Source organism: Ranitomeya variabilis, chromosome 2 (genome assembly GCF_051348905.1).
Source record: "Ranitomeya variabilis isolate aRanVar5 chromosome 2, aRanVar5.hap1, whole genome shotgun sequence".
Classification (NCBI taxonomy): Eukaryota; Metazoa; Chordata; class Amphibia; order Anura; family Dendrobatidae; genus Ranitomeya; species Ranitomeya variabilis.
The window spans coordinates 373,744,248-373,805,195 of record NC_135233.1 but is presented as its reverse complement, the minus strand read 5'-3'; the positions used below and the strand labels follow the sequence as shown (position 1 = coordinate 373,805,195).

Sequence of the window (60,948 nt, the reverse complement as noted above, 5' to 3'; positions counted from 1 at the left end):
CAGTAAACACCGTAAGAAAAAAAAAAAAAAAACGATTCAAAAAACAACACTTTATTATCATACCGCCGAACAAAAAGTGGAATAACACGCGATCAAAAAGACAGATATAAATAACCATGGTACCGCTGAAAGCGTCATCTTGTCCCGCAAATAACGAGCCACCATACAGCATGATCAGCAAAAAAATAAAAACGTTATAGTCCTGAGAATAAAGCGATGCAAAAATAATTATTTTTTCCATAAAATAGTTTTTATCGTATAAAAGCGCCAAAACATAAAAAAAATATAAATGAGGTATTGCTGTAATCGTACTGACCCGAAGAATAAAACTGCTTTATCAATTTTACCAAACGCGGAACGGTATAAACGCCTCCCCCAAAAGAAATTCATGAATAGCTGGTTTTTGGTCATTCTGCCTCACAAAAATCGGAATAAAAAGCGATCAAAAAATGTGACGTGCCCAAAAAAGTTATCAATAAAAACGTCAACTCGTCCCGCAAAAAACAAGACCTCACATGACTCTGTGGACCAAAATATGGAAAATTTATAGCTCTCAAAATGTGGTAACGCAAAAAATATTTTTTGCAATAAAAAGCGTCTTTCAGTGTGTGACGGCTGCCAATCATAAAAATCCGCTAAAAAACTCGCTATAAAAGTAAATCAAACCCCCCTTCATCACCCCCTTAGTTAGGGAAAAATAAAAAAAATGTATTTATTTCCATTTTCCCATTAGGGCTAGGGTTAGGGTTAGGGTTAGGGTTGGGGCTAGGGTTAGGGTTAGGGTTAGGTCTAGGGTTAGGGCTAGGGTTAGGGCTAAGGTTAGGGCTAGGTCTAGGGTTAGGGTTAGGGCTAGGGTTGGGGCTAGGGTTAGGGCTAGGGTTAGGGCTAGGGTTAGGGCAAGGGTTGGGGCTAGGGTTAAGGCTACAGTTAGGGTTGGGGCTAAAGTTAGGGTTGGGGCTAAAGTTACGGTTAGGGTTTAGATTACATTTACGGTTGGGAATAGGGTTGGTATTAGGGTTAGGGGTGTGTCAGGGTTAGATGTGTGGTTAGGGTTACTGTTGGGATTAGGGTTAGGGGTGTGTTTGGATTAGGGTTTAAGTTATAATTGGGGGTTTTCACTGTTTCGGCACATCAGGGGCTCTCCAAACGCGACATGGCGTCCGATCTCAATTCCAGCCAATTCTGCGTTGAAAAAGTAAAACAGTGCTCCTTCCCTTCCGAGCTCTCCCGTGTGCCCAAACAGGGGTTTACCCCAACATATGGGGTATCAGCGTACTCAGGACAAATAGGACAACAACCTTTGCGGTCCAATTTCTCCTGTTACCCCTGGGAAAGTACAAAACTGGGGGCTAAAAAATAATTTTTGTGGGAAAAAAAAAGATTTTTTATTTTCACGGCTCTGCGTTATAAACTGTAGTGAAACACTTGGGGGTTCAAAGTTCTTACAACACATCTAGATAAGTTCCTTGGGGGGTCTAGTTTCCAAAATGGGGTCACTTGTGTGGGGCTTCTACTGTTTAGGTACATTAGGGGCTCTGCAAACGCAATGTGACGCCTGCAGACCATTCCATCTAAGTCTGCATTCCAAATGGCGCTCCTTCCCTTCCGAGCCCTTCCATGCGTCCAAACGGTGGTTCCCCCCCACATATGGGGTATCAGCGCACTCAGGACAAATTGGACAACAACTTTTGTGGTCCAATTTCTCCTGTTACCCTCGGGAAAATACAAAACTGGGGGCTAAAAAAAATTTTTGTTTTATTTTTACGGCTCTGCATTATAAACTTCTGTGAAGCCCTTGGTGGGTCAAAGCGCTCACCACACATCTAGATAAGTTCCTTAGGGGGTCTACTTTCCAAAATGGTGTCACTTGTGGGGGGTTTCTACTGTTTAGGTACATTAGGGGCTCTGCAAATGCAATGTGACACCTGCAGACCATTCCATCTAAGTCTGCATTCCAAATGACGCTCCTTCCTTTCCGAGCCCTCCCATGCGCACAAACAGTGGTTCTCCCCACATATGGAGTATCATCGCAATCAGGACAACTTGGACAACAAATTTTGGGGTCCAATTACTCCTGCTACCCTCGGGAAAATACAAAACTGGGGGCTAAAAAAATAATTTTTGTGGGAAAAAATTTTTGTTTTATTTTTACGGCTCTGCATTATAAACTTCTGTGAAGCCCTTGGTGGGTCAAAGCGCTCAAAACACATCTAGATAAGTTCCTTAGGGGGTCTACTTTCCAAAATAGTGTCACTTGTGGGGGGTTTCTACTGTTTAGGTACATTAGGGGCTCTGCAAATGCAATGTGACACCTGCAGACCATTCCATCTAAGTCTGCATTCCAAATGACGCTCCTTCCTTTCCGAGCCCTCCCATGCGCCCAAACAGTGGTTCTCCCCACATATGGAGTATCATCGCAATCAGGACAACTTGGACAAAAAATTTTGGGGTCCAAATTCTCCTGCTACCCTCGGGAAAATACAAAACTGGGGGCTAAAAAAATAATTTTTGTGGGAAAAAATTTTTGTTTTATTTTTACGGCTCTGCATTATAAACTTCTGTGAAGCCCTTGGTGGGTCAAAGCGCTCAAAACACATCTAGATAAGTTCCTTAGGGGGTCTACTTTCCAAAATGGTGTCACTTGTGGGGGGTTTCAATGTTTAGGCACATCAGTGGCTCTCCAAACGCAACATGGCGTCCCATCTCAATTCCTGTCAATTTTGCATTGAAAAGTCAAACGGCGCTCCTTCCCTTCCGAGGTCTCCCATGCGCCCAAACAGTGGTTTACCCCCACATATGGGGTATCAGCGTACTCAGGACAAATTGTACAACAACTTTTGGGGTCCAATTTCTTCTCTTACCCTTGGGAAAATAAAAAATTGGGGGTGAAAAGATAATTTTTGTGAAAAAATATGATTTTTTATTTTTACGGTTCTGCATTATAAACTTCTGTGAAGCACTTGGTGGGTCAAAGTGCTCACCACACCTCTAGATAAGTTCCTTAGGGGGTCTACTTTCCAAAATGGTGTCACTTGTGGGGGGTTTCAATGTTTAGGCACATCAGGGGCTCCCCAAACGCAACATGGCGTCCCATCTCAATTCCAGTCAATTTTGCATTGAAAAGTCAAATGGCGCTCCTTCGCTTCCAAGCTCTGTCATGCGCCCAAACAGTGGTTTACCCCCACATATGGGGTATCGGCGTACTCAGGACAAATTGTACAACAACTTTTGGGGTCCATTTTCTCCTGTTACCCTTGGTAAAATAAAACAAATTGGAGCTGAAGTAAATTTTTTGTGAAAAAAAGTTAAATGTTCATTTTTATTTAAACATTCCAAAAATTCCTGTGAAGCACCAGAAGGGTTAATAAACTTCTTGAATATGGTTTTGAGCACCTTGAGGGGTGCAGTTTTTAGAATGGTGTCACACTTGGGTATTTTCTATCATATAGACCCCTCAAAATGACTTCAAATGAGATGTGGTCCCTAAAAAAAATGGTGTTGTAAAAATGAGAAATTGCTGGTCAACTTTTAACCCTTATAACTCCCTAACAAAAAAAAATTTTGGTTCCAAAATTGTGCTGATGTAAAGTAGACATGTGGGAAATGTTACTTATTAAGTATTTTGTGTGACATATCTCTGTGATTTAATTGCATAAAAATTCAAAGTTGGAAAATTGCGAAATTTTCAAAATTTTCGCCAAATTTCCGTTTTTTTCACAAATAAACGCAGGTACTATCACAGAATTTTTACCACTATCATGAAGTACAATATGTCACGAGAAAACAGTGTCAGAATCACTGGGATCCGTTGAAGCGTTCCAGAGTTATAACCTCATAAAGGGTCAGTGGTCAGAATTGTAAAAATTGGCCTGGTCATTAACGTGCAAACCACCCTTGGGGGTGAAGGGGTTAAGCCTCGTTTCATCGGTCCTTATAAGATTTTGGAAATCCTCAATCCTGTGTCATTTCGTTTGGACCTCCCAACATCTTTTGCCATCCATAATGTGTTCCATAGGTCATTGTTGCAGAGGTATGTGGTGCCTGTGATTCCTTCTGTTGATCCTCCTGCTCCGGTGTTGGTCGAGGGAGAATTGGAGTACGTAGTGGAGAAGATCTTGGATTCTCGTATTTCGAGATGGAAGCTTCAGTACTTAGTTAAATGGAAGGGCTATGGTCAGGAGGATAATTCCTGGGTTGTTGCCTCTGATGTCCATGCTGCCAATTTGGTTTGTGCCTTTCATTTGGCTCGTCCTGATCGGCCTGGGGGCTCTGGTGAGGGTTCGGTGACCCCTCCTCAAGGGGGGGTACTGTTGTGAATTCCGTTCTCGGGCTCCCTCCTGTGGTCATGAATGGTACTTGGTTGAGTTCTGTTCGTGGGCTCCCTCTGGTGGCTTTGAATGATACTGTTGGCCTTTAGCTGGGCTCACAGCTGCCTCGTTTTCTGCTATGCTCATTGCCTATTTAACTCCACTTAGGTCTTTACTTGTTGCCAGCTGTCGTTGTATTCAGTATTGGTTCAGATCTCTCTGGGACTTCTCGTGTGACCTGTCTCCTGCTGGAGAAGCTAAGTTCATGCTAGTTCATTTTTGCTCATTGTTTTTTGAAAATGTTTCTCAGTATATGATGAGTTCAGTCCAGCTTGCTTATATGCTATTTCCTTGCTAGCTGGAAGCTCTGGGGTGCAGAGTTGCGCCCCTCACATCGTGAGTCGGTGTGAGGGTCTTTTTGTATTCTCTGCATGGATATTTTTGTAGTATTTTATACTGACCGCACAGTTCCCTTGCTATCTTCTGTCTATCTAGTTCTTAGCGGGCCTCATTTGCTAAAACCTGTTTTCATTCCTATGTTTGTATTTTCCTCTTAACTCACCGTTATTATTTGTGGGGGGCTGCTTTACTTTGGGGAAATTTCTCTGAGGCAAGTGAGGCTTTGTTTCTCTCTAGGGGTAGCTAGCTCTCAGGCTGTGAAGAGGCGTCTAGGGAGAGTTAGGAAACGCTCCACGGCTGCCTATAGTGTGTGTGATAGGATCAGGGTTGCGGTCAGTAAAGTTCCCACATTCCCAGAGCTTGTCCTATATTTCTGGTTTACCTACCAGGTCAGTCCAAGTGTTCCTAACCACCAGGTCCATAACAGGTGAGTATAATTAGACAGCCCCCGCTCCCCCTCCCCTGCTGACCCCAGGGTATGGGGGACTTTCAGCCCAAAAAAATGGGCTGCAAATCTCGGCTTATACTCGAGTATATACGGTATGTTCCACCAGTTTCACTATAGAGATGCAGAAGTATGAAACATATAGTTTTCTTCACGCCTATGCAAGACTTTTGAACACGATTGTATATATATATAGAGAGAGAGAATTAAGCAAGTTGAAAATTAAATGATCACTAAAATAGCGTAAAATTAAAGCTGACACATTTTCTTAGTATTTTAGGTAAAACATACATATATTTACATCTTTTACATTTAAAAAATTACATAAAGGAAAATGGGCTGATGCAAAAGGTTAGGCACCCTGAAATTGTTAGTACCTCGTAGCACCCCCTTTTGCAAGTGTGGGGCCCCTGAGGTTTGGTCACAACAGAGGTACTGCACCTCATCCAGAGGTGTGGTATCCCACTCTCAGGTATGGAGGGGGTACTACCCAGGACTCTAACACCAGCATCCAACACCTCACGACTCCAGTCAGGGCACCTGGGCGTACCCCATGGGAGGATGGCCTCTTCCCAGGCTGGAGAGGGTAACTAGGTAGAGGGTGTGGGTGGAGAGGGTAGAGTTGTCATGGAAACAAGAGAGAGGAGTTAGTTAGAGGGTTGGTCAGTTGGAGCTGGGGACTCAAGCAGTGAGGAGCTCATCCCAGTACCAGAAGACAGAGAGAGAAGTTGCAGAAAGTGAGAGAGAGAAGGGGTCCCAGGGGCACGGGTAGTGAGCAATCCACCCATGGGGCCCGCATCCATGCTGACCGTCGCCAGGTGGAGGGACCAGGTTGCAGAGGTGTGCCGATCCCCAAGACTATTGGAGAACTGCAAGGCTCAGCTAGCCAACCAGAGGCTGTGGTAACTGTGTGTGCCACAGCCACATCCACACACATTTGCTGAAAAGGCAGCCATATAGGAGCAAGGGGACTTAGAAGAGGTAGTCCGGCAAGGTCCGCGGCTGCTGGTTTGGGACACTGTGTGTGAAGGCGCAGGGCAGGAGAGGTGGAAGCCAGTGCAGTGAGACGGTCAGGAAAGGAACATAAAGAGGAGTTCTGGAGAAGTGTACCCCAAATCATCTGGGGGTTGGCTGGACCACAGACCCAAAGGACACAGCACATAGCTGGAGACAGTAATCTGCAGAACTGTGAGTAAAGTGTTGGAAACTGCACCCAGCTGTATCCTCTGAATTATTCCTGCGCCACTTGCCCTGCACTACAACTACCACAACAACCATTATCACAATTAACATCTATATCTGCCCTGGGGACTAGCTCTGCCTGTGGAGAGCTGAAACATTTTTGCTGCGTCAACTGCCATATTGACCAAAGACCATGGGTGGCGTAATGAACTAACTCCCTTTAAACTTTATTTTTCCCCTTTTAATTGCATTGACTTTAATTGGATGCCCAGGGCCACGGACTGGGTCACTGCTGCCGTGTCACTGCTGCCGTGTCACATCCCCTTTAAGAACTGTCCGACCCAGCCCAAGTACCCCACAGCCCTGGTGGGCACTCCACAATTATCACAGCTTGTAAACGCTTTTTGTAGCCAGTCTTTCAGGTCTTGTTTGAGGAATTTTCATCCATTCTTCCTTAGAAAATTCTTCCAGTTCTGTGAGATTCCTGGTCATCTTGCATGCACTGCTGCTTTGAGGTCTAGTCACAGACTTTCAATGATGTTCAGATCAGGGGACTGTGACAGCAATTGTAAAACCTTCAGCTTATGTCTTTTGAGCTAGTCTATTGTGGATTTTGTTGTGTGTTTAGGATCATTATCCATTTGTAGAAGCCATCATCTTTTCAACCTCAGCTTTTTTACAGATGATGTTATTTTTGCATCAAGAATTTGTTGAAATGTCATTGAATACATTCTTCATTCTCCCCTTGAAATGTTCCCTGTGCCATTGCCTGCAACACAACCCAAAAGCATGATTGACCCATCCCCATTTTTAACGGTTGGCAAGATGTTTTTATCCTGAAATTCAGGGCCATTTTTTCTCCACATGTACCTTCTAATCATTGTGGCCAAAGAGTTCAATTTTAACCTCATCGGTCCACATGACTTGTTTCCAAAATGCACCAAGCTTGTTTAGATGTTCTCTTGCACACTTCTAACACTGAATTTTATGGATAGGATGCAGGAGAGGTATTCTTCTGATGACTGTTCCATTAAGGCCATATTTGTTCAGATATATGCTTACATTTTAGTAAGGTATATAGTATTTCCTGCTTTGATTTTTTTTGTCTACTACTATCTGTAAACAATTAATGTGGCCACATATTTAGGTATTGTATGTATTATTTGTAAATAAATTTTGATATTGGTTTTGTAAATTTTGTATCCCACTATCTCTTTTTGGGACTCAGCAGGTTTTAAATATTTGTGCAGGTGTCTGTGAACACCAGGCAAGCGGGGGTTCGGATTTGCCTCTTTAGCAATCCTACGAGCAACTCTCACTGAAGTTTCGTTTGGTCTTCCAAACCTTATCTTGACCTCCACTGTTTCCGTTAACTACCGTTTCTTAATTACATTTGGAACTGAGGAGAGGGCAACTTGAAAACGTTTTGCTATCTTCTTATAGCCGTCTCCTGCTTTGTGGGCCTCCATCATTTTCATTTTTAGAGTGCTCGGCAGCGGCTTAGAAGAACCCATGGCTGTTATTTTTTAGCAAGAGATTAGAAGAGATTGGGCTTTTATAAATTTGTGAAATTTGCATCACCTGGCCTTTCCTAACAATGATAGTGAACAAACCATAACACTAACAGGCAAATTAAGATATGAAAGCTTGGTCAAAGTATCTGAGTACACAAATTTCCAAGGATGCCCAAACTTTTGCATCAGCCCATTTTCTTTTTTGTAATTTTGAAAATGTAAAGGACAAAAATATATATATAATTTTTCCTAAAATACAAAGTAAATGTGTCATCTTTAACTTTAGGCCTTTCAGAGATCATTTCATCTTCAACTTGCTTAACTGTTCACAATAACAGTAATTTTGACCAGGGGTGCCCAAATGTTGACATGCCACTGTGCATAAATATATACACACTGTATATATACATACAGACGGAGCTGAGGATTGGACGGTGAGCTTCAAAGGCAGGAGAGGTGAGCCATGAGGTTTCAATTTCTTCAATTTTTTATTAACCTCCTTCACCACATTGTACAAGTCAGCATGTGAATTTGTAAAAAATTTGGATTCAGGTAGATCTAGAAGATGTTATTATTCCTCTTGTCAAAAGGTTGTGTCCCTGCAAAGTTTGGTCCTGTCAGCTCTATTTGGAAAGTAGAAGAGTATGTAGGGACGTGCCCCCAAATGGTAATACCAGGAGGAATAATAGAGGGATGACACAACTCAGAGTTCTAAGAAATGATGCTTCAGAATTGCTATTTGATGGGAAATACAAGTATTTATTTATTTAAACAGACATGTGAGGAGAGTTTCTTAAATCTATCTAAGTTGTTTTTTTTGTTTTATTTTTAAAGAAAAATATAAGAAAAACATGGAGAGGTTAGACATTGGTGATACGGACCATCGATGTTTAGGCTTTTGCACTTTTTGATAAAAAATGTTAACTAAGTACCATGCATTTTCAATGTGTATAGCAATATTGGAATACATCTGTTAGGGCTGGCGGAACGCACCGAGTAAATATAGAGATGTTATTTGGTGCGTTCGCAGCCCGGGGTCCACCGTGCAGGAAAAGAACCTGCTGCTGGCAAACAGCGGCACTATATGGCGGTAGAAGCGATCTCTGTTGCTTCATAGAGTCGCTATAAAGAAAGGACTGTGTCCTGTTAAAATCCACAGGAATAGACAGTAACTGCTGAGCAGATAGCAGCTTGTGGTCACGCAGTCAAGGAGGCAAACATACAATCTCCACACCGGAGGAGCCGGTATTCTAAGTGGCTTATTTCAGCCGGGTCCCTGAATCCACACAAGCGTGACCACATTGGCGCAAAACTCATAACATGCATTGATACTAGCACATGGCCGTGCGGCCATGCGAACCTTATATAGCTGCAGCAAGTACAAGGCCTTCCTAGAAGGACCAATGAGAGACTGCCACAGAGCCTGAGCACCTTCAGGACCTTCCTGGAGAACCAATGGGCTTTGCTGCAGTATCCAAGCATGTGACCCTCGATCCCCAATGAGACATCTTACCCTGGGCATGCTCAGAAGGAGAAAAGCAGGACTTAGTCCCAAAAGCATCTGCTCGCCGCTGCCCAGCACTGGCTTCAATGGCAGACGCTGGAAAAGCAGCAGTAACCCTTTGCACAGAGTAAGACTGAGCGAGACGCTGGGACCGACGTCTCCGCTGAGCAGGCTCCACTGTGGCAGGAGAAGAATGGGAGACCACAGCGGAGATGGCCCGAGATTCCCCCTGTGCAGAGGCGGGAACTCGACCCCTAACATTACCCCCCCTAGGGCCCCCCCTCCCTGGACCTCACTACGCTCGAAGGCAGCAATGAGCTGCAGAGCCTGAATGTGCTCAGCAGGCTCCCAGGACCTGTCCTCAGGACCATAACCCTTCCAGTCCACCAAATAAATTTTTTTGCCACGTACCACCTTGCACCCCAAAATATCGTTCACCTCATAATCGTCCGTAGACGAACCCGATGTCCCGACAGATGACTCGGAAAACCGAGACATGTATACGGGTTTCAAGAGTGACACATGAAAGGTGTCGGTGATACCCATGCGTGGTGGAAGGGCTAAACGGTAGACCACAGGGTTAACCTGTTCGAGGACCTTGAAAGGGCCCAAGTAGCGAGGTGCAAACTTAGTGGACTCAACTCGCAGCCTGATGTTACGGGCAGAGAGCCACACCAAATCGCCAGGAGCAAAGGTTGGAGCGGGGCGCTGATGTGCGTCGGCGGAGGACCTCATTCTCTCCTTGGAGGCCCGAATGGCATCCTGAGTGCGGTCCCAAATATCCCGTGCCTCCACAGCCCAGTCTGCCACCCTGGAGTCAGCGGAAGACACGGGCATAGGCACAGGTACCCGCGGATGCTGACCATAGTTGAGGAGGAATGGGGTTTGTCCAGTAGAGTCGGCTACGGCGTTGTTCAGTGCAAACTCCGCCCACGGTAGCAGGGAAGCCCAGTCATCCTGCCTGGCTGAGACAAAATGTCGCAGATATGTGACCAAGGTCTGGTTGGCCCTCTCTACCAACCCATTCGTCTCGGGATGATATGCGGAGGAGAGATTCAACTCAATGATGAGAAGACGACAAAGTTCTCTACAGATCCGAGACGCAAACTGGGGACCCCGGTCACTGACAATTTTGTCCGGCATACCGTGTAGGCAGAAGTTGTGTTTTATGAACAACGCTGCCAAGGCCCGTGCAGAAGGTAGCCGTGGAAGCGGCACCAAATGCACCATTTTAGAAAAATGATCGGTGATAACCCAAATAATGGTACAGCCACGAGACTTGGGCAAACCCACCACAAAGTCCATCCCGACCATCTCCCAGGGCCTGTCTGCCACTAGCAAGGGATAGAGTAACCCAGCTGGCCGTTGTCGAGAAGACTTATTTTTGGCACAGGAGACACGTGCCCGAATATAATCTCCGAAGTCACGGACCATATGTGGCCACCAGTATATCCTCGCCAGCAGCTCAGATGTCCTCTTTGTCCTAAAGTGTCCACCCACCCTGGACGAATGAGCCCAAGAGAGAACCTCCGGTCGCAAATTAATGGGTACAAAAGTTTTGCCTGGAGGCACAGACTCTAGCGAAACCGGAGCTACGGTTCTCAAGCTCTCAGAAGGGACAATAAGCCGAGGCTCCCCTTCCTCCTCCTCAGATGACACAACGGAGCAAGAGAGGGCATCAGCACGAATGTTCTTCTCCCCAGCGAGATAATGGAGGGTGAAGTGGAACCGGGAGAAGAACAAGGACCATCTGGCCTGACGAGAATTTAGCCGCTGGGCTGTTTGTAAATAAACCACATTTTTGTGGTCCGTGAAGACCTGGAAGGGAAAGTGAGCCCCCTCCAAAAGATGACTCCACTCCGAGAAGGCTAACTTCATTGCTTGCAACTCCCTCTCCCCGATGGAATAATTCCTCTCCACTGGTGTGAAGGTCTTGGAGAAGAAGAAGCAAGGAGGCTTCCGACCTTGAGCATCCTTTTGGAAGACTACTGCTCCTGCACCAACGGATGAGGCATCCACCTCCATTATAAACGGCTTATCAACATCGGGACGATGTAGGATGGGAGCGCTAGCAAAATGAGACTTAATAGAAGAAAAAGCCTTGGAGACCTCTTCAGACCACAATTTGGGATTTGCTCCCTTCTTGATTAGGGCTACCAAGGGAGCTACCAAAGTTTTCAGTGGGGAATGAACTGACGATAGCAATTTATGAACCCCATAAAGCGCTGCACCGCTTTAAGAGAATGGGGTTCTTGCCAGTCCATCACAGCCTGTAGTTTGTCAGGATCCATAGCCAATCCCAGGGTGGAGATGATATAGCCCAGGAAAGGTAAAGACTCCTGCTCAAACATAGACTTCTCCAACTTTGCATAGAAGGAGTTTGCCCGTAAGAGGTCGAAGACTCTGCCAACATCTCTCCGGTGGGAGTCAATATCTGGAGAGAAGATGAGAATATCATCCAGATAGACTACGACTGAGGTGGAGAGCATATCCCGGAAGATATCGTTGACAAAGTCTTGGAAAACGGCTGGGGCATTACAGAGCCCGAAGGGCATCACCAGATACTCATAGTGCCCATCCCTGGTATTAAACGCCATCTTCCATTCGTCCCCCTCACGAATGCGAATCAGGTTATAAGCACCCCGCAGATCTAATTTCGTAAATACCCTTGCTCCCCGTAGCCTATCAAAGAGCTCAGAAACCAGGGGCAACGGGTATTTATTCTTAACGGTGATGGCGTTAAGACCCCTGTAATCTATGCAAGAATGTAATTCTCCGTTCTTCTTCTGCACGAAGAAGAACCCCGCCCCTGCAGGTGACACTGACTTCCTAATGAACCCTCTTGCCAAATTCTCCTGGATGTATGTGGGACATAGCCTCCGTTTCCGGGAGAGAGAGGGGATAGACCCGTCCCCGAGGAGGTTCTTCTCCAGGCAAGAGATCAATAGGACAGTCACAGGGACGGTGAGGCGGAAGGGTCTCCACAGCCTTTTTGGAGAAGACGTCTGCATAGGACCAATAGCACTTGGGAGGGGAAGAGAGATCTGCGGGTATCTCAGTAGAGGAAACCTGAACGCACTCCCTCACACATCTGCCCTTACATGAATCACTCCAACCCAATATCCTCCCAGAGGTCCACTCAATATGTGGGGAGTGGAAACGGAGCCAGGGTATTCCCAGCAGAATCTCGTCCATTCCCTCGGGAAGAACAAGAAGGGAAATAATCTCCTGGTGGGAAGGGGACATAGATAACTGTTATGGTTTCCAATGGCAAGGAAACATCAGAAGCATAGAATAAACGGACAAGCTCTCGGGTGATGGAAACTAGAGCTGACCGCGATGCTAAACCTACACACCACACTAGAAGTAGCCAGGGGGCATTCCTGCGTTGTCTCTAGATGCCGCGCGCCAGCCGGAGAACTAACTACCCCTGGTAGAAGAAAACACAGTCCTGGCTTGCCTCCAGAGAATGTCCCCACAGGAGATAGCAGCCCCCCACATATAATAACGGTGAGAGCAGATGAAAAGACACACGTAGTATGAAAGCAGATTTAGCACAGAGAGGCCCGCTAACTAAATAGCAGAAAGATACAACAGAGGACTTCGCGGTCAGCTGCAAAACCCTTCAAAACACCATCCTGAAATTACCTTAACTCATGTGACAACTCATGCCACTGGAGTGGTAATTTCAGCCCAACAAGAGCTTCCAGCTGCAGAGATTCACATAAGTGCAAACTGGACAAAACATACAAAAATAGACTTAAGGACTAAAGTGTCCAACTTAGCTGAGCAGAAAACTGGGAGCAGGAACATGCAACAGAATCACTCTGGATACATTGATGGCCAGCATTAGAATGACTGAGGAGCAAGGTTAAATAGGATACTCCCACATCCTGATAGGAACAGGTGAACTGAGAAGGCAAAGCTTGCAGGACACCAGTACCACAAGAGACCACCGGGGGAGCCCACGAACCGAATCACAACAGTACCCCCCCCTTAAGGAGGGGGCACCGAACCCTCACAAGAACCACCAGGGCGATCTGGATGAGCCCTATGAAAGGCACGGACCAAATCAGAAGCATGAACATCAGAAGCTGTAACCCAAGAATTATCCTCTTGACCGTAGCCCTTCCATTTCACCAGATATTGAAGTCTCTGTCTGGAAACACGGGAGTCCAAGATTTTCTCCACCACGTACTCCAATTCACCCTCAACCAGCACAGGAGCAGGAGGCTCAACAGAAGGCACAAGTGGTACCTCATACCTCCGCAATAATGACCGATGGAAGACATTATGGATAGCAAAGGATTCTGGGAGGTCCAAACGAAAAGACACAGGGTTAAGAATTTCCAAAATCTTATAAGGACCGATGAACCGAGGCTTAAACTTAGGAGAAGAGACCCTCATAGGGACAAAACGGGAGGACAACCACACCAAGTCCCCAACACGAAGACGAGGACCAACACGACGATGGCGATTAGCAAAACGTTGAGTCTTCTCCTGGGACAACTCCAAATTGTCCACCACCTGCCCCCAAATACGATGCAACCTATCCACCATGGTATCCACTCCAGGACAATCCGAAGACTCCACCTGACCAGATGAAAAACGAGGATGGAACCCTGAATTGCAAAAGAAAGGGGAGACCAAAGTGGCAGAACTGGCCCGATTATTAAGGGCAAACTCAGCCAACGGCAAAAAGGAGACCCAGTCATCCTGATCAGCAGACACGAAACACCTCAAATAAGTCTCCAAGGTCTGATTAGTACGTTCCGTCTGGCCATTTGTCTGGGGATGAAATGCAGACGAAAAAGACAAATCAATGCCCATCCTGGCACAAAACGCCCGCCAAAATCTGGACACAAACTGGGATCCCCTGTCGGAAACGATATTCTCCGGAATACCATGCAGCCGAACCACATTCTGAAAAAACAGGGGCACCAACTCAGATGAGGAAGGCAGCTTGGGCAAGGGCACCAAATGAACCATCTTAGAAAAGCGGTCACACACCACCCAAATGACGGACATCTTCTGAGAAACAGGGAGATCAGAAATAAAATCCATAGAGATGTGTGTCCAAGGCCTCTTAGGAACAGGCAAGGGCAACAACAACCCACTAGCCCGAGAACAACAAGGCTTGGCCCGAGCACAAACATCGCAAGACTGCACAAAAGTACGCACGTCCCGAGACAGGGAAGGCCACCAGAAGGACCTAGCCACCAAATCTCTGGTACCAAAAATTCCCGGATGACCTGCCAACGCAGAAGAATGAACCTCCGAGATGACTCTATTGGTCCACTCATCCGGCACAAACAATCTACCAGGCGGACAATGATCAGGCCGATCCGCCTGAAACTCTTGTAAAGCACGTCGCAGGTCTGGGAAGACAGCAGACAATATCACCCCATCCTTAAGTATACCCGTAGGTTTAGAATCACCAGGGGAATCAGGTTCAAAACTCCTAGAAAGGGCATCCGCCTTCACATTCTTAGTACCTGGCAGATACGAAACCACAAAATTAAACCGGGAGAAAAACAACGACCAGTGCGCCTGTCTAGGATTCAGACGTCTGGCCGACTCAAGATAAATCAAATTTTTGTGATCAGTCAAGACCACCACCTGATGTTTAGCACCCTCAAGCCAATGACGCCACTCCTCGAATGCCCACTTCATCGCCAAAAGCTCCCGATTACCGACGTCATAATTTCGCTCGGCGGGCGAAAATTTTTGAGAAAAGAACGCACAAGGTCTCATCACTGAACAATCTGAACTTTTCTGCGACAAAACCGCCCCCGCTCCGATCTCGGAAGCATCAACTTCCACCTGAAAAGGAAGAGAAACATCAGGCTGGCACAACACCGGAGCAGAAGAAAAACGGCGCTTAAGCTCCCGAAAGGCCTCCACAGCAGCAGGAGACCAATCTGCAACATCAGCACCCTTTTTAGTCAAATCAGTCAAAGGCCTGACAATGCTAGAAAAACCAGTTATGAATCGACGATAAAAGTTAGCAAAGCCCAAAAATTTCTGAAGGCCCTTAAGAGAAGTCGGTTGCGTCCAGTCACAAATAGCCCGAACCTTCACAGGATCCATCTCAATAGAAGAGGGGGAAAAAATGTACCCCAAAAAAGAAATCTTCTGAACCCCAAAAACACACTTTGAACCTTTAACAAACAGAGAATTGGTCCGCAAAACCTGAAAAACCCTCCTAACTTGTTGAACATGAGATTCCCAGTCATCCGAAAAAATCAAGATATCGTCCAAATACACAATCATAAATTTATCCAGATATTCACGGAAAATATTGTGCATAAAAGACTGAAAGACCGAAGGGGCATTTGACAGACCAAAAGGCATCACCAAATACTCAAAATGGCCCTCGGGCGTATTAAATGCGGTTTTCCACTCATCCCCCTGCTTAATTCGCACCAAATTATACGCACCGCGAAGATCAATCTTAGAGAACCACTTCGCCCCCTCAATGCGAGCAAATAAATCTGTCAGCAATGGCAAAGGATACTGATACTTGACTGTGATCTTATTCAAGAGTCTATAATCAATACAAGGTCTCAAAGAACCATCGCTTTTAGCTACGAAAAAGAACCCCGCTCCAAGAGGAGACGAAGAAGGACGAATATGTCCCTTTTCCAAGGACTCCCTAATATACTCTCGCATGGCAGCATGTTCAGGTACAGACAGATTGAATAGACGACGCTTAGGAAATTTACTGCCAGGGATCAAATCTATGGCGCAATCGCAATCTCTGTGAGGAGGAAGAGAATTAAGAGTAGATTCCTCAAAAACCTCACGATAATCAGACAAAAACTCAGGAATTTCAGAGGGAATAGATGAAGCAATGGAGACCAAAGATGTGTCCCCATGATTTCCCTGACATCCCCAGCTTAGTACAGACATTGTTTTCCAGTCAAGGACTGGGTTATGAGTTTGCAACCATGGCAATCCCAGCACCAACACATCATGTAGATTATACAGTACAAGGAAGCGAATCACCTCTTGATGGTCTGGAGTCATACGCATAGTCACTTGTGTCCAGTATTGTGGTTTATTACTAGCCAATGGTGTAGAATCAATACCCTTTAAAGGTATAGGAACTTCCAGAGGCTCTAGATCAAACCCACAGCGCCTGGCAAAGGACCAATCCATAAGACTCAAAGCGGCGCCAGAATCCACATACGCATCCGCAACAATAGAAGATAACGAACAAATTAGAGTTACAGACAAAATAAACTTGGACTGCAAAGTGCCAATAGCAGAGGATTTATCAACTTTCTCTGTTCGTTTAGAGCATGCTGATATAACATGAGTAGAATTTCCACAATAGAAGCACAAATGATTTTTGCGCCTATAAATCTGTCGTTCGCTTCTGGACAGAAAGCTATCACATTGCATACTCTGTGGTGCCTCTTCAGAAGACACCGCCAACTGGTGCACAGGTTTGCGTTCCCGTAAACGCCGATCAATCTGAATTGCCATTGTCATGGACTCATTCAGACCCGTAGGCGCAGGAAACCCCACCATGACGTCTTTTACAGCATCAGAGAGACCTTCTCTGAAAATTGGCGCCAGAGCGCACTCATTCCACTGAGTAAGCACAGACCATTTTCGAAATTTTTGGCAATATATTTCGGCTTCATCTTGCCCCTGAGAGAGGGCTATTAGGGCTTTCTCAGCCTGAATCTCCAAATTTGGTTCCTCATAAAGCAACCCCAAAGCCAGAAAAAACGCATCCACATTGAGCAACGCAGGATCCCCTGGTGCCAATGAAAATGCCCAATTTTGGGGGTCACCCCGCAGTAAAGAAATAACAATTTTTACTTGCTGGGCAGGATCTCCAGCACAATCAGATCTCAGCGAAAGAAACAATTTACAATTGTATTTAAAATTTAGAAAACAAGATCGATCTCCAGAAAAAAACTCCGGTATAGGAATTTTAGGTTCAGACCGAGGAGCATGTAACAAAAAATCTTGTATATTCTGAACTTTAGAGGCAAGATTATTCAAATTGGTAGCCAGACTCTGGGGATCCATATTTCAACAGATAAAGTCTGAGCCATTCAGGGGTTAAGAGGAGAGGAAAACAGGAGACTGCAATTAGAGCTGGAGTGCAACTTCAGCGGAAGGAAAAAAAAAAAAAAAAAGGTTTCACACAGTTCCTTTTCTCTCCTGCTTCAGCCTATAGATTAAACATTTGGGCTGGCCATACTGTTATGGTTTCCAATGGCAAGGAAACATCAGAAGCATAGAATAAATGGACAAGCTCTCGCGTGATGGAAACTAGAGCTGACCGCGATGCTAAACCTACACACCACACTAGAAGTAGCCAGGGGGCATTCCTGCGTTGTCTCTAGATGCCGCGCGCCAGCCGGAGAACTAACTACCCCTGGTAGAAGAAAACACAGTCCTGGCTTGCCTCCAGAGAATGTCCCCACAGGAGATAGCAGCCCCCCACATATAATAACGGTGAGAGCAGATGAAAAGACACACGTAGTATGAAAGCAGATTTAGCACAGAGAGGCCCGCTAACTAAATAGCAGAAAGATACAACAGAGGACTTCGCGGAAAAACCCTTCAAAACACCATCCTGAAATTACCTTAACTCATGTGACAACTCATGCCACTGGAGTGGTAATTTCAGCCCAACAAGAGCTTCCAGCTGCAGAGATTCACATAAGTGCAAACTGGACAAAACATACAAAAATAGACTTAAGGACTAAAGTGTCCAACTTAGCTGAGCAGAAAACTGGGAGCAGGAACATGCAACAGAATCACTCTGGATACATTGATGGCCAGCATTAGAATGACTGAGGAGCAAGGTTAAATAGGATACTCCCACATCCTGATAGGAACAGGTGAACTGAGAAGGCAAAGCTTGCAGGACACCAGTACCACAAGAGACCACCGGGGGAGCCCACGAACCGAATCACAACAGATAACGTGAAAGGGACAGTCTGGTGTGCGATTTGTGAGGGAAGTGTCGACCCATTCACTACTCTAACAGTCACCGGTTTGGCGAGCATCACCAGAGGTATTGCATGGCACAGAGCAAAAGCAGAGGACATGAAATTCCCCTCTGCTCCAGAGTCCACACAAAGCTCGACTGTTAGAGAGGATGAGCCTAACATGATTGTCCCTTTGAAGGACAGCTTGGAGGAAAACGCCGCTGTGTCTAGTGAACCTCCTTCAATGGTTACTAGACGCGATTGTTTACCCGACCGCCGTGGACATTTATTTGCATAATGTCCTTGTTGTTGGCAATTTCTACAAACCACAGGTACTCGAGCGGTCTGAGACTTAGGTCCCGCTTGAGAAATCTCCATGGCCTCATAGGAGTCGGACACCTGAACGGAAGATTCTAGAGGTCTGGCGAAGGTGGGAGCCAGCCGAAACCTCTGCCTACACTGGGTCCGCTCTAACCAACGCTAGTTAAAACGGAGGTCGATGCGGGTAGATATAGTAATGAGCTCCTCCAGTGTGGCGGGAATCTCCCTGGTGGCCAAGGCATCCTTCACATGGTCTGCCAGTCCTTTCCAGAACACCGGAATAAGGACTTTATCCGGCCACTCCAGCTCAGAGACCAGAGTCCGGAATTGGACGGCAAACTGGCTGACCATGGACGAACCCTGTGCTATTGCCAACAATTGGAGCACGGTATCGTGGGTGACATGAGGTCCCAAAAAGACCTGTTTCAGAGCGTCCAGGAAGAGAGGAGCATTCTGCACCACACGATCATTATGCTCCCATAGCGGCATTGCCCACTCCAATGCCCTGCCCGACAAAAGGGATAAAATAAATCCCACTTTCGCCCGTTCCGTAGGAAACCGTGCAGCCAGGAGCTCAAGATGTATGGAGCACTGACTCACAAATCCCCGACATAGCTTACTGTCACCAGCAAACTTGTCTGGAAGCGGGAGACGGGATAAAGTCGGAGCAGGGGTGGCAGAGGACAAACTGGCTGCAGCTACACTGGCAGCCTGAGCAGCGACTGCGGTAACATCCACAGCTGAGGTTGTGCGCTCAAGAGCCGCCAACCTACCCTCCAGCTGCTGGATGTACCGCTGTAGACGCTGATCGTCCACCATTTACCAGCCAGACCCTGGCGCTAGTATACTCTTAGGGTTGGCGGAACGCAGCGAGTAAATATAGAGATGTTATTTGGTGCGTTCGCAGCCCGGGGTCCACCATGCAGGAAAAGAACCTGCTGCTGGCAAACGGCGGCACTATATGGCGGTAGAAGCGATCTCTGTTGCTTCACAGAGTCGCTATAAAGAAAGGACTGTGTCCTGTTAAACTCCACAGGAATACACAGTAACTGCTGAGCAAATAGCAGCTTGTGGTCACGCAGTCAAGAAGGCAAACATACAATGTCCTCACCGGAGGAGCCGGTATTCTAGGTGGCTTATTTCAGCTGGGGCCCTGAAACCATACACACAATCTCCTCACCGGAGGTGCCGGTATTCTAAGTGGCTTATTTCAGCCGGGTCCCTAAATCCACACAAGCGTGACCACATTGGTGCAAAACTCATAACATGCATTGATACTAGCACATGGCCGTGCGGCCATGTGAACCTTATATAGCTGCAGCAAGTACAAGGCCTTCCTAGAAGGACCAATGAGAGACTGCCACAGAGCCTGAGCACCTTCAGGACCTTCCTGGAGAACCAATGGGCTTTGCTGCAGTATCCAAGCATGTGACCCTCGATCTCCAATGAGAGATCTTACTCTGGGCATGCTCAGAAGGAGAAAAGCAGGACTTCAATGGCAGAAGCTGGAAAAGCAGCAGTAACCCTTTGCAAAGAGTCAGACTGAGCGAGACGCTGGGACCAACATCTCCGCTGAGCAGGCTCCACTGTGGCAGGAGAATGGGAGACCGCAGCGGAGATGGCCGAGATTCTCCCTGTGCAGAGGCGGGAACTCGACCCCTAACAACATGTATTCATTATTTGTAGAGTGCTGACGCATAGTGTACATATACCCTTCAAGTTTTTGTCCTGCTTATGGTACACAGACACAGTACTCTGTGTTGCATACACTGTCAAAAACAACTGTGACTCAATGAGGCAGGGACTTCACAAGGCCTGTGAAGGTGATCTTGCATGCTATGATGGTCTTCGGTAAGGAAGGTGAACCTCAAACAGTCCCTGGAACTGGGATCCTAACTATCTCTGTCTTAGGGGTACTCTTGAAGGTAGAGAGGCCCGAGCCTCTGACCCTCTGACCTTACTATGCTCCTGTTAATGTCCTAAGCTGTCCCCTCACTCACCCCCAGGAGGCCTGTGACATATATGCTAGTGTATAAACACGTAAGACAAACAGTGATAACAAAAAGCAACTTACATGCAAAAACACTCACCAAGAGTAGAGAGGAATAAAGGGAAAGATAGGAAGGTACAAACTAAATGGGAATCGGATAATGGTGAAAGCATACATCCAAAAACAGCACAAGGCAATCTCCAGCAGCAACTACGAACTCCAACTTCAGCACATCAACTCCAACAAGCCAGGAAGTAAACTTTCATAGGCAGGGATGAGAAGGTCTGACCCGGTTTTCTTGAGAGAGAAAATTAGCAAGTCAGGAGCAGCTGTGAGTTGGAGCAGCGTGTCTCTAACCAGCATACAAAGAGTGGTTAACATCGTCAGCACCAAAAGCAAAGTCCATTTAATATGAGGAACAAAACACATAGGCTAAATGAAAGACCTGCAATTCACAGTATGTAAAGATGACCTAACCCCAGATCTTTCAGGAGGATGTAACACACTTGTGATAGATCTCTAGCATCTGGCACCAAGACATTAAAAGCAGACCCCAATTGTCCTGTAACTTGTTCAGTGCAGCTTCCAAGGATTGTACTGCACTTGTTTTTGCAGCCCATCCCACAGATAAGACAGATTAAGACATGATCTCTTTGTCACGCTCTACTGACCATTCCTGAACATCTTTTCCAGAGTGGCAGAGGCATTGTGAATCTGAAAGGTGACACTATAGTTCGAAAATACAACTGTCATGAAGGATAATTCTTGGTCCATTCAAAATATAGGTAGGTAGAACATGTTGTATCTGAATTAATGTGAGAACTTAAGGTATACCAGAAAGACATTGCCCAGAATGTTAGGTGGCCTCCATTGGCTTCTCATCTTCTGGTAGGGCATCCTGGCCACATCTCTTCTCTTCATTGTCACCATATAATCAATTCTATTCACTTTACCTATGTTATTGCAATTTTATAATAACATTGGAGTAGTTAAAGTGATATTTTCAAATTGTGTCTTGAGCAGCTCAGAGCTCTGCAGTCTCCTTACTTCCTGGTTACTTGGGGGAAGGCATTCCTCCTTCAAAAACAATTCCAATCCAGGAGTTTTGTCCTGCTACTACACATTTACTGTCAGGATTTGTTCTGAGTCTACCCTGTTATCACCATATTTGCATACAGAGATAATAGAGCAGTTGAACAAGCACACAACTCAGGAAAGTGAGAGCCATGGTTAAGGTAATCTGGTCTGGAAGATTATGATCCTTGGGAGCTTAAAATGAGGGAGAGGGATTTGAGCAGCTCATTGTTGTATAGAAATCTATGGCCTTGAGAGATCTTACTGAACAAGCACACAGCTCAGGTAAGTGAGAGCCATAATAAGAAGAACTGCTCTAGAAGCTTATGATGATGGGGCTAGAGATTTTAAATTGTAGAGAACTGATACCATCTTTGAAGCTGAGAGGGAGGGGGAGGGAGGTGAGAAGCTTACTGCTGTATAGAAATCTACATATTGGAGAAATCTGACTGGGATGCATGGAGTTAACTTCTATTTTGCAATGTAACTACTTTGCACAGTCAGACAAACTTTGGTTGCCGAGCTTCTTGGAAACCAGCTCTACACAATGTAAAAAAAAAGCTCTTGCAGCAGGAAAATATCAGTAAATGCAAATTTGCTTTTTTATGGTGTCTAAAGCAATTTAATAACATGAGAGAACCCTTATAATGGCAATGGCTTAAAGACAAAGATGGCGATAATAAAATAAAACAATATAGGAAGACCAGCTTTATTTTGTGCATTTAAATATTCCATAACACAAACATGGTAATAAATATAACTTTCTAGGAAATATACAAATATACAAATAATGCTCAGCATATTTATCATATAATATAATAGAAATAGAAAAATATGTTGGAACCTCAAGGTGCTGTATGACCAGGCTTACAGCATAGTAAAACAATGTATATATACAGTACATGGATACAGATTGTTATGTGTAGTTAGTTATGGAAAAAAGGGTTTCCACTATAGCTGAAGTAGTTATAAGTTTGCCTACACATATAATACAAAATCATCAATACTGAAAACAATTTTTCTGTTTCGTTGAAAGAACTTTCTAGGGTATGTTCAATAGTCTTCACATAGGTGTAATTTATCTATGACAACGTGTTTCTGTATTTTTACTTGTGGTGTTGCCCCCGTTGGGATTGCCTGTATTGTTGGTACCGCTCTCCTCTTGGGGCCGATGGTCTTCTCTGATGTTCCTTCAGTTCTATTCCTTTTTCAGGGTCTGCCGGTAAGGATGGACGTGTAGAATTTAACCAACCGTAATGAGTGAAGTATCCTGGATAACTGGTCACAACATATGTGGTAGTGGAACGGAAACAGGCCAAAATCTGCAAGAAGAAGCATAGTCATATCATATCTGCATTAAACATGAATTAGATGTGTTCAATTGAGTAGCTGCCTAGCACATCTTCGTCAACTGCATAGTGACCCAGGTACTGCATATCCACCTCTATTCAAAAGAATAGGAGTAGATCTGTAGTATCTTACTGCTACCACTATACAGTTAGCCAAGTTGTCCTGCTCGGCTTAGCATATCCGGCAATAGTTGTCATAGGGAACAACTTTACTGCTGGAGTGCTGGGTGTTGCACCTCCACCACTTATCCTGAAGATAGGTCATCAATATAAAAGTACTGGACAACCCTTAAATCCCTGCATGAAATATAATATATATTCGCATCATAAGTGGTGTCCCTGACTTTCCCCACGCAACTAACCATCATGTGCATTTAACATCCACAGGTGGATTGGAGCTCCACCAGCGGCTATCAAGCAGTTAAATCCCACTGTCAATCTCTGACAGCGGGATTTAACACATGCCACCCAGAAATGCTCAATTCGACCACCCATCGGCGCCGCTGTCACATGATCGAGACGGGTTTTCATGACAGCAGGGGGTCTGCTGATGTCCACTGTGCCTGTAATTATGAACCTCCTGTGAATGCCGGTCTGTGGCCGGCGTTCATAGGAGATTGTGATTTCTGCTATACATAGCAGTGCTGAAGCCTTACGTATAGCGCAGGCAATTGGTGATCGCAGAATGATCGGATGAAAACACCAGAATTAGTTTTTTTGGGTACCGAAAAATTGCAATAAGAAGCGATTAAAACATCGTATCTACCCCAAATGGTATCTATAAAAGCATCAGCTCAGTACAAAAAATAATGCCCTCTCCCAGTCCCTGATCATGAAAAATGGAAACAGTAGGGGTCTCGGAAAATGACAACAAATGCAAAAACTTCTTTTGATACAAATTTCTACATTTGTTTTCACCACTTAAATAAAAGAAAATGAAACATGTTTGGTATCTGCGCACTCGTACTGACCTGGGAAATCCTATTACCAGGTCAGTTTTACCAGGTCAGTTTTACCATATAGTGAACATGGTAAATTAAAAAAGAGAAGCATTTGTGGAATTGCATTTTTTTTTTTTTGCAAAATCCACCATACTTGGATTTTTTTTCCTGTTTTCCAGTACACTGTGTGGTAAAATAAATTGTGTCATTCAAAAATAAAACTGGTCCCTCGAAAAACAAGACCTCATATGGTTAAATTGAAGGAAAAATAAAAAAAAATCTGGCTTTTGGAAGAAAGGGAGGATAAAACAAGAATGAAAAAACTGAAAATGACCAGGGAGTGAAGGGGTAATAATTGGTTTATGCCACATATATACAATCCACGCAACTTCAATAAGGATTTATCATAGAAGTACTTACCCCACACATTAATCCTGCAAGTAATACAACACCCAACACAGCAACCAGTCCAAACAGAATGATTTCCCAGTATTGCACTGCAAAAGAGACATAATGAAATGTGTCTATTATTGTTTTGCTTTTTTGTTGTTTTTTTTTAAATTTTATAAATTTTAAATTTTTTTTTAAATTTTCAATTCATATATCCGACATCCAATGACACATGAATATCAAAAAATCGATACTAGTTTCTTAAAAATGTTGAATAACTTCATATCTGTGAATTAAATCTTAATCTGCCAAACTTAACTGCCTCCCTAATAGTAAATCAATCCCTGGTTTCCTTTAAAATTCCAGGCTTCATAATGTTGAGTGAGCCTGTAAAATTTTAATTCGATAGTTTCCTCGAACTTGGCCAGAAAATTCGAGTTACATTAACATTATTCTATGCAAAGCAAATTTCCCTTGTTACACTTTGGGGTCTCTACAGATCCCAGAGCAAAAGAAATTAGTAAATGTAGGATGAAAATGAAATAATCATGCTGATCTCGCCAGTCTCCTGTCCTGTTCATTGTACTGTCATTGTCACTGTCCAGCTGCAAGAGCGTCTCATCCTGTCCTCCTCACAACTCCCCCAACCTCTTTTTTCCTTAGGCACTCTCCACATGGAGAAACGTTACTCCTTGGTTCCCCCAGTCAGACGCTTCTCACCCAGTCAAACCAAATCTCACACTTTGCACTGATGAGGGGCAGTACCCCGAAACACAGTGTCTGCAAAATGAGATTCTGATTTCGTTTTTTTTTTCCTAAGTGAAGGCCCGTTAAAGGGTCGACACTGACATTTAGTATTGCTACTTCCTATAGGTGGCACAAAAGTTCTAGTCCTCTTTCTCTCTAAAGAGGCAATTTGCATATTTCCTTAAGCACTAAAATCTATGTCCATGAGCTACGACTCCAGCAGAGAAGATACAGGAACAGGATATTGACTCAATATTGAAAAAAAGAGCCTAGAGGGAGCTGCACAGAGGACAAGTCAGTAGTCACACTTGACTTTTTGGGAAAATTTTAGAATAATTCAATTCCCCTTAACTCTAATGTCTCACAATATTGTTGATTGCCTTAACACCAGTGAACCCAGTCCTGCTCTCCCATAAAAAAAAGTTGAGTATCCCATTAGTTAATTTAACTAGGATCTTACAAAAAATGACAAATATTTCCACATTGGTGAATCAAGATTGATGCCATGGTCTCCCAAAATCATTGAATGCCTCGTGTTTGTATATGATATCCTGGTCACCTATAAAAAGTCTAATTGGTGTATTAAACCTCGAGGTTTGTTTCACTGATTTACTCTTAGAATTATCCTTGTTATTTGAGTACTTACATGCGGATTGGTCGGAGGTTGTTTGAGTGGAGGTGACAACGCTTTGGGTAGACATTCCTCTATTTATGGCTGTAGAAAAAAAGGGTAACTTGTTGAATAATTCAGTAACCACATCACCCACAATATCTTTAATATGGACAACGTTTTTGTAACTTACTGGTAATCGTTGCAGTGGATGTGATGGTGTTGGATCCAGGATTGGAACTTGTAGCTGCAGAATTCATTGCAGTTGCGCTTGATCCAGAAGTCACAATAGTGTCATTATTACTTGCAATAGTTACGACAGATTTTGTGGTAGCAATGAAACTGTTAGGGGCTGTAGAAGAAATGGATCCACTGAGGGCAGTAATTGTTGAATTAGAGCTTCCAGTAGTCATAGAAGAACTAGATCCAGTTGTGGTGGTGCCAGTAGTATTGATTGTGGTACCAGTTAAATCTGATGATGTACCAGTGCCTAAAGTACTTACGCTTACTGTGTTTATGGTACTTATGTTAGTCTGGGAAACAGTCGATACACTAGTAGTCATGGTACTGTTATTAATGGTACCAGATACTGTTGTAGAAGCAGTAACTATGTCCCCTCCTATGTTAGAACCTGTGGTGTTACTAAAAGCACTCCCAGTAGAAGGGGAGCTTCCAGAAGGAGTTATGGAGGTACTGGATCCAGATGTGGTTGTGGTATTTATTGCAGTGGTAGTAGCAGTAAAATCTGATGATGTACTACTAGCAGTACGAGGCATAGTGCTTGGCCCTGAAGTATTAGTGGTAACAGTTCCCGAAACAGAAACGTTAGTAGTACTCATGGTACTGTTATTTATGTTACCAGATACTGTTGTAGTGATAAGTGTACTTTCATTAACACTGGAAACTGTGATGTTAGAAACAACAACCCCAGTAACTATGGAGGTGGTAGGGGTAGCAGATCCAATTGTTACGGTCAAGGTAGCAGCAGGTTGTTCAGTAGTAGTACCATTCATGGTAACTTTCATTGTAAATGCTGCTGTCTGAGAAATAGAACTGATAATGGCCCCATTACTGGTGGTTTCGGCAGCAATAGTATTATTAGTAATCTCTTTAGTAGAAAATCCAGAAATAGAGGAAGTAATACTGTTGGTTTCTCCCACTGTGGTAGTACCACTCAAACTATTACCTGTAGAGTTGGCTGTTGTTCCAGTATTGGCACTAGAAGTTTTTGGGAGTGCAGTTGAGACAGCAGTAAAATTATTCATATTTTGTTGAGTACTTATAAATGGAGTAGAAGAAGTAGAAGACAAAGACGTACTGGTTGAGGAAACATCAGATGTTTTTTGTGCACCAGGTGGTACAAAAGTAGTAGTTTTGCTAAAGGAAGACTGAGTACTGTTGAATATTGCCATATTTCCGGGTACAGTTATCATATTAACAGTCTCTTGTATAATAGGTACTGCTGAAGTGCTAGTCAACAAAGCAGTCACAGATTCACTTGTAGTAGATTTTGCTTGTAAGGTGTCTGAACCAGTAGTTTTATCAGTACCCAGAGATGACCTTGTACTACCAATTGAACTGGATGTTGTTCCAATAGTGCTTGCTGCAGAGGTTGTAATTTCACTAGCAGATTGGGTCGTAATTGATGTTAATGAAGTGCTTGCTCCCATATTTATGCGTGTACCAGTAGTAAGTTCAGTTGAAGAGACGGTTGTTACATTACCAGTCAAGGACTGAGCTGTCGGTACAGTAGAAATAGTTGTAGATTCTGATGATGCAGTTGCTGCCATTGTGGATTTAAAAGTGGTAAATTCACCACTAGTAGGTTGAGTATTAATGGCTGTTGCTAAGGATGCTGTGTTTGTGGGTACGGTTGTAGTAGTGAAAGATCCATCTGATATGGGTGTTGTTGCCACAGTAGGCCATATGGAAGGATTAGATTCAGCCATGGTACCCTGTAAAGTAACAGATGCTGCAGAAGCAAATGGAGCTGTGCTTGTCAGGGATGAAATATTAGCTGAAGTTTGGGTTGTTTCAGCAAATGTTGAAATAATAGTTGTTGATTCACTAATGATAGATTGGGGAGTAGTTGCTGATACACTTGTTCCTGTACTTTTAGACAATACAGTACTTGTTTCCATTCTTGTCAGTGATAGTGTTGTAGTTGCAGATTCAGGTGAATTTAGTATGGTTGTTTCACTAGTAGATAGAATGGTTGTGGCATTACTGGTGATGGGTTGAGTTGTAAGTGATGTTCCTGAAGTAGATAATTCAGTACTTGTCAGAGATGGTGTAGTAGTTGCAGGTAGAGATGAAGTTAGTGTTGATGTGCCACTGCTATATAGAGCAGGTGTGGTTTCACTGGTGGTAGGTTGAGTTGTAATCGATGTTGCTGTACTACTTGTTTCCATATTTGTTAGTGATGGTATTGCAGTTGTAGATTCAGGTGAAGATGGTGTGGTTGTGTCACTAGTAGATAGAATGGTTGTGGCATCACTGGTGATGCGTTGAGTTGTAAGTGATGTTCCTGAAGTTGATAATTCTGTACTTGTCATAGATGATGTAGTAGTTGCAGGTTGAGATGAAGTTAGTGTTGACGTGTCACCGGTATATAGAGCAGGTGTGGTTTCACTGGTGGTAGGTTGAGTTGTAATCGATGTTGCTCTACTACTTGTTTCCATATTTGTCAGAGATGGTGTTCTAGTTGTAGATTCAGGAGAAGTTGGTGTGGTTGTGTCACTAGTAAATAGAATGGTTGTGGCATCACTGGTGATGGGCTGAGTTGTAAGTGATGTTCCTGAAGTTGATAATTCTGTACTTGTCAGAGATGGTGTTGCAGTTGCAGGTTGAGAAGAAGTTAGTGCTGATATGTCACTGGTATATAGAGCAGGTGTGGTTTCACTGGTGGTAGGTTGAGTTGTAATTGATGTTGCTGCAGTACTTGTTTCCATATTTGTCAGTGATGGTGTTGTAGTTGTAGATTCAGGTGAAGTTGGTGTGGCTGTGTCACTAATAGATAGAAAGGTTGTGGCATCACTGGTGATGGGTTGAGTTGTAAGTGATGTTCCTGAAGTTGATAATTCTGTACTTGTCAGAGATGGTGTAGTAGTTGCAGGTTGAGATGAAGTTAGTTTTAATGTGTCACTGGTAAATAGAGCAGGTGTGGTTTCTTTAGTGGTAGGTTGAGTTGTAATCGATGTTGCTGCAGTACTTGTTTCCATATTCGTCAGTGATGGTGTTGTAGTTGTAGATTCAGGTGAAGTTGGTGTGGCTGTGTCACTAGTAGATAGAATGGTTGTGACATCACTGGTGATGGGTTGAGTTGTAAGTGATGTTCCTGAAGTTGATAATTCTGTACTTGTCAGAGATGGTGTAGTAGTTGCAGGTTGAGATGAAGTTAGTGTTGATGTGTCACTGGTATATAGAGCAGGTGTGGATTCACTGGTGGTAGGTTGAGTTGTAATTGATGTTCCTGCAGTACTTGTTTGCATATTTGTCAGTGATGGTGTTGTAGTTGTAGATTCAGGTGAAGTTGGTGTGGATGTGCCAGTAGTAGATAGAAAGTTTGTGGTATCAATGATGATGGGTTGAGTTGTAAGTGATGTTCCTGAAGTTAATAACTCTGTACTTGTCAGAGATGGTGTAGTAGTTGCAGGTTGAGATGAAGTTAGTGTTGATGTGTCACTGGTAAATAGAGCAGGAGTGGTTTCTTTGGTGGTAGGTTGAGTTGTAATCGCTGTTGCTGCAGACCTTGTTTCCATATTCGTCAGTGATGGTGTTGTAGTTGTAGATTCAGATGAAGTTGGTGTGGTTGTGTCACTAGTAGATAGAATGGTTGTGGAATCACTGGTGATGGGTTGAGTTGTAAGTGATGTTCCTGAAGTTGATAATTCTGTACTTGTTAGAGATGGTGTAGTAGTTGCAGGTTGAGATGAAGTTAGTGTTGATGTGTCACTGGTATATAGAGCAGGTGTGGTTTCACTGGTGGTAGGTTGAGTTGTAATTGATGTTCCTGCAGTACTTGTTTGCACATTTGTCAGTAATGGTGTTGTAGTTGTAGATTCAGGTGAAGTTGTTGTGGATGTGCCACTAGTAGATAGAAAGGTTGTGGCATCACTGGTGATGGGTTGAGTTGTAAGTGATGTTCCTGAAGTAGATAATTCTGTACTTGTCAGAGATGGTGTAGTAGTTGCAGGTTGAGATGAAGTTAGTGTTGATGTGTCACTGGTATATAGAGCAGGTGTGGATTCACTGGTGGTAGGTTGAGTTGTAATCGATGTTGCTGCAGTACTTGTTTGCATATTTGTCAGTGATGGTGTTGTAGTTGTAGATTCAGAGGAAGTTGGTGTGGATGTGCCACTAGTAGATAGAAAGTTTGTGGCATCACTGATGATGGGTTGAGTTGTAAGTGATGTTCCTGAAGTTGATAACTCTGTACTTGTCAGAGATGGTGTAGTAGTTGCAGGTTGAGATGAAGTTAGTGTTGATGTGTCACTGGTAAATAGAGCAGGTGTGGTTTCTTTGGTGGTAGGTTGAGTTGTAATCGATGAAGCTGCAGTACTTGTTTCCATATTCGTCAGTGATGGTGTTGTAGTTGTAGATTCAGGTGAAGTTGGTGTGGTTGTGTCACTAGTAGATAGAATGGTTGTGGCATCACTGGTGATGGGTTGAGTTGTAAGTGATGTTCCTGAAGTTGATAATTCTGTACTTGTTAGAGCTGGTGTAGTAGTTGCAGGTTGAGATGAAGTTAGTGTTGATGTGTCACTGGTATATAGAACAGGTGTGGTTTCACTGGTGGTAGGTTGAGTTGTAATTGATGTTCCTGCAGTACTTGTTTGCATATTTGTCAGTGATGGTGTTGTAGTTGTAGATTCAGGTGAAGTTGGTGTGGATGTGCCACTAGTAGATAGAATGGTTGTGGCATCACTGGTGATGGGTTGAGTTGTAAGTGATGTTCCTGAAGTTGATAATTCTGTACTTGTCAGAGGTGGTGTAGTAGTTGCAGGTTGAGATGAAGTTAGTGTTGATGTGTCACTGGTAAATAGAGCAGGTGTGGTTTCTTTGGTGGTAGGTTGAGTTGTAATCGATGTTGATGCAGTACTTGTTTCCATATTCGTCAGTGATGGTGTTGTAGTTGTAGATTCAGGTGAAGTTGGTGTGGTTGTGTCACTAGTAGATAGAATGGTTGTGGCATCACTGGTGATGGGTTGAGTTGTAAGTGATGTTCCTGAAGTTGATAATTCTGTACTTGTCAGAGATGGTGTAGTAGTTGCAGGTTGAGATGAAGTTAGTGTTGATGTGTCACTGGTATATAGAGCAGGTGTGGTTTCACTGGTGGTAGGTTGAGTTGTAATCGATGTTCCTGCAGTACTTGTTTGCATATTTGTCAGTGATGGTGTTGTAGTTGAAGATTCAGGTGAAGTTGGTGTGGATGTGCCACTAGTAGATAGAAAGTTTGTGGTATCACTGACGATGGGTTGAGTTGTAAGTGATGTTCCTGAAGTTGATAACTCTGTACTTGTCAGAGATGGTGTAGTAGTTGCAGGTTGAGATGAAGTTAGTGTTGATGTGTCACTGGTAAATAGAGCAGGTGTGGTTTCTTTGGTGGTAGGTTGAGTTGTAATCGATGATGCTGCAGTACTTGTTTCCATATTCGTCAGTGATGGTGTTGTAGTTGTAGATTCAGGTGAAGTTGGTGTGGTTGTGTCACTAGTAGATAGAATGGTTGTGGCATCACTGGTGATGGGTTGAGTTGTAAGTGATGTTCCTAAAGTTGATAACTCTGCACTTGTCAGAGATGGTGTAGTAGTTGCAGGTTGAGATGAAGTTAGTGTTGATGTGTCACTGGTAAATAGAGCAGGTGTGGTTTCTTTGGTGGTAGGTTGAGTTGTAATCGATGAAGCTGCAGTACTTGTTTCCATATTCGTCAGTGATGGTGTTGTAGTTGTAGATTCAGGTGACGTTGGTGTGGTTGTGTCACTAGTAGATAGAATGGTTGTGGCATCACTGGTGATGGGTTGAGTTGTAAGTGATGTTCCTGAAGTTGATAATTCTGTACTTGTTAGAGATGGTGTAGTAGTTGCAGGTTGAGATGAAGTTAGTGTTGATGTGTCACTGGTATATAGAACAGGTGTGGTTTCACTGGTGGTAGGTTGAGTTGTAATTGATGTTCCTGCAGTACTTGTTTGCATATTTGTCAGTGATGGTGTTGTAGTTGTAGATTCAGGTGAAGTCGGTGTGGATGTGCCACTAGTAGATAGAAAGTTTGTGGCATCACTGGTGATGGGTTGAGTTGTAAGTGATGTTCCTGAAGTTGATAATTCTGTACTTGTCAGAGGTGGTGTAGTAGTTGCAGGTTGAGATGAAGTTAGTGTTGATGTGTCACTGGTATATAGAACAGGTGTGGTTTCACTGGTGGTAGGTTGAGTTGTAATTGATGTTCCTGCAGTACTTGTTTGCATATTTGTCAGTGATGGTGTTGTAGTTGTAGATTCAGGTGAAGTTGGTGTGGATGTGCCACTAGTAGATAGAAAGTTTGTGGCATCACTGGTGATGGGTTGAGTTGTAAGTGATGTTCCTGAAGTTGATAATTCTGTACTTGTCAGAGGTGGTGTAGTAGTTGCAGGTTGAGATGAAGTTAGTGTTGATGTGTCACTGGTAAATAGAGCAGGTGTGGTTTCTTTGGTGGTAGGTTGAGTTGTAATCGATGTTGCTGCAGTACTTGTTTCCATATTCGTCAGTGATGGTGTTGTAGTTGTAGATTCAGGTGAAGTTGGTGTGGTTGTGTCACTAGTAGATAGAATGGTTGTGGCATCACTGGTAATGGGTTGAGTTGTAAGTGATGTTCCTGAAGTTGATAATTCTGTACTTGTCAGAGATGGTGTAGTAGTTGCAGGTTGAGATGAAGTTAGTGTTGATGTGTCACTGGTATATAGAGCAGGTGTGGTTTCACTGGTGGTAGGTTGAGTTGTAATCGATGTTGCTGCAGTACTTGTTTGCATATTTGTCAGTGATGGTGTTGTAGTTGAAGATTCAGGTGAAGTTGGTGTGGATGTGCCACTAGTAGATAGAAAGTTTGTGGTATCACTGACGATGGGTTGAGTTGTAAATGATGTTCCTGAAGTTGATAACTCTGTACTTGTCAGAGATGGTGTAGTAGTTGCAGGTTGAGATGAAGTTAGTGTTGATGTGTCACTGGTATATAGAGCAGGTGTGGTTTCACTGGTGGTAGGTTGAGTTGTAATCGATGTTCCTGCAGTACTTGTTTGCATATTTGTCAGTGATGGTGTTGTAGTTGAAGATTCAGGTGAAGTTGGTGTGGATGTGCCACTAGTAGATAGAAAGTTTGTGGTATCACTGACGATGGGTTGAGTTGTAAGTGATGTTCCTGAAGTTGATAACTCTGTACTTGTCAGAGATGGTGTAGTAGTTGCAGGTTGAGATGAAGTTAGTGTTGATGTGTCACTGGTAAATAGAGCAGGTGTGGTTTCTTTGGTGGTAGGTTGAGTTGTAATCGATGATGCTGCAGTACTTGTTTCCATATTCGTCAGTGATGGTGTTGTAGTTGTAGATTCAGGTGAAGTTGGTGTGGTTGTGTCACTAGTAGATAGAATGGTTGTGGCATCACTGGTGATGGGTTGAGTTGTAAGTGATGTTCCTAAAGTTGATAACTCTGCACTTGTCAGAGATGGTGTAGTAGTTGCAGGTTGAGATGAAGTTAGTGTTGATGTGTCACTGGTAAATAGAGCAGGTGTGGTTTCTTTGGTGGTAGGTTGAGTTGTAATCGATGAAGCTGCAGTACTTGTTTCCATATTCGTCAGTGATGGTGTTGTAGTTGTAGATTCAGGTGACGTTGGTGTGGTTGTGTCACTAGTAGACAGAATGGTTGTGGCATCACTGGTGATGGGTTGAGTTGTAAGTGATGTTCCTGAAGTTGATAATTCTGTACTTGTTAGAGATGGTGTAGTAATTGCAGGTTGAGATGAAGTTAGTGTTGATGTGTCACTGGTATATAGAACAGGTGTGGTTTCACTGGTGGTAGGTTGAGTTGTAATTGATGTTCCTGCAGTACTTGTTTGCATATTTGTCAGTGATGGTGTTGTAGTTGGAGATTCAGGTGAAGTTGGTGTGGATGTGCCACTAGTAGATAGAAAGTTTGTGGCATCACTGGTGATGGGTTGAGTTGTAAGTGATGTTCCTGAAGTTGATAATTCTGTACTTGTCAGAGGTGGTGTAGTAGTTGCAGGTTGAGATGAAGTTAGTGTTGATGTGTCACTGGTATATAGAACAGGTGTGGTTTCACTGGTGGTAGGTTGAGTTGTAATTGATGTTCCTGCAGTACTTGTTTGCATATTTGTCAGTGATGGTGTTGTAGTTGTAGATTCAGGTGAAGTTGGTGTGGATGTGCCACTAGTAGATAGAAAGTTTGTGGCATCACTGGTGATGGGTTGAGTTGTAAGTGATGTTCCTGAAGTTGATAATTCTGTACTTGTCAGAGGTGGTGTAGTAGTTGCAGGTTGAGATGAAGTTAGTGTTGATGTGTCACTGGTAAATAGAGCAGGTGTGGTTTCTTTGGTGGTAGGTTGAGTTGTAATCGATGTTGCTGCAGTACTTGTTTCCATATTCGTCAGTGATGGTGTTGTAGTTGTAGATTCAGGTGAAGTTGGTGTGGTTGTGTCACTAGTAGATAGAATGGTTGTGGCATCACTGGTAATGGGTTGAGTTGTAAGTGATGTTCCTGAAGTTGATAATTCTGTACTTGTCAGAGATGGTGTAGTAGTTGCAGGTTGAGATGAAGTTAGTGTTGATGTGTCACTGGTATATAGAGCAGGTGTGGTTTCACTGGTGGTAGGTTGAGTTGTAATCGATGTTGCTGCAGTACTTGTTTGCATATTTGTCAGTGATGGTGTTGTAGTTGAAGATTCAGGTGAAGTTGGTGTGGATGTGCCACTAGTAGATAGAAAGTTTGTGGTATCACTGACGATGGGTTGAGTTGTAAGTGATGTTCCTGAAGTTGATAACTCTGTACTTGTCAGAGATGGTGTAGTAGTTGCAGGTTGAGATGAAGTTAGTGTTGATGTGTCACTGGTAAATAGAGCAGGTGTGGTTTCTTTGGTGGTAGGTTGAGTTGTAATCGATGAAGCTGCAGTACTTGTTTCCATATTCGTCAGTGATGGTGTTGTAGTTGTAGATTCAGGTGACGTTGGTGTGGTTGTGTCACTAGTAGATAGAATGGTTGTGGCATCACTGGTGATGGGTTGAGTTGTAAGTGATGTTCCTGAAGTTGATAATTCTGTACTTGTTAGAGATGGTGTAGTAGTTGCAGGTTGAGATGAAGTTAGTGTTGATGTGTCACTGGTATATAGAACAGGTGTGGTTTCACTGGTGGTAGGTTGAGTTGTAATTGATGTTCCTGCAGTACTTGTTTGCATATTTGTCAGTGATGGTGTTGTAGTTGTAGATTCAGGTGAAGTTGGTGTGGATGTGCCACTAGTAGATAGAAAGTTTGTGGCATCACTGGTGATGGGTTGAGTTGTAAGTGATGTTCCTGAAGTTGATAATTCTGTACTTGTCAGAGGTGGTGTAGTAGTTGCAGGTTGAGATGAAGTTAGTGTTGATGTGTCACTGGTAAATAGAGCAGGTGTGGTTTCTTTGGTGGTAGGTTGAGTTGTAATCGATGTTGCTGCAGTACTTGTTTCCATATTCGTCAGTGATGGTGTTGTAGTTGTAGATTCAGGTGAAGTTGGTGTGGTTGTGTCACTAGTAGATAGAATGGTTGTGGCATCACTGGTGATGGGTTGAGTTGTAAGTGATGTTCCTGAAGTTGATAATTCTGTACTTGTCAGAGATGGTGTAGTAGTTGCAGGTTGAGATGAAGTTAGTGTTGATGTGTCACTGGTATATAGAGCAGGTGTGGTTTCACTGGTGGTAGGTTGAGTTGTAATCGATGTTGCTGCAGTACTTGTTTGCATATTTGTCAGTGATGGTGTTGTAGTTGAAGATTCAGGTGAAGTTGGTGTGGATGTGCCACTAGTAGATAGAAAGTTTGTGGTATCACTGACGATGGGTTGAGTTGTAAGTGATGTTCCTGAAGTTGATAACTCTGTACTTGTCAGAGATGGTGTAGTAGTTGCAGGTTGAGATGAAGTTAGTGTTGATGTGTCACTGGTAAATAGAGCAGGTGTGGTTTCTTTGGTGGTAGGTTGAGTTGTAATCGATGATGCTGCAGTACTTGTTTCCATATTCGTCAGTGATGGTGTTCTAGTTGTAGATTCAGGAGAAGTTGGTGTGGTTGTGTCACTAGTAAATAGAATGGTTGTGGCATCACTGGTGATGGGCTGAGTTGTAAGTGATGTTCCTGAAGTTGATAATTCTGTACTTGTTAGAGATGGTGTAGTAGTTGCAGGTTGAGATGAAGTTAGTGTTGATGTGTCACTGCTATATAGAGCAGGTGTGGTTTCACTGGTGGTAGGTTGAGTTGTAATTGATGTTGCTGCAGTACTTGTTTGCATATTTGTCAGTGATGGTGTTGTAGTTGTAGATTCAGGTGAAGTTGGTGTGGATGTGCCACTAGTAGATAGAAAGTTTGTGGTATCACTGACGATGGGTTGAGTTGTAAATGATGTTCCTGAAGTTGATAACTCTGTACTTGTCAGAGATGGTTTAGTAGTTGCAGGTTGAGATGAAGTTAGTGTTGATGTGTCACTGGTAAATAGAGCAGGTGTGGTTTCTTTGGTGGTAGGTTGAGTTGTAATCGATGATGCTGCAGTACTTGTTTCCATATTCGTCAGTGATGGTGTTGTAGTTGTAGATTCAGGTGAAGTTGGTGTGGTTGTGTCACTAGTAGATAGAATGGTTGTGGCATCACTGGTGATGGGTTGAGTTGTAAGTGATGTTCCTGAAGTTGATAATTCTGTACTTGTTAGAGATGGTGTAGTAGTTGCAGGTTGAGATGAAGTTAGTGTTGATGTGTCACTGCTATATAGAGCAGGTGTGGTTTCACTGGTGGTAGGTTGAGTTGTAATTGATGTTGCTGCAGTACTTGTTTGCATATTTGTCAGTGATGGTGTTGTAGTTGTAGATTCAGGTGAAGTTGGTGTGGATGTGCCACTAGTAGATAGAAAGTTTGTGGTATCACTGACGATGGGTTGAGTTGTAAGTGATGTTCCTGAAGTTGATAACTCTGTACTTGTCAGAGATGGTGTAGTAGTTGCAGGTTGAGATGAAGTTAGTGTTGATGTGTCACTGGTAAATAGAGCAGGTGTGGTTTCTTTGGTGGTAGGTTGAGTTGTCATCGATGTTGCTGCAGTACTTGTTTCCATATTCGTCAGTGATGGTGTTGTAGTTGTAGATTCAGGTGAAGTTGGTGTGGTTGTGTCACTAGTAGATAGAATGGTTGTGGCATCACTGGTGATGGGTTGAGTTGTAAGTGATGTTCCTGAAGTTGATAATTCTGTACTTGTTAGAGATGGTATAGTAGTTGCAGGTTGAGATGAAGTTAGTGTTGATGTGTCACTGGTATATAGAGCAGGTGTGGTTTCACTGGTGGTAGGTTGAGTTGTAATTGATGTTCCTGCAGTGCTTGTTTGCATATTTGTCAGTGATGGTGTTGTAGTTGTAGATTCAGGTGAAGTTGCTGTGGATGTGCCACTAGTAGATAGAAAATTTGTGGCATCACTGACGATGGGTTGAGTTGTAAGTGATGTTCCTGAAGTTGATAACTCTGTACTTGTCAGAGATGGTGTAGTAGTTGCAGGTTGAGATGAAGTTAGTGTTGATGTGTCACTGGTAAATAGAGCAGGTGTGGTTTCTTTGGTGGTAGGTTGAGTTGTAATCGATGATGCTGCAGTACTTGTTTCCATATTCGTCAGTGATGGTGTTGTAGTTGTAGATTCAGGTGAAGTTGGTGTGGTTGTGTCACTAGTAGATAGAATGGTTGTGGCATCACTGGTGATGGGTTGAGTTGTAAGTGATGTTCCTGAAGTTGATAATTCTGTACTTGTTAGAGATGGTGTAGTAGTTGCAGGTTGAGATGAAGTTAGTGTTGATGTGTCACTGCTATATAGAGCAGGTGTGGTTTCACTGGTGGTAGGTTGAGTTGTAATTGATGTTGCTGCAGTACTTGTTTGCATATTTGTCAGTGATGGTGTTGTAGTTGTAGATTCAGGTGAAGTTGGTGTGGATGTGCCACTAGTAGATAGAAAGTTTGTGGTATCACTGACGATGGGTTGAGTTGTAAGTGATGTTCCTGAAGTTGATAACTCTGTACTTGTCAGAGATGGTGTAGTAGTTGCAGGTTGAGATGAAGTTAGTGTTGATGTGTCACTGGTAAATAGAGCAGGTGTGGTTTCTTTGGTGGTAGGTTGAGTTGTCATCGATGTTGCTGCAGTACTTGTTTCCATATTCGTCAGTGATGGTGTTGTAGTTGTAGATTCAGGTGAAGTTGGTGTGGTTGTGTCACTAGTAGATAGAATGGTTGTGGCATCACTGGTGATGGGTTGAGTTGTAAGTGATGTTCCTGAAGTTGATAATTCTGTACTTGTTAGAGATGGTATAGTAGTTGCAGGTTGAGATGAAGTTAGTGTTGATGTGTCACTGGTATATAGAGCAGGTGTGGTTTCACTGGTGGTAGGTTGAGTTGTAATTGATGTTCCTGCAGTGCTTGTTTGCATATTTGTCAGTGATGGTGTTGTAGTTGTAGATTCAGGTGAAGTTGCTGTGGATGTGCCACTAGTAGATAGAAAGTTTGTGGCATCACTGGTGATGGGTTGAGTTGTAAGTGATGTTCCTGAAGTTGATAATTCTGTACTTGTCAGAGATGGTGTAGTAGTTGCAGGTTGAGATGAAGTTAGTGTTGATGTGTCACTAGTAAATAGAGCAGGTGTGGTTTCTTTGGTGGTAGGTTGAGTTGTAATCGATGTTGCTGCAGTACTTGTTTCCAAATTCATCAGTGATGGTGTTGTAGTTGTAGATTCAGGTGAAGTTGGTGTGGTTGTGTCAATAGTAGATAGAATGATTGTGGCATCACTGGTGATGGGTTGAGTTGTAAGTGATGTTCCTGAAGTTGATAATTCTGTACTTGTTAGAGATGGTGTAGTAGTTGCAGGTTGAGATGAAATTAGTGTTAATGTGTCACTGGTATATACAGCAGGTGTGGATTCACTGGTGGTAGGTTGAGTTGTAATTGATGTTCCTGCAGTACTTGTTTGCATATTTGTCAGTGATGGTGTTGTAGATGTAGATTCAGGTGAAGTTGGTTTTGTCGTGTCACTAGTAGATAGAAAGGTTGTGGCATCACTGGTGATGGGTTGAGTTGTAAGTGATGTTCCTGAAGTTGATAATTCTGTACTTGTCAGAGATGGTGTAGTAGTTGCAGGTTGAGATGAAGTTAGTGTTGATGTGTCACTGGTAAATAGAGCAGGTGTGGTTTCTTTGGTGGTAGGTTGAGTTGTAATCGATGTTGCTGCAGTACTTGTTTGCATATTTGTCAGTGATGGTGTTGTAGTTGTAGATTCAGGTGAAGTTGGTGTGGATGTGCCGCTAGTAGATAGAAAGTTTGTGGTATCACTGATGATGGGTTTAGTTGTAAGTGATGTTCCTGAAGTTGATAACTCTGTACTTGTCAGAGATGGTGTAGTAGTTGCAGGTTGAGATGAAGTTAGTGTTGATGTGTCACTGGTAAATAGAGCAGGTGTGGTTTCTTTGGTGGTAGGTTGAGTTGTAATCGATGTTGCTGCAGTACTTGTTTCCATATTCGTCAGTGATGGTGTTGTAGTTGTAGATTCAGGTGAAGTTGGTGTGGTTGTGTCACTAGTAGATAGAATGGTTGTGGCATCAATGGTGATCTGTTGAGTTGTAAGTGATGTTCCTGAAGTTGATAATTCTGTACTTGTCAGAGGTGGTGTAGTAGTTGCAGCTTCAGATGTAGTTAGTGTTGTGTCACTGGTATACAGAGCAGGTGTGGTTTCACTGGTTGTAGGTTGAGTTGTAATCGATGCTACTGTAATGCTTGTCTCCAAACTTGTCAGGAATGGTGTAGTTGTAGATTCAGGTGAAGATAGTGTTCTTGTATTACTAGTAGATATAATGGTTGTAGTTTCACTGGTTGTAGGTAGAATTGAAATTGATGTTTCTGGAGTGCTTCTTTCGGTACTTGTTGGGATTAGGGTTGTAGTTGTAGCTTCAGATGAAGTTATTGTTTTTGCATCACTCGTAGAAAAAGTCGTGAGTTCACTGGTAATAGGTTCAGAAGTAATTGATGTTGCCGTGGTGCTTGTTTCTGTACTTGTAAGCGCTGCTGTTGTAGTTGTAGCTTCAGATGTAGATGTTGTATTACTAGTAGACAGAGCAGTTGTAGATACACTGGTTATAGGTGCAGTCGTGACTGATAATGAACTGCTTGCTTCTGTACTTGGTAATGTGGTCAGTTGAGTAGTAATGGAATGTTCCGACGTTATTGTTCCTACATTCGTGGGTGCAGGTGTCGCACTTGTAGACTCAGTTGTACTTGTTGTTACATTAATGCTTGATACAGTAGATGTAGTAAACGTATCTACAGAAAATCACATGACATAATTACAAAAAAGTCAAATATAATATCAATCTGCCTCATCTATATCTATCTTTGACACATTTTTGACTGCTAGAAATGTGGTTAAATGTACTGTCCTTATGAGAAAAGATACTAAGAAAAGCCTCCTGTGTTTATTTTTTTCTTAAATGTATGTATATGTGCATGTAATGTAGTGTGAGGGTATTACTATTGTCGCCTATCGCCGCTCTTTCCAGTGTCCAGGGGCATTCTTCTCCTCTTCTCAGTGACGTCACCACAATTGTGACTATCTGGATCACTTTATGCTCTGTGCATGAGCCCAAAGTCTTCTTTTTTAACAATAAAAGCCTATGGAGACTGGTTCCGATGCTCCGTAGACATATTGCAAAAGCCACTTCCGGGTCACACAGAGCGGTGACATCACTGAGCAGAGGAGAAGAACAGCACCGGACACCGGAGAGCAGAGGTAAATGAGTATAGTAATACACTCACACTACATTATGTGAATATACACTCACCGGCCACTTTATTAGGTACACCATGCTAGTAACGAGTTGGACCCCTTTTGCCTTCAGAACTGCCTCAATTCTTCGTGGCATAGATTCAACAAGGTGCTGGAAGCATTCCTCAGAGATTTTGGTCCATATTGACATGATGGCATCACACAGTTGCCGCAGATTTGTCGGCTGCACATCCCAAAGATGCTCCATACAAGGCAGGATGGATCCATGCTTTCATGTTGTTTACGCCAAATTCTGACCCTACCATCCGAATGTCGCAGCAGAAATCGAGATTCATCAGACCAAGCAACGTTTTTCCAATCTTCTACTGTCCAATTTCGATGAGCTTGTACAAATTGTAGCCTCAGTTTCCTGTTCTTAGCTGAAAGGAGTGGTACCCGGTGTGGTCTTCTGCTGCTGTAGCCCATCTGCCTCAAAGTTCGACGCACTGTGCGTTCAGAGATGCTCTTAGGCCTACCTTGGTTGTAACGGGTGGCGATTTGAGTCACTGTTGCCTTTCTATCAGCTCGAACCAGTCTACCCATTCTCCTCTGACCTCTGGCATCAACAAGGCATTTCCGCCCACAGAACTGCCGCTCACTGGATTTTTTTTCTTTTTCGGACCATTCTCAGTAAACCCTAGAGATGGTTGTGCGTGAAAATCCCAGTAGATCAGCAGTTTCTGAAATACTCAGACCAGCCCTTCTGGCACCAACAACCATGCCACGTTCAAAGGCACTCAAATCACCTTTCTTCCCCATACTGATGCTCGGTTTGAACTGCAGGAGATTGTCTTGACCATGTCTACATGCCTAAATGCACTGAGTTGCCGCCATGTGATTGGCTGATTAGAAATTAAGTATTAACAAGAAGTTGGGCAGGTGTACCTAATAAAGTGGCCGGTGAGTGTACACACATTTAAAGACAATGTCTCTTTAAAGTCCATGCCTACCAAGATGCTAAAATGGACATACAGATAAAAAATACGCAGAGTTTGAGTCCCACTCCCTATGTGATTATATTGAATTTTTTACTTTGTGTTGCAGCAATATCACAATGTTTTTCATAACCCAAAGCTGCATTTATGAATTTCACTAGATCTCACACCAGACACCGTCCGATAATATCATGTATGCTATACTATCTGTCCTTATGCATCATAGGTGCTCAGCTTAGGGCTTGATTGGCAAGAACATTCTGACCAATGACAACCTGCAGAATTGTGATTGCAGCTCCGGAGTAGAATACACGGCAACAGTGCAATGTAATTATGGCACCATATTTACAAAATAAATTAACTTTTCTCAACATTTCCATCTAGATATAAGGAAAAATGGTATTCAATGGTGGATACGCGAATCTCAACAGATGGCAAAAGGTGAACAGAAAACATTTTGTACTTCACAGGTTCTTTCCATCCTCTAACAATTAGCTAAGTGCTTGTAAAAACTAGCAGCTATGCATTTCTTATTTTTTTTTATTAAAATATATCCCGCCCTCCATCTATTACTACTTTTAATGTTAATTCTTCACTGCCAATGGTGTCTAGAAGCAGTGGTCAAACATGCACTGCGCTTACAAGATCTTTCCTAGTTATTTCCCAAAGATTTTGTATGCGCTTCCTTGAAGCTGTCCAGATTGGTTAGAGCCTGATGTTGGCTCCTAATTCTGTACAGTTTCAGTCCAATGCTACAGAGGCTTCCTCATACTCTAGCATCCATTGACAGAGCCAACAGAGCAATGATGCTGAGCTGTCAATCAATCAGGAGCGCCCGCCCCCAGCCGTCAGGAAGTCAGCAGGGCGATGTGCTCCTGGCAATGAATGGTGCCACCGACAATTTATTGCTATGATACTACATAGTATACACGGTAACATTAGAATATTTTACAGATTAAATCCACTGCTAATCCCTTCTGGTTCACAGAAACTGAATAACTGGGAGAGACGGTGAGTTTGGCGCACGCTTAGAACAGAAGGTGCGGCTTTGGTTTCTGTCCAAACATGAGAGCGAAAGATTATGTTCTGTGCAAAAGAAAGTGACAGAAAAAGATACAGGGAACAAAGGAACCTACAAAAGGAAAGAATGAGACCGGTAATAAATCAATGGAACATCTACAGTACCTGTCATCTGAGCACTTAGAAGATAAGAAGATCAAAAGATACGAAAGTGTCAAAATGTATCAAAAATATTTCAAAATTTTACCAAATATTCTTATATTGTTAACTGTCTGTTTATAATGTGCAATGACTGATAATACCTCTATATACAGTAGATAACACAGGATCCACCATTCACAATAGGTGATGTCACAGCTCACCTCCTCCTCCTGTACAATGACTGATAACACCTCTATATACAGTAGATAACACAGGATCCACCAGTCACAATGTGATATCACAGCTCACCTCCTCCTCCTGTACAATGACTGATAACACCTCTATATACAGTAGATAACAAAGAATCCACCATTCACAATAGGTGATGTCACAGCTCACCTCCTCCTCCTGTACAATGACTGATAACACCTCTATATACAGTAGATAACACAGGATCCACCATTCACAATAGGTGATGTCACAGCTCACCTCCTCCTCCTGTACAATGACTGATAACACCTTTATATACAGTAGATAACACAGGATCCACCATTCACAATAGATGATGTCACAGCTCACCTCCTCCTCCTGTACAATGACTGATAACACCTCTATATACAGTAGATAACAAAGAATCCACCATTCACAATAGGTGATGTCACAGCTCACCTCCTCCTCCTGTACAATGACTGTTAACACCTCTATATACAGTAGATAACACAGGATCCACCATTCACAATCGGTGATGTCACAGCTCACCTCCTCCTCCTCCTGTACTATGACTGATAACACTTCTATATAGAGTACATTACAGAGGATTCACCATTCACAATAGGCGATGTCACAGCTCACCTCCTCCTGTACAATGACTGATAACACCACTATATACAGTAGATAACACAGGTTCCACCATTCCCAATAGGTGATATCACAGCTCACCTTCTCCTCCTCCTGTACAATGACTGATAACACCTCTATATGCAGTAGATGACACAGGATCCACCATTCCCAATGGGTGATGTCACTGCTCACCTCCTCCTGTACAATGACTGATAACACCTCTATATACAGTAGATAACACAGGATCCACCATTAACAATAGGTGATATCACAGCTCACCTCCTCCTCCTGGACAATGACTGATAACGTCTATATATACAGTAGTTAACACAGAATCAACCAGTCACAATAGGGGATGTCACAGCTCACCTCCTCCTCCTGTACAATGACTGATAACGTCTACATATACAGTAGATAACAAAGGATCCACCATTCACAATAGGTGATATCACAGCTCACCTCCTCCTCCTCCTCCTGGACAATGACTGATAACACCTCTATATATAGGAGGTAACACAGGATACACCATTCACAATAGGTGATGTCACAGCTCACCTCCTCCTCTTGTACAATGGCTGATAACACCTCTATATACAGTAGATAACACAGGATCCATCAATCACAATAGGTGATGTCACAGATCTCCTCCTGTACAATGACTGTTAACATCTCTATATACAGTAGATAACACAGGATCCACCATTCACAATCGGTGATGTCACAGCTCACCTCCTCCTCCTCCTGGACAATGACTGATAACACCTCTATATACAGTAGATAACACAGGATCCACCATTCACAATAGATGATATCACAGCTCACCTCCTCCTCCTGTACAATGACTGATAACACCTCTAGTATAGTAGATAACAAAGGATCCACCAGTCACAATAGGGGATGTCACAGCTCACCTCCTCCTCCTCTAAAATGACTGATAACGCCTCTATATACAGTAGATAACACAGGATCCACCATTTACAATAGGTAATGTCACAGCTCACCTCCTCCTCCTGCACAATGACTGATAACACCTCTATATACAGTACATAACACAGGATCCACCATTCACAATAGGTAATGTCACAGCTCACCTCCTCCTCCTGCACAATGACTGATAACACCTCTATATACAGTACATAACACAGGATCCACCATTCACAATAGGTGATGTCACAGCTCACCTCCTCCTCCTGTACAATGACTGATAACACCTCTATATACAGTAGATAACACAGAATCAACCAGTCACAATAGGGGATGTCACAGCTCACCTCCTCCTCCTGTACAATGACTGATAACATCTATATATACAGTAGATAACAAAGGATCCACCATTCACAATAGGTGATATCACAGCTCACCTCCTCCTCCTCCTCCTGGACAATGACTGATAACACCTCTATATACAGTAGATAACACAGAATCAACCAGTCACAATAGGGGATGTCACAGCTCACCTCCTCCTCCTGTACAATGACTGATAACACCTCTATATTTAGGAGGCAACACTGGATCCACCATTCACAATAGGTGATGTAACAGCTCACCTCCTTCTCCTGTACAATGACTGATATCACCTCTATATACAGTTGATAACACAGGATCCACCATTCACAATAGGTAATGTCACAGCTCACCTCCTCCTCCTGCACAATGACTGATAACACCTCTATATACAGTACATAACACAGGATCCACCATTCACAATAGGTGATGTCACAGCTCACCTCCTCCTCCTGTACAATGACTGATAACACCTCTATATACAGTAGATAACACAGAATCAACCAGTCACAATAGGGGATGTCACAGCTCACCTCCTCCTCCTGTACAATGACTGATAACATCTATATATACAGTAGATAACAAAGGATCCACCATTCACAATAGGTGATATCACAGCTCACCTCCTCCTCCTCCTCCTGGACAATGACTGATAACACCTCTATATACAGTAGATAACACAGAATCAACCAGTCACAATAGGGGATGTCACAGCTCACCTCCTCCTCCTGTACAATGACTGATAACACCTCTATATATAGGAAGCAACACAGGATCCACCATTCACAATAGGTGATGTCACAGCTCACCTCCTCCTCCTGTCCAATGACTGATAACACCTCTATATACAGTAAATAACACAGGATCCACCATTCACAATAGGTGATGTCACAGCTCACCTCCTCCTCCTGTACAATGACTGATAACACCTCTATATACAGTAAATAACACAGGATCCACCATTCACAATAGGTGATGTCACAGCTCACCTCCTCCTCCTGTACAATGGCTGATAACACCTCTATATACAGTAGATAACACAGGATCCATCAATCACAATAGGTGATGTCACAGATCTCCTCCTCCTCCTCCTGTACAATGACTGTTAACATCTCTATATACAGTAGATAACACAGGATCCACCATTCACAATCGGTGATGTCACAGCTCACCTCCTCCTCCTCCTGGACAATGACTGATAACACCTCTATATACAGTAGATAACACAGGATCCACCATTCACAATAGGTGATATCACAGCTCACCTCCTCCTCCTGTACAATGACTGATAACACCTCTAGTATAGTAGATAACAAAGGATCCACCAGTCACAATAGGGGATGTCACAGCTCACCTCCTCCTCCTCTAAAATGACTGATAACACCTCTATATATAGGAGGTAACACAGGATCCACCATTCACAATAGGTGATGTCACAGCTCACCTCCTCCTCCTGTACAATGACTGATAACGCCTCTATATACAGTAGATAACACAGGATCCACCATTCACAATAGGTGATGTCACAGCTCACCTCCTCCTCCTGTACAATGACTGATAACAACTCTATATTTAGGAGGCAACACAGGATCCACCATTCACAATAGGTGATGTAACAGCTCACCTCCTTCTCCTGTACAATGACTGATATCACCTCTATATACAGTAGATAACACAGGATCCACCATTCACAATAGGTGATGTCACAGCTCACCTCCTCCTCCTCCTGTACAATTACTGATAACACCTCTATATACAGTAGATAACACAGGATCCACCATTCACAATAGGTGATGTCACAGCTCACCTCCTCCTCCTGTACAATGACTGATAGCACTTCTATATAGAGTAGATAACACAGGATCTACCATTCACAATAGGTGATATCACAGCTCACTTCCCCCTCCTGTACAATGACTGATAACACCTCTATATACAGTACATAACACAGGATCCACCATTCAGAATAGGAGATATCACAGCTCACCCCCTCCTTCATTTTTGTCCAGATTAGAGCGTGTTCAGATAACGCTTTTATACATTATTAGTAGCAGTAGTAGTGCTATTCATTTTATGTTTGGTATTTATTAGCAGTAGTATTTTCATATTTATTGTAGAATTAGTCACAGCCTTAATATTATTAATATATTTGCCTGCTGAATATAGAGTCATATAAATAACCCAAATCATGTATATAGTAAATGTCTAGGAGCTGAAGTATATAAACTGAGTACAGCATTTGTCCGATATACACTCACCGGCCACTTTATTAGGTACACCTGTCCAACTTCTTGTTAACACTTAATTTCTAATCAGCCAATCACATGGCGGCAACTCAGTGCATTTAGGCATGTAGACATGGTCAAGACAATCTCCTGCAGTTCAAACCGAGCATCAGTATGGGGAAGAAAGGTGATTTGAGTGCCTTTGAACGTGGCATGGTTGTTGGTGCCAGAAGGGCTGGTCTGAGTATTTCAGAAACTGCTGATCTACTGGGATTTTCACGCACAACCATCTCTAGGGTTTACAGAGAATGGTCCGAAAAAGAAAAAAAATCCAGTGAGCGGCAGTTCTGTGGGCGGAAATGCCTTGTTAATGCCAGAGGTCAGAGGAGAATGGGCAGACTGGTTCGAGCTGATAGAAAGGCAACAGTGACTCAAATCGCCACCCGTTACAACCAAGGTAGGCCTAAGAGCATCTCTGAACGCACAGTGCGTCGAACTTTGAGGCAGATGGGCTACAGCAGCAGAAGACCACACCGGGTACCACTCCTTTCAGCTAAGAACAGGAAACTGAGGCTACAATTTGTACAAGCTCATCGAAATTGGACAGTAGAAGATTGGAAAAACGTTGCTTGGTCTGATGAGTCTCGATTTCTGCTGTGACATTCGGATGGTAGGGTCAGAATTTGGCGTAAACAACATGAAAGCATGGATCCATCCTGCCTTGTATGGAGCATCTTTGGGATGTGCAGCCGACAAATCTGCGGCAACTGTGTGTTGCCATCATGTCAATATGGACCAAAATCTCTGAGGAATGCTTCCAGCACCTTGTTGAATCTATGCCACGAAGAATTGAGGCAGTTCTGAAGGCAAAAGGGGGTCCAACCCGTTACTAGCATGGTGTACCTAATAAAGTGGCCGGTGAGTGTATATATATATGTATATATATATATATATATTTGTATATGATAATATATGTACTGTATATAGTTACACCATTATTTTTTTAATACTGTGCAGCTCTTTATAATATAACGGGTCTCTTATCGTTCCTTATTGTGTTTTTCCAGAAGCTCAAATATCAAGGAGACTCCTATTCTCCGATATACCTTAGATATATGTCGGAGGACAAACCATCATTCTGCCAACAGCTAATCCTCCCGACTCCCGCATACACAAGCATTCTCACCTCGGTCAAGCATTCACATGTTTTCATTGGACAGAGGGAGAAAGGGACTGCCGGAAACAAAAGGATCGGCCATTTCATCGGTTAAGGGACAGTCAGGAGGCTTCTAAATACATTAGCTGGTTGAGAGATGTGCCAATATTGCCGTGTTTGAGCACCTTTAATTTTTTTCATATTTGAGAGCCATGCTTATGATATCCTTAAAAAAATACCCTTAAAATTCTAATGCCAAGTCTCCAAGACTTACCTGTACTGCCGGCAAATGCTACAAGAACCACAAATGTGGCCACGAGACAAGGCAGGGAAGTCTTCATGATGGCCCGTATCATTGTCCTTCAGTATCAGGTACTAATCTCCAGAAACATTGGGCACATATTGGATGCAGAGATCTACTGAAGGTGGATTGATGCCGGTGGGTTTTATATCGGGGTGTGTTGGACTGGTGACAACCCATTTGTGTCATTGCTGAGTGTCGACACCCTTTGTTACTTCTATATCAATTGTTCTTTCCGCTAAATATTTATGATTACTTCTTGAGGTTTAGACATTCTCCGGGTCGGGGTTTGTGACGCATCACAGAAATATGGACTTTCAGCCGAGTAAATGTGCACGGAGAGCTGAGAGGTTACTTGGTGATCTGAGGCAGATGTCTCATGTCAAACAGATGATATGGAGACAGGGCGTGACCATTGTCACTAAAGGAAGAAAACTCCGGTACAGAAATGTTATACAGAACAGGAACAAAGTGATGATTATGTAAAAAAAATAGAAAAACTGTTTTACTATTCTTTTTCCTTTAGTGTTTTTTTTAAAGCAGGGGCCTAGAAATCATGGAGACCCATATCAGAGTCACAGAAGAGCATATCCTAGAAATTTGCAGCCATTACAAAGTAATTTTGACTCTACTGAAGACCCTTAGTGTTCTCACACACTATATACCAGTTTCATGGCCCCCCATAAAGTATGATGGCAACAAATAAGCCCCCCAAACACAGTAAGATATATCCACAGTGAATTCCACCACAGGCACAGTATGATGATCCTACAGTACCACCTGCAAATTATGATACCCAAAAAAAACTCACCTTTCCTCCTTCCCTTGCTGCTCCGCTCTCTGTAGCATGTGGTCTCCATTGCTAGGCACAGCGTCACGATGTAATGATGTCATCGCGCCCACTAGGCTGAGACATCAAACGCACAGGTAGGAGCGTCAGCTGATGGCTCCCTCTTCCAACATTGGTTTCAACTGTATCTGTATCCAGGATGCGGATACAGATGAAAGTTGGGAGTGGGGGGCCTTGGTACTGGGCCCCCCTGGACTCTGAGGCCCCATAGTGAGCACATAAACAAAAAAAATTGCACTCTATAGGGCTAAAGCATGTCAATATGAAATATGAATAGCAATACTGCTTCTGGGTAATAGGAAAAACTGAGACGCTTAGCACATAATTTGGCTAATTCATGCATATCCAGCAACTAACGACAAGGTGGTCTCAGATCTGCTGGGTCCTACGTGTCTAGTGTGAATAACTCTCTAAGACTGAAGACTGAATTCCAAAGTAGATGTGAACACCTCTCTTTGAAGCCCGAATTTATGGGTATGTAGGACCCTGTTGCAGCTAAAATCCACCACATGCTGGAGGGCGGAGTGCTCAGTTAGATAGCTAATATACAAATAACAACAGACCGACTGGCACTTCCAAGCTAGTGTGAACAGGTGCCAACTAGGAGCAGCCATCTCTATATACAATAATAAAAAAAAAGTCCTACCTTCTTATAAATTAAGACTTTGAGACTGAAGTCCGAATTCCTGGTTAGATGTGAATACCTTTCTTCAGAGAGTTATTCACACTAAACACATAGGAGCCAACAGATCTGAGACCACCTTGTCGTTGGTTGCTGGGCATGCATGAGTTGGCCAAATTATGTGCTAAGTGTCTCATTTTTGTCCTAGTATTCAGAAGCCGTATTGCTATTCATATTTCATATATTTCATATTGACATGTTTTAACACTACAAAGTGCAACTTTTTTTGTTTATTGTATATGGAGATGGCTGCTCCTAGTATGCACCTGTTCACACTATAGCTAGGAAATGCCAGTCAGTCTTTTGTCATAGTGACCACATAGTTTGCTGCTACTGGCAGAATGCCACTCGTTTATTTTAGGTATGTGCACATGTTTTATTATTTCAGGTAGATCCCACCTAGAACTCATCTGAAAAATAACTAAAATATGCCAAAAAGTATGAACAGAATGCACAGTAATGTAAAAAAAGTTTTGTTGTTCATATGTTTCATTTTTGTAACTTCTTTTAACCGCTTCAGACTTCTACGGATGCAAAGCCATAAAATAAGTGACTGGTCCATTCTTCAGTTTTGGAAGCCACTATTAATACATACAATCTATAAAAATGACGCCGGGAGCAAAGCCACTGAAAAAAAAATAAAAAGATCCTTCAGGAAAAACGCCACCAACATTTTCCTAAATCGTCTTGTGCAGAAAAATCTCAGAGGATGCACTAGTGTCTGAAAGCTGTTGTATGCACATACCCTTAGGGTTTTAGCACCATACACAATTATGGACTGTGACAGTGGGTTGACTACTGGAAAGCTTCTGATGTCTTGTTCGAAAGGAACAGGCGTTTCCATATCTAGTGATATAAATTTAGCTATAACAACAAAGCCTTACTCCTGTAAGTGGTGGTGGCACTGTCCCAAGAAAAGGGCCGAAAAGTCTACTTTGTTTTATCTTCTAAGGCCCTTTGAACGCTTTGTTCTCAGTTCTATCTCTGAACTGTTTAATAAGTCGACCTGCCCCATGAAAAAAACACAGATTAACCCATCAGTTAATCCTCAATGGTGTGGAAACCCCGATTTCCTTCCATGTGAAAAAAATATAATTGAAGGCGTAAAACGAAGTAAATATTTTGGATCATGAAGTTGTAGTGTATTGAGGTTATAGTGTTTAGTGTTAGAGGTGGCTTGTTCATTTTGGATGGGTCATATGGTAGCTACTCTACATGTATTAGACATTAAGTGGAATAAAGTTGAGTTCCTACGTGTCTCAAATATGACAACTCTTTTACCTTTATGTGAATATCTAGACTAGTGTTTTCCAACTCCAGTCTTCAAGAGCCACCAGCAGATCCTGTTTTCCAAATGTCCTTAGTATCACACAAGTAATAATTCTATCCCCTGTGCAATACTATGGAAATCCTGAAAACATGATCTGTTGGTGTCTCTTGGGACTGGAGTTGGGGAACATTGATCTGGAAAGTGTGCCTCAAGCTCTAAAGGTAAACTCAATGGTGAAGCACCTCGGTTTGTTGGAGAGTTACAGCTGGAGAGACAGGCTTGACAGTGAGTACTAGTATTAGTAGTGTTTTAGCAAGATTTTTAATTTTGACATGGAGTTTGCCCATTGGGGTGGACCAGCTATCACTATGCCCAGAAGAAGTTCCAGGGGTAGATATTCAAGAAGTCCTAATGTAGAAGATTTCTTTAGATATACTGGTTATGCAACCACATGACACAAACAGGGCCATTCGGAAAAGATTTCTTCTTTTCTTCATCAGCTTCCTCAAGGCCCTTTTACATGGACTGATAATCAGTTCTTATAAATGCTTTTGCCTATTATTGACCAAGGTAAATATGTTACCAATCACTCAACAGGTTCGTGGAAACACATGCCTGCATAAAGTCAAGTGGTTGGCACAGAAGATGTGCTACCGATAGCACAATGCAGTTCAGAGGCAGAATAACCGTACCATTCCCTGAAATCAGCCCATCAAAATTAGACAAGCAATCTAAAGTGCAATTGATAGCCAATAATGTATGGATCCCTCAGTATCATAGAAAAAAAGCAAAAATAGGGAACTTAAAGCTTAACATTTAATATTAATCATTAAAATGTCACGACACAATACACATAGAATCAAAAGTCCCAGGTGAAGCAGTCAGACATAGTTGTGCCAAAACTGGGGACTGATTATTATCCAAAGAAAGCTAACAGTGCAACTGGCAATGCAATAAAGAAACCTAATTAGACATGGGGGAACCTTTAAACCTATCAGTCCAACTGATTAATTCACCCCTCTATGTCTCAGAATGCCCAAAGGAAATTCATTTGAAATAAATTTGGGACAATCTCACCAAATTCATAGATGATTGAATCTCCATTGTTGCAAAAAAAGACATTTCCTATGGCGCAGTAGACAAGGACTGCCATATCCCCTGATGAGTCCTACATGGATGAAATGCATTGGGAGGTGGTCTTCTCTTGGAATGGCAAAGTGAATTTTATTTCTGGCATGGATACTTGCCCTCATGGGTCCTTGTCTACTGCTCCATAGGAAATGTCTTATTGGCAACAATGGAGATTCGATCATCTATGGATTTGGTGAGATTGTTCCAAATTTCTTTCAAATTAATTTCCTTTGGGCATTCTGAGACATAGAGGGGTAAATGAATCAGTTGGACTGATAGGTTTAAAGGTTCCCCCATGTCTAATTACCGTAGGTTTCTTTATTGCATTGCCAGTTGTACTGGTAGCCTTTTTGGATTATAATCAGCCCCCAGTTTTGGCACAACTATGTCTGGCTGCTTCACCTGGGAGTGTTGATAATATGTGTATTGTGTCGTGACATTTTAATGATTAACATTAAGTGTTAAGTTTTAAGTTCTCTATTTTTGCTTTTAAGCCCATCAAAATCAGCCTATGCTGTCCTAATTTTAAAAGTGTTGCAAAATTCGTGGTTTTGTTTTTGTAACCTTCTTCATCTAAGTCGTTCTTTAGTATGAGGAAACATTGGACACATTTGCGTAAAGAAAGAGTTGAAGTCCAAAAAAAGCAGTTATGACAAAGTCTTAATACCTAATGTACACAGAATCTGACTTTAAGGGAGTAAAAATAGTTTATAAATAACTCCCAGCTCTTCCTTGTCACTACTGTTCTCACCACCACAATCTATACAATCACCATACTGCCATATAGAGACCTCAAATAATACCAATACACAATCCTAAAATGTCTCTGCATCATGCCCACATCAAAGACAAAGTACTCTGTTCCAAAGTTATGCCACCACCATAATAAAGGTGGTAACTTTCCCTTCAACTAATTGAACGTACACAACAGAACTTCTGAGTTTTGATTGGCCAACGTTATAGAAGGGAAAAACCGAACAGCCGTGGAGTTAATTGAAGGGTAACACCCTGTTAATTGGAGGGTAACATTGTATTTTTATTACTTTGGAATGGAGGGGCATAGGAAAAAAAGTGAAACTGTTCCAGGATCAACAGGACGACGGCAACTGGAAATGATACTCTGTTTACATAAAAAAAAACAATGAAAGGTCTTCTTAAAATGAACCTTATACAAACGTAGCCACTGGTAGATGCAAATACAGATACATACATACACTCACATATATATATTTTATATATATATATATATATATATATATATATATATATATATATATATATATATATATATATATTGTAGCATTTCACCCGCTACGGGTCTTGGGGACACTCGCTTAGGTGCGGCGGATGACACTCAGGAGACACATTTCCTTAAAAGTTCACAGGGTTTATTGCTCCATAAACCACATTGTAACAGGAACAACGGGTAAACAGTCTTACTTCAGACAGATGATTCCTCAATGTCCATAATAGAGCTCCGCTCTCTCACGTCTGTGGGCACACAGACCGAGCTATGTCCAGCACGCAGGCTCTCCAGCCTGAAATGGTCCCTGTGTGCTGTTCAGGACATCTGTCCCCAGTTGGGACCGTCCAACACACAGGCCATTCTGCAGTGTCCAGCCAGGACACATGGAAGTGTGTCCACCCTGACACACACCCACACTCTCACTCCATGTGCTACACACACCTCCTTACATAGGTGTAACCACACCCAGGTACCTGTCACATGGCCAGTCAGGTGAGCGTGACATCACCACAGGTCCTTACACACAAAACCATCTTACATGTTCAGACACGCCTCTTTGGGTGGGTTTGTAGGTGACTGAACCCACCCATCTCTCCAATCACCTGGAAGCCTTCCCAACGTAAACAAATCCCTCAGCAGTAGATCTGCTTGAGCAAAACATACCCAGGCTTCCATCACAGGGTCACCCACCTCTGCGATACATACCATCCATCAATCACACGACCAGTTGCTATGCCACAATATATACATATACACATAGACATTATAAGGGGCAATATGGTAAGTAAAAACTGTGCCCTCTTTATTGACCTCATCTGTCCATATATTACAAGGATGACCGTTCTTTGAGGGTTTGACCACTACTTTCAAACACATTTAAGGGTGGTTGGAAGAAAAAAAATCAATACACATCTACCTGCTCTGCATCATTATGTCCTCTGACAGTCTCCTGGCTTCATCCAGTGGGGGGTATAAAATGACAGCTGCAGCCAATTAGCGTCAGCTTCTTATTCACAACCTTCAGAATATTTCCAAGATTCTTTCTTCTGACTTGGAAAGAATATAAAGCTTGCAGCAGATCAGACCTCTGATTGACTGCAGCCATCACGGGACAACCCCTGCTAGAAAAAGAAGCCAGCTGAACAGTAGGGGCATAGTGCAGAGTACAGAGAAGTGGCACAGGTGTGTATTGATTTTTTTATTCTCCTACCAATCTAGTTCCATTTAGAATGTGTTTTAAAGCAGTGGACAATCCCATAACTGTACTACTACTTTTGAAAATGTATGGATCTATATAGATACCTGGCGGATCTGGACATGTGAATAGATGAGAGCCACCGTTTCATGGGACCGTTCATTTAAGAGAGGTTTATTTATTTCAAGAGAGTTCTGGTACTTGGTCTTGACATCTCCATAGCTCAACAAGTGCACAAAGACTAGAAAAGCATATTGGGTAGAGAAAGACCCAAGCCAAAAGAAGTAGAAGTCCCACCACGGCACGTAAAAACATGAGAAGAGAAGGTCTGGTTCTTTTCCCACAGCAGTTCATACCTTTTTCAATAAATTACCTCTTCAGTTGCTTGGGAAACCCCGAATTGTGGTTGAACTCTCCCTTACATAAAAAATAGTGCCAAGGGCAGAATGGGTGTCTGTAGATATCATATCTCTGGCTGCAATCCAAGTAGGAAGTGCCGTAAATCTGCACAGTCTTGGCTTACCTAACCAACCACTTGTAAAGCATGTAAGAAAGATTATTTAAGTCTTGTACTTATTTCTATGCCAAAAAAAATCCAAACCTCCAGCAATGAAATTTGTTAGGGACTCACTGCTCCTGGGTTAAAGCATTAATAATCCTTAAGGCTATGGCACATGGAGTATTTTTGAGACTGTCAAAAATGACAGGTCTTCTATTGAATATCACTTCAGGTGCTATATCTCCCCTTACATTTTTAGAAAATCAGATTTAGTTGTTTTGTTTATAGAAAAATTCTACTTTGTCAATTTTTTTTTACAGTTTTGGCCCATGATACATTGATGTGTAGGCCGCCTCTTTAGCCTGGGTTCATACATCCATGTTTCGTGGTCCGTGGTCAAATCAAGACACATGGACTGGTCTCCTGAACCAAACTCAACAGCCTCATGAGGTTACTGAGTTTAGGACTGGAGAACCTCCACCAGTCCTTGCAACATACAAGTACAGCAAATTACTTACTGCACAGGGGTGCAGTAAGTAAGGTGGGCACTGCTAACTTAGATGAATCGATCACAGGTAGGGACTGAACCACTGACTGTATCTCAAGGCTCACAACTACTGTTGGAGAGACCTAAGGTTTACGTTTTTTGTCTTTAAAAATAAGAGGACTTATACATTGCTCATCTTGGTTGTTTTATGCCAATTTTTTTGGGGGGAAATGCGGAGGCTGCATAATGGGATATGGAGTCTTTATGGCTTCTTGAAAATGTTGTATTTAGAAAGCAAATCAACCGTATAGAAAAAAAATCAACACGACAGTGGTCATAGGTAGCCTTTAAAGCCTAATTCCAAGCAAAATCTGAAAGTTCAGAGTGACTGTAAACTTCAATAACCCCATCACTCAGGTCACCGTCACATAGGTTCAAGGTTTTGAGAAACGAAGATTTATTGTGGGGCTCCAAAATGGAAAGCATGGTGGTATTCGGGACTAATCCAGTTTTTGTGTGTCGGTCAACAAAGAAAATAGTACAATTCATAAAGTCACTATTATGTTGCCTAACAAGTCTATTGTGAGGGACCTTGTAAAACAAGCCTTCATATTTGCTGCCATGTGAATATGTCATTGGGAGGAGGAGGTGGGGCACGGCGACTGCAGTCATACCTGAATATACAGTTTTTATACGTCATCATGTCATAACAAGATACCAAGACATAACAATTGATTGTTATTTGAGAGGAGCGTGCATTGATCGGGCTTGGAATGCCGGGCTGTAAATAGTCCATAATAAAGGGAGTACAGTATCATGGCATTGAGTAACTAATGTAACTCCTTCCCCCACCCTCTTTAATTGTGCAATGCTACAAAAAAGACCCTCAAAATAGTAACAGAAAAAGTCCCTTTATTTATAAATAGCAATAATTATATTACCACTTGTGATAGAAAATAGATATCATGTGTAATATAATTTCACGCATTTACAATATAGTACGTGGAATAAATAGAAACAAATCTAAGCATGTAAGATAATGGAACACATAGTCATAGAAATGGCAAGTGCAACGTCAAGTAGCGAGTGTTATTTTACAATGTCATAAATAATTAGAATTGCAAAAGAGGCTGTAAAAAAAAATTAACGTTGCAATTTACGTGTCGTTAAAAATATTTTCCATCTTCAAGATCGAGGGGATGTTTAATTCTATCATTTACAGTTGCAGTTTACCAGCAGTGGCCAAACTCGGTAAGAAATGCAGAGCATACAAGCTTTTTCCTATAAAGCTTGCACTCGCTGCTCTGAAGCTAACCATAAAAGGCTGCCTTCATCCTTGTGCTCCTCTGACATTGCAAAGGTAAAGCTGCCTCTGCTTGCAGCAAAAGAGAGTGCACAGTTTTGGCCAGTGGATCAACTATGGCTTCAGCCCAAATCTGACAATCATCAGGAGTGCTGTTGTGAACTCTATTTTTGGGCTCCCTCTAGTGGTCACAAGCGGTACTGTGTAGTGTTATCTTCTGCAGGTTGGCTGTATCAGCTGGTTCGTTATCCTTGGTTGGTTTCCTATTTAGCTCACCTGGATACTCAGTTCCTTGCCTGCTATCAATGTATTCAGTGCTCTTCAGATTCCTTGTGACTACCTTGCTCCCAGTCTCTCCAAGACAAGCTAAGTTTTTGTTTGATCATTTTTTGATTATCAGCGTTCATCATGTTTTTTGTCCAGCTTGCTAAAATGTGATTTCCTTGCTTGCTGGTTGCTCTAGGGGACTGAGTTTCTCCCCCCACACCGTTAGTTGGTGCGGGGGTTCTTGAAATCTCAGCGTGGATATTTTGTAAGGGTTTTTTACTGACCGCATAGATCCCTTTTCTATTTTCTGCTATCTAGTATTAGTGGGCCTCATTTGCTGAATCTGCTTTCACCCCTATGTATGTGCCTTCCTCTTACCTCACCGTTATTATTTGTTGGGGGCTTCTATATCTTTGGGGATTATTTCTCTGGAGGCAAGCGAGGTCTTTCTTTCTTTCTTTCTTTCTTTCTTTCTTTCTTTCTCTCTAGGGGTAGTTAGATCCTCAGGCTGGCTCGAGACGTCTAAGATTTTAGGCACGTTCACTGGCTACCTCTAGTGTGTTTGGATAGGTTCAGATTTGCGGTCAGTCCAGTTTACCACCTCCCTAGAGCTTGTCCTATGTTAGTTACTTAGCTGGAGTAATTTGTGATCCTCAACCACTAAGGATTATAACAGTATAGCAGGCCAAAAAGTGTTTAATGCATTGCAGAAGTGGGATAAAAAGAAGACCTGAGTACTTTTTTTTTTTTTTCCTCCTGCTTTTCCTTGCTGCAGTCTGTCTAGCTTCTTTCATCCCCTTGAACTCTGAGTGGTTTTGAGCTCAGCTGCAGACATGAATATTCAGACTCTGACTTCTAGTGTGGATCATCTTACTGCAAGGGTGCAAAGCATTCAGGATTTTGTTTGTCATAGCCCTATGTCAGAACCTAAAATACCCATTCCTGAGTTTTTTGGAGATAGATATAGGTTTCTGAATTTTAAGTATAATTGTAAGTTGTTTCTATCTCTGAGACCTCGTTCCTCTGGTGATTCCGCTCAGCAAGTTAAAATTGTTATCTCCTTGTTGCGTGGCGACCCTCAGGATTGGGCTTTCTCCCTGGCGCCAGGAGATCCTGCATTGCTGAATGTAGATGCATTTTTTCTGGCGCTTGGACTTCTTTATGAGGAACCGAATCTTGAGAATCAGGCAGAAAAAGCGTTGCTGGCTATCTCTCAAGGTCAAGATGAAGCAGAGTTGTATTGTCAAAAATTTCGGAAATGGTCGGTGCTTACTCAATGGAATGAGTGTGCCCTGGCTGCAAAATTCAGAGAAGGTCTTTCTGAAGCCATTAAGAATGTTATGGTGGGGTTTCCCATCCCTACAAGTCTGAGTGATTCTATGGCTTTAGCCATTCAGGTTGATCGGCGTAAATCTGCTCATCCTTTGGCGGTGTTTTCTGAACAGAGACCTGAGTCTATGCAATATGACAGAACTCTGACCAGAATTGAGCGACAAAGTCATAGACGTCAAAATGGGTTGTGATTTTACTGTGGTGATTCTACTCATGTTATCTCAGCATGCTCTAAACGCTTAGAAAAAATCACTAGACCTGTCACCATTGGTACTATACAGCCTAAATTTATTTTGTCTGTTACTTTGATTTGTTCTTTGTCGTCCTACTCGGTTATGGCTTTTGTGGATTCGGGTGCTGCCCTGAATCTGATGGATTTGTCGTTTGCCAGGCGCTGTGGTTTTGTCCTGGAGCCTTTGGAATTTCCTATTCCTCTGAGGGGAATTGATGCTACGCCATTGGCTGAGAATAAGCCTCAGTATTGGACGCAAATGACCATGTGCATGACTCCCGTACATCAGGAGGTGATTCGCTTTCTTGTTCTGCATAATTTGCATGATGTTGTCGTTTTGGGTCTGCCATGGCTGCAGGCTCATAATCCAGTTTTAGATTGGAAAGCTATGTCTGTGTTAAGTTGGGGTTGTCAGGGAATTCATGGCGATACTCCGTTGGTGGCTATTGCTTCTACCACTCCTTCTGAGGTCCCTGAGTTTTTGTCTGACTACCAGGATGTATTTGATGAGCCCAGGTCCAGTGCCCTGCCTCCTCATAGGGATTGTGACTGTGCTATAAATTTAATTCCTGGTAGTAAATTCCCTAAGGGACGACTTTTTAATTTGTCTATACCAGAGCATGCCGCGATGCGGAGTTATATAAAGGAGTCTTTGGAGAAGGGACATATTCGCCCATCCTCTTCCCCTCTTGGTGCAGGATTTTTTTTTGTGGCCAAGAAGGACGGTTCTTTAAGACCTTGTATAGATTATCGTCTTCTGAATAAGATCACTGTCAAATTTCAGTATCCTTTGCCACTATTGTCTGATTTGTTTGCTCGGATTAAGGGTGCCAGTTGGTTCACCAAGATAGATCTCCGTGGTGCGTATAACCTTGTGCGCATTAAGCAGGGAGATGAATGGAAAACAGCATTTAATACGCCTGAAGGCCATTTTGAGTACTTGGTGATGCCTTTTGAACTCTCTAATGCTCCTTCTGTGTTTCAGTCCTTCATGCATGACATCTTCCGAGAATATCTGGATAAATTTATGATTGTTTATCTGGATGACATTTTGGTCTTTTCTGATGATTGGGAGTCCCATTTGAAGCAGGTCAGGATGGTGTTTCAGGTCCTGCGTGCTAATGCTTTATTTGTGAAGGGCTCAAAATGCCTCTTCGGAGTACAGAAGGTCTCCTTTTTGGGTTTTATTTTTTCTCCTTCAACTGTGGAGATGGACCCAGTCAAGGTCCAGGCCATTCATGACTGGACTCAGCCCACGTCTGTTAAGAGTCTTCAGAAGTTCTTAGGTTTTGCTAATTTTTACCGTCGTTTCATCGCTAATTTTTCTAGCGTGGTTAAACCTTTGACGGATTTGACCAAGAAGGGTTCTGATGTGACTAATTGGTCTCCTGCGGCCGTGGAGGCCTTTCGGGAGCTGAAGCACCGGTTTTCTTCAGCTCCAGTCTTATGTCAGCCAGATGTTTCTCTCCCCTTCCAGGTCGAGGTTGATGCTTCTGAGATTGGAGCAGGGGCTGTTTTGTCGCAGAGAAGCTCTGATGGCTCTGTGATGAAGCCATGTGCTTTCTTTTCAAGAAAATTTTCGCCTGCCGAGCGGAATTATGATGTTGGTAATCGGGAGTTGTTGGCTATGAAGTGGGCATTTGAGGAGTGGCGACATTGGCTCGAAGGAGCTAAACATCGTGTGGTGGTTTTGACTGATCACAAAAATCTGATTTACCTCGAATCTGCCAAGCGCCTGAATCCTAGACAGGCTCGTTGGTCGTTGTTTT

General features: G+C 42.9%; 1 protein-coding gene across 1 annotated transcript; it reads right to left on the bottom strand.

Moving 5' to 3' along the window:
* Nucleotides 1-22,311: 22,311 nt before the first annotated feature.
* On the bottom strand, nucleotides 22,312-25,834 carry LOC143806075 (uncharacterized). The gene is made up of 3 exons (XM_077286014.1): nucleotides 25,767-25,834; nucleotides 24,404-24,480; nucleotides 22,312-23,015 (listed from the first exon to the last, which is right to left on the bottom strand). The coding sequence occupies exons 1-3, from the start codon at nucleotides 25,819-25,821 to the stop codon at nucleotides 22,800-22,802; spliced, it is 348 nt and encodes a 115-aa protein (XP_077142129.1). The 5' UTR covers nucleotides 25,822-25,834; the 3' UTR covers nucleotides 22,312-22,799.
* Nucleotides 25,835-60,948: the final 35,114 nt, after the last annotated feature.

Excerpts from the sequence above, each read along its gene's own strand:
- LOC143806075 (XM_077286014.1), bottom strand. The coding sequence starts at position 25,821 with ATGTCTACCCAAAGCGTTGTCACCTCCACTCAAACAACCTCCGACCAA. Across the intron at positions 24,481-25,766 it reads AACCTCCGACCAATCCGCAT|TGCAATACTGGGAAATCATT; the intron begins GTAAGTACTCAA and ends TCTCTTTTGCAG. Across the intron at positions 23,016-24,403 it reads TTGCAGGATTAATGTGTGGG|ATTTTGGCCTGTTTCCGTTC; the intron begins GTAAGTACTTCT and ends TTCTTCTTGCAG.